We start from the raw sequence: 70563 nt of genomic DNA, 5'->3' as shown, positions 1-70563 counted from the left end.
TAGCTAGGACTACAGGTGTGTGCCACCACACCCGGCTCATTTTGTGTTTTTTTAGTACAGATGGGGTTTCACCATGTTGGCCAGGTTGGTCTCAAACTCCTGACCTTGTGATCTACCCACCTCAGCTTCCCAAAGTGCTGGGATTACAGGCATGAGCCACCGCAGCCGGCTTGATGGATATTTTTAAAAGATTGTAATGGGTTTGAGGAAGGAAATGTTAGGAAAGGAGTCTTATCTGGTGTGATCAAAGCTATCCGAGGCTGGATAGATGTATTCAGAAGAAATTTTTAAAATTAGCCTTAGCATTAATAGTACACTGATGCAAAACCAGAATTTGGTCTCCTCTGTTAAAGACAAAGTTTTTTGATGGGGGGTATATTGGTTTGCTTTTGATAAGAGATTATGAAAAGTTTTTTTCTTTACCTTTTAAGTAATTGGTATAAAAAACAAAGGTTTTGTGAGCTATCAAAATAATTTTTGGTGCTTCACATGGTCTCTACTAGATCTTTGATTACTTAAGAAAATGGAGTTCTCTCTATTAAAAGAACTAAGAATTTGTTTTTAAAACTATGTAACCTTCTGTACTTGCCTTTAAAATATTTTATTGCCACTTTGATTAAGTAGATAACAAAGAATCTGATTTAATAAAGAGTTTTACACCTTTTGATATTGTTGACAAACTTCCCCAAATCAAATTCTAAATTAAATCTTTTTGACCTCAGTCTAAATTTGGGAGCTTCTAGAGGGCCTCTGGAATATCTCAAAATAATTTATTTTCTCTCCTTATAAAAAGAGAGATATTACACTAATTGGGCTTATTTGTGTTTTGTTTGTTTGTTTTTGTTTTGTTTTGTTTTTTGAGATGGAGTCTCTCTGTGTCACCCAGGCTGGAGAGCAGTGGCACGATCTTGGGTCATTGCAAGCTGTGCTTCCCAGGTTCACGCCATTCTCCTGCCTCAGCCTCCCGAATAGCTGGGACTGCAGGCCCCTGCCACCTCATTCAGCTAACTTTTTGTATTTTTAGTAGAGATGGGGTTTCACCTTGCTTGCCAGGAAGGTCTCCATCTCCTGACCTTGTGATCCCCCTGCCTCGGCCTCCCAAAGTGCTAGAATTACAGGCATGAGCCATAATTTGGCTTATTTGACATGTTAAATTTGCATGGGAAACATTGTCAACTAAGAGATGATGTTTAACATTCTTTGAATTTTATCTGTATGGGTATATTATTAATGTGTGTTCCAGAAACTGTATAAAATTCTTAAAAATTTGATATGTTCTCATATAATGTTTTCGGTCATAATTTTAGTTATGTTAAAATGTTTTATCCCACAGGAATAATCAAATTTCTTCATCAGGCCAGACGCGGTGGCTAACACCTGTAATCCTAGCACTTTGGGAGGCTGAGGCTGGCGGATCACGAGGTCAGGAGATGGAGACCATCCTGGCTAACACGGTGAAACCCTGTCTCTATTAAAAATACAAAAAATTAGCTGGGTGTGGTGGCGGGCGCCTGTAGTCCCAGCTACTTGGGAGGCTGAGGCAGGAGAATGGCATGAACCTGGGAAGCAGAGCTTGCAGTGAGCAGAGATCGCGCCACTGCACTCCAGTCTGGGTGACAGAGCGAGACTCTGTCTCCAAAAAAAAAAAAATTTCTTCATCAAGTTTGTTATTATTATAATGAACTCTCATATTTTTAACCATGGCCAGTTTTTTTGTTGTTGTTGTTCACAAACAGTTGTTTTACTTTTATTCTTGTCTGAAAGTATTTGCGATCAACTATTGTCCAAAATTGCTTCTTCTTCAAGGACATTCATGAAAAAGATCTTGACAAGTACTCTGGAATAGAATGCAGGTTCAGGTTTCTGATAACTTAAAAATCATACCATTGCACTGGGTAAGAATTTCCAAAACTCTAATGAAGAAACTGATAAATTTATGAAACTGCTAAGCAAGATCAAAGACAACAAGATTTGATTACACAGGACTGAATAAACTAATGAGGATGATTATGGGGGATGAATTTTTGTCTGAAACATTGCTAGTTCTTTAATGTTTTGTTTTCCATATTTGAGAAAACTTTTTTTTTTCACTTTTAAGCTATCTATAGCTTACAGCCACTTGGTAAAGTACACTTTCATAAAAAGAATTAAAATCATTACTTTTTCTCCTTACCTGATTCCTCCAGAATTTGGAAACTATTAGTATCCTTTCCTGATTCCTCCAGAGTTCAGAAACTATTAGTGAATATCCTTATTTTTATGGCAAAATAGTTATTTGCGTAAGTTTAAAAAGAATCTGTTCCCCTTGTAGCAGAACACATTGGAAATATTGGCTATGTTACCAAGGCTTTGACTGGAATGCCTATTTTCGGATATAACCCAAATACTTTAAGGAACTAAGGCTGACTTTATTGATCTAGTAAAGCCTCTTAGAAAAACCTGGCTTGGAGGCCGGGCGCGGTGGCTCAAGCCTGTAATCCCAGCACTTTGGGAGGCCGAGACGGGCGGATCGCGAGGTCAGGAGATCGAGACCATCCTGGCTAACACGGTGAAACCCCGTCTCTACTAAAAATACAAAAACTAGCCGGGCGAGATGGCGGGCGCCTGTAGTCCCAGCTACTCGGGAGGCTGAGGCAGGAGAATGGCGTAAACCCGGGAGGCGGAGCTTGCAGTGAGCTGAGATCCGGCCACTGCACTCCAGTCCGGGCAACAGAGCGAGACTCCGCCTCAAAAAAAAAAAAAAAAAAAAAAAAAGAAAAACCTGGCTTGGTAGTCTGCATACATGGTTCCCTTACATAGTTCCCCTATATGGATGCCTTACAGGTAAGTAAGTAATGCCACTTTTTGAGAGGCCCTGGAAACTCAGGGTATTTTGGGGACTTCAAGAAGAGAGGAATTCGGCCAGGCACACACACCTGTAATCCTGGCACTTTGGGAGGCCGAGGTGGGCAGATCGCCTGAGGTCAGGAGTTCAAGACCAGCCTGGCCAACACGGTGAAACCCCATCTCTACTAAAAATACAAAAATTAGCCAGGCGTGGTGGCAGGTGCCTGTGATCCCAGCTACTAGGGAGGCTGAGGAAGGATAATTGCTTAAACCTGGGAGGCGGAGTTGCAGTGAGCCGAGATCGTGCAATCATGCGATTGTGCCATTGCACTTCAGCCTGGGCAACAAGAGCGAGACTCCCTCTCAAAAAAAAAAAAAGAAAGAAAAAAAAGAAAAAGAGAGAGAGAGAGAGGAATTCACCCAAATCTGTAGGTATTATAGGTAAAGTATGATGACAAGTCCTTGGTTTGGCTTCCTAGACTTGAGTGGGATTTTAAAAGTCCTATTTGAAATTCCTTATGAAAAATTCCAGGCCGGGCACGGTGGCTCAAGCCTGTAATCCCAGCACTTTGGGAGGCCGAGACGGGCGGATCACGAGGTCAGGAGATCGAGACCATCCTGGCTAACACGGTGAAACCCCGTCTCTACTAAAAACTACAGAAAACTAGCCGGGCGACATGGCAGCGCCTGTAGTCCCAGCTACCCAGGAGGCTGAGACAGGAGAATGGCGTGAACCCGGGAGGCGGAGCTTGCAGTGAGCTGAGATCTGGCCACAGCACTCCAGCCTGGGTGACAGAGCGAGACTCCGTCTCAAAAAAAAAAAAAAAGAAAAGAAAAATTCCAGCAAAGCAAACTTAAATGAGCCTATATGGCAATCAGTGTTTTGCTGCACTTATGCAAATAATAAGGTTAAGTTTAATGAGATTGGGCCTATTTTGCAAACAAATTCATCTTATTTTGATCATCTTTGGTAGAAACAGAGGTGACTGTAGGTTTAAAAATTACATTTCAGAAGAAAACTAAAGTGTACCTATTATTGAATTCTAGTCCTGTTCATGTTTTTGAGGTTTTGTTTTGTGTTGTTGTTGTTGTTATTGTTGTTTTAAGAGGGAATCTTGCTCTGTCGCCCAGACTGGAGTGCAGCTGGGCGATCTCGGCTCACTGCAACCTCCGCCTCATGGGTTCAGGCAATTCTCCTGCCTCAGGCTCCTGAATAGCTGGGACTACAGGCACCCTCCACCATGCCCAGCTGTTTTTTGTATTTTTAGTAGAGATGGGTTTTCACGATGTTGGCCAGGCTGGTCTCGATCTCCTGTCCTCAGGTGATCCACCCACCTTGGCCTCCCAAAGTGCTGGGATTACAGGCGTGAGCTACCGCGCCCAGACGTTGTTTTTTGAGAGGGAGTCTCGCTCTGTCGCCCGGGCTGGAGTGCAGTGGCGCGATCTTGGTTCACTGCAAGCTCCACCTCCTGGGTTCAGGCCATTCTTCTGCCTCAGCCTCCCGAGTAGCTGGGACTACAGGCACCTGCCACCATGCCTGGCTAATTTTTTGTATTTTTTAGTAGAGACAGGGTTTCACCGTGTTAACCAGGATGGTCTCGGTCTCCCGACCGCGTGATCCAGCCACCTCGGCCTCCCAAAGTGCTGGGATTATAGGCGTGAGCCACCGTGCCCGGCCCTGAGGTTTTGTTATCTACCTATAATCTGGACTGAATCTTAAATTCTTCTAGTTTCCTCCAATATCTGGTTATCACTCTCCAAACAATTTCCAATTGTTCTCCCACTTTATGACTGAGAATCACTAAAAATTAAAACTGCCCTTTTCCCAAAGCCCTGCAAGCTAAAGCTGGACAACTTCATATAGACTTTAGAGAAATCACAACAGCCATATATGAATAATGTTTGTACCTGTTACTGTATGGGCTACTCAGAAAGTTCCTCAGAACACCTCATGCAAACTGCAAACCAGGAAAATCTATCAGCTTGTCACTGCCTGTCCTCATTCCACCATCTCAAGATGCTTTGAGCTCAAATCTAGAAATTGTTTTGACTGGCTGTCTTCCGGACTCAAAAACTGAGTTTATGGATTGCTCTAATTGTTAACGTTTGTTTTTCTATTGCTTGTCTAGAAATGCCTCTTATGAAATGCCTGATTGATTACACTACATAGAGGCCTAACCTTGGTAGAAGCCCACCTGCAATACCACCTAACAACTGGAATAAGAGACAACTATTAACTATTTGACTGGACTGAGTTATTCCTGGAAGGGAGAGATGGTTCAATGGGTTATGCAATAATCTTTCAACTCAATTTTTGGGCTGTGAAACTTCTTGGGAAAGTTTCAGACAGGAGAATGATGGGATTCAGGACACAGTACCCCAAAATGTGGCAACTTGGCATCTGAAAAAACAGCAGAGGCAGGAGAGCCACTCTCACCTTTCCCTCTCCCTTCTTCCCTGAAGCAGGCCATAAAACCTGGGAAGTTTGGCCAGGCACAGTGGCTCATGCCTGTAATCCCAGCACTTTGGGAGGCTGAGGCCAGTGGATCACCTGAAGTCAGTTCAAGACCAGCTTGGCCAACATGGTTAAACCCCGTCTCTACTAAAAATACACACACACACACAAATTAGCTGGACGTGGTGGCAGGCACCTGTAATCCCAGCTATTTGGGAGGCTGAGGCAGGAAAATTACTTGAACCCAGGAGGCAGAGGTTGCAGTAAGCTGAGATCAGGCCACTGCACTCCAGCCTGGGTGACAGAGTGCAACTCCATCTCAAAAAAAAGAGGGAAAAAACCTGGGAAGGTCACTCTCTGACCTTCTTCCTACTTTCTTTCCTGAAGTAGGTCATGAAATCCTCATTCCAGAGATACCCTCCCTATACTGAAGAAAAGGGACTTCCTTGTTCTTGAAGACAGAAGAATCTGAACAGGACTTGCTAAGTCCTCCACCCCCAGTTTATTACCATTAGATCACACCCCTTTTGTCCTATCCTACTTCTGCATGAGTGACCACTTCTACTCTTCCTCCAACCCAAGCCTAAATAAATACACACGTTTTCCTGTTTTGGGGGAGGATTCATTTCCTTATGAAGGCTCCTGTGTCATGTAAATCTTATATTAAATACATTTGCATGCTTTTCTCTTCTTAATCTGTTTTACATTATTGGAATCTTGGCAATGAACGTAGAAGTGGATGAGAAAAGAAATCTTTTCTCTCCAACACAACACTGACTTTTTTTTCTTTGTTTCTCCAAGGAGTCATTTCACAACTATTTGAGGGCCTGGTTCAGTGCAGGAAAACAGAAACTACTCTAGGTATTTTGAACTGAGGAGAACTTAATGTAGAGAATCAGTGCTTACACAATCATTGAAAGGAGTTGTGGAATGGACTTCCCAAAACTGCAACAGGAGAGCGAATGTTTGCCATGATTAGTAAGATGGGGAATCAAAAGGCCACCACTGTAACTGTTGAGTTAAAGAACACATTGTCGGAGATCTGCCATCCAGGAATTAGAAAGCAGAGATCAGGAAGCTGAATGGCTGTTGCAGGAGAACCCCGTGTCTCCAGGATCCTGCTTGCCAACAGAAAGTCCAAAATAGCAGAAAGAAGGCATCTTCCTCCTTTCTGTCTTCCAGTCATACAAGTGTGCCTAATTGTAAGGGAGTCATGGAAATGTTTTCTAGCTCCCCAGTCCCTATAACACATTAGAAGAAAATAAGAATAGAGGATGCATGCCAATTGACCATATTCAATACAAACCTGCCCTTTAGGAGTCCACAGACTGGAGAGCGAACACCCCAATAAATGCAGGCTGAAAGGATGAGCCAGGAAGTGTCAGACCAAATTTAAGTGGCATGAGTCTGGGACCATTTTTTTTTTTTTTTTTTTTTGAGATGGAGTTTTGCTCCTGTTGCCCAGGCTGGAGAGCAATGGCACGATCTCCGCTCACTGCAACCTCTGCCTCCCGGGTTCAAGCAATTCTCCTGCCTCAGCCTCTTGAGTAGCTGGGATTACAGGCATGCGCCACCATGCTGGCTAATTTTGTATTTTTAGTAGAGATGGGGTTTCTCCATGTTGGTCAGCCTGGTCTGGAGCTTCCAACCTCAGGTGATCTGCTGGCCTTTGTCTCCCAAAGTGCTGGGATTACAGGCGTGAGCCACCACACCCGCCCCATAGTAGTCTTAAAATGATTCCAGACCTAATTTGAAGCCATGGAAGTCAGACTCAGCATCATTAAAGGGACAAAGCTGAAGTCAGTACACAGGGAAGAGAGGAGAACAGAAGACACCACGACCCGATGTCAAAAGCTTGAAGCTCTCACTTCCTGCAAGTGGCTGTACACAAGGCCACGAGTGCAGCCCCAAGTAAATAAGGGCCCACCTTCAGTGGCAGCTTCTCTCTCACACTGGCTGGTTATGGTTTATGTGGCCCTTTGTGGCTTACTTGTCAGCTGCCTCAAGACCATCATCATTCAGAAATGAGTCCACAGGATCACCACTGGGAGAAGAGAAATACAGAAGGAAAAGATTCAAAGTGGTCCCATCTTCCAAGCAGGAGGGCCAGGGACCCAGGAGTATTTTGCTGTAGAAGGCCAAGGATCAGGTGTCTTCCAGTTGCCTGTATTTGCTTCCTCCTATAAATCCAGATGTTTTAGCCCCTCTTTTCTGTGACTCCAGGAATCAGGAGCCGGGTCCTGGTGGTTCTAAGACAAGGAAATAGTGGCAGCTTCTAAGATGGCAAATAAATCCCAAGTCCATTAAAGGGCACCACTTGGCCGGGTGCGGTGGCTCATGCCTGTAATCCCAGCACTTTAGGAGGCCGAGGCGGGTGGATCACGAGGTCAGGAGATGGAGACCATCCTGGCTAACACGGTGAAACCCCGTCTCTACTAAAAATACAAAAAATTAGCTGGGTGTTGTGGCGGGTGCCTGTAGTCCAGGTACTTGGGAGGCTAAGGCAGGAGAATGGCGTGAACCCAGGAGGCGGAGCTTGCAGTGAGCCAAGATCGCGCCACTGCACTCTAGCCTGAGCGACAGAGTGAGACTCCGTCTCAAAAAAAATAAAAAATCAATAAAAAAAATAAAGGGCACCACTTTATATCTGTTGAGTGAGTATGAGGTGTCTGGCATCTCGGGGCTTAAATAGAAGGCAGCCTATCCTGCTGGTTAAAAGCTTGGCCTCAGAGTCCTGTCCTGGTTCAGTTGCTTCCTAGTTGTGTGATGTTGGGCAAATTACTTATTCTCAAAATGGAAATAGTAGTACATTTTTCTCTCAAGATGGTTGTGAAGATTAATTAATTATGTGTAACTATATATAAAGTGCTTAGCCCAGTGCCTGGCATATAGTAAGCATTCTATAAATGGTAACTGATAGTATTTTTGTTATTATTATCAATACCATATGTTCTCAGCAACAAACATCTCCCATCTTAATTACCAGAAAACATCTGGAATAGAAGGTTCCTCACACAAAGCTTGGTCTAGGACTATGAGCTCTTAGTCACATTCTGGAAAAGTGCAGAGCCAGGCCAGGCCAGGATGCCCCTTGAGCCTGTTTCCTCCAGCTGAGAAGTTTCTGTCTGCTTCAGTCCTAGTGCTCTCCCTGTGTAGTTCTACTGGGCATCTTTTTTTTTTTTTTTTTTGAGACAGAGTCTCATTGTGTCACCCAGACTGGAGTACAGTGATGTGATGTTGGCTCACTTCAACTTCCACCTCCTGGGTTCAAGCGATTCTTGTGCCTCGGCCTCCCAAGTAGCTGGGACTACAGGTGCATGCCACCATTCCTGGCTAATTTTTTTATTTTTAGTAGAGGAGGTTTCACCATGTTGACCAGGCTGGTCTCGAACTCCTGACCTCAATTGATCCGCCCGCCTCGGCCTCCCAAAGTGCTGCGATTACATGCTTGAGCCACCGCACCCGGCCTCTGCTGGGCATCTTAACATGCCCCAGGAGAGTTACATGGTGTCACCCTGGCAGGTGAGAAAGGGAGATACTGGTGATATTCAGTGGCCCAAGATCAGAAGGATTTGGAACCATCTGTTCTGACATTTTCTGTCTGTTTTCCTTCTTCTCTAAGGTCCTTTCCCCAAACTATCCAACTTCATTTTTTTTAAATTAATTAATTATATTTTTTTGAGATGGAGTTTCTCTCTTGTTGCCTAGGCTGGAGTGCAATGGTGTGATCTCAGCTCACCGCAACCTAGGCCTCTCAGGTTCAAGCAATTCTCCTGCCTCAGCCTCCCTAGTAGCTGGGATTACAGGCATGTGCCACCATGCCCGGCTAATTTTGTATTTTTAGTAGAGATAGGGTTTCTGCATGTTGGTCAGGCTGGTCTCGAACTCCCGACCTCAGGTGATCCACCCGCCTTGGCCTCCCAAAGTGCTGGGATTACAAGCGTGAACCATCGCACCTAGCCATTTAAGTTTTATTTAACATAAATTATGTGCCAGGCATTGTGCTAGCACTGGGGGTATAGTGAAGAACAGAGAAAAAGGCAACTCCTAACCAACTGGAGCTCTCTTTCCACTGGGGCCACAAACTATATAAATGTGATCACACAAATAATCATTTAATTACAGGTTTAATCAGTGCATGGAAGGAAAATGACAGACAGTAATGAGCATGGATAATGGGGGAACTTACCATCCCTCAATAGTAAGGGGTTGGGGGTGAGCAGGGGAGGCTGGATCAGACCTGAAGAATGAGTAAGAGTCAGCTAGTCAAGGAGAAAGAAGCTTCCTAGGTAGAAGTGAACTTCTGCCAAAATGTTCAAAGATAACTTTATGGTGTGTTGCCTTCAATGGACGTCTTAATTCTTAACTGAGTACTCCCAAAATGGTAAATATTTAATAGTGGAATCTTTGAGAGGCATGTGACCAGCAGATAGGGTCAGGAGGCCTTCTTATTAGCCTTCAAACCAAGCCATATGGCTAGGAGGTGTGGCTCTGGGTATGCCGTGTATGTGAGCATGAGTGTGTAGGAGTGTGACTGCGTGTTTGTGACTGTGAATGTCAATGCAGGTGTATACGGATAGATGCAGAGCTACAACTGATAATTTTGGCATCTGGGCCAAGCAACAGAAATATATCTTGAAAGTCAGGCATACATCAGTTCAGGAGGGAGTTGGAGGGGAGCAGAGTAGAAAGACTGCTCTCTCACATGCACACAGGAGCCTCCTACAAGTGGATTCCCTGTTCATGAACTTAGACATTCCAGGTCAGCCATCTCTGCCAAGAGTCAGGGGCAAGCTAGCCAGCACTTCTAGAGAAGGACTGGTGCTGAAGGTGGGGGGGAGGAGAAGGCTTTAAAATATGCACAATCTTTGAGAAAATAATTCTTTAAAATGTTGGCACGCTCCACATGTTTTGTTCCTGGGCCCCTGGTGAGTGTGCCTTTAAGACTCTGAATGTATAAATGCATATATGTGTGTATGTGTGTGTTGACTGTGCTTCTGTGTATATGAACAGGTGTTGGGGACTACCATGTAAATTGTGATAACGAAGAGCCCCTGTGAGTCTGCAGCCAGCAGATGTGTTCCTGCACTCCTCCCGTCCCACTTCATGTGCCCTGACACACCCACTATGCTTATCTCTGTAGCTCTCATGAGAAGCAGAGGCTGGGATTATCTGCCTGCCAGGGCTGAGTCCCTTCATATTAACAACAGACTGAAGATATACTGACTGTAACAAGACAAATAGAAATAATATGGTCACATTCACCTCCATTTCATAAAGCAAGTGGAACCTGGACTCACTGCAATGAATGAGCTTCAATAATTCATCCCAGCTGCTGATGTGGTATTGACATAAAGCTAATTTAACACTGAGGGAGCCAGGGGAAGTAGGGAGCAGTGAGCCTTCACTTACAGCACAGTCTCTCTGCTAGCACTCTGGTGCTATGCTGGAAAGTAGAACCCCAGAGTAGAAAAAGACCTGGGGAGGTCACTTGCCCCCTTCCCTCCTTGCAGCCAGTTGACTTTCTGAAGTTATTAGGATGGTATTTTCTTCTGGATGATACTCTTGTCCTTTTGTATCAGGAATAGAGACTTCCCACCCCGTCTTCAGATCTGAACTTCTCAACAAAGAGATGTTGCTCAGGTCAGTCAGACTCAGGTCAGTCTCTTTAGGGAATCAAAACCACTGTCACTTTCTATGGGGTATGACAGTTGGATAAACGAGGTTGAGGATTTTTGTTTGTTTTGAGACAAGGTCTCCCTCTGTCACCCAGGCTGGAGTGCAGTGGCATGATCTCGTCTAACTGTAGCCTCCACCTCCCTGGCTCAAGTGATTCTGCCACCTCAGCCTCCAGAGTAGCTGGGACTACAGGCCTGTGCCATCACATCCCACTAATTGTTTTTGTTTTGTTTTGTTTTTCTAAAGATGGAGTTTCGCCACATTGCCCAGGCTGTCTCAGACTCCTGAGCTCAACCAATTGCCTGCCTTGGCCTCCCAAAGTGCTGGGATTATAGGCATAAGCCACCGTGCACAGCAATGTTGAGGTTTTTGCTAGAGAAAAAGCGAACCTATGGTTCATATCTTAAATGACATTCAACAACCCATTTGATTTTCTTCTTTCTCAAAAATAAAAGTCACTCATTCAACATCCAAAACATGTTTGAGTTCCTATCTTTCTTCATTTATTCAACAAATACTTAGGCCAGGCACGGTGGCTCATGCCTGTAATCCCAGCACTTTGGGAGGCAGAGGTGGGTGGATCACCTGAGGTCAGGAGTTCAAGACCAGCCTGGCCAACATGGCGAAACCCCATCTCTACTAAAAAATACAAAAATTAGCCGGGCATGGTGGTGGGTACCTGTAATCCCAGCTGCTTAGGAGCCTGAAGCAGGGAGAATTGCTTGAACCCAGGAGGCAGAAGTTGCTGTAAGCCCAGATGGTGTCACTGCACTCCAGCCTGGGTGACAGAGTGAGATTCCATCTCAAAAAAAAAAAAAAAACAGATACTTAGTAAGCATCTCCTGGTACTAAGTGAACCAGACAGATTGGATCCTTGCCTTCATGAAGTTTACAGTACAACAGGAAAGATAGGCATTAAATAAATAAATGCATGAATGAGTATATAATTGCAAATTATTTATATTTATTCATTAATTTGCCTTCAATGCAATGAGAGAGAATAACATTAAGGAATAGCTTTGGAATGGGAAGGCCTCTCTGAACTCTGAAGGATGAGAAGTCTGGAAAAGAGAGTGGGAAGAGCAGACCAGAAGAAGGAAAAGCCACATATTTAAGGGTTTGCTTCTTGCTGCAAGCAGGTGAATAAAATTTACTGGCACCTAGTGGGAGAAAAGGAATCAGGAAAGAAAGACCTAAGTTCAAATTTGCTTTTGCCACATTACAGTTGTGTGGCCTTGGGCAAGTTACTTCTTTCAATTCTGTTGCCTCATCTATAAAATAGAAATGATCATATTTTCCACTTTATAGGATTGTTGTGAAAAATTAAGTAAAATAATGTTCTAAAGTGCTTACCAGTGCTTGGCATATGGTAAGTGTCAATAAATTACTATTACTGCTATTATGATTATCCTTAAATGTTCCAAGTTCTTTATTACCCCCAGGCTTTGGCACAGTTTGTTTCCTTTGCTTGGATCACACACTGTTCCTTTTACTCACTCATGCGCATCTTTCAAGTAACAGCTGAAATGTATTTCCCTGGAGGGACTTTCCTGACCCCTAGATTAGTGACTCTCAAACTGTAGTGCAAGTAAGAATCACGGCCAGGTGCAGTGGCTCATGCCGGTAATCCCAGCACTTGGGAGGCCAAGGTGGGTGGATCCCTTGAGCCCAGGAGTTCAAGACCAGCGTGGGCAACATGGCAAAACTCCGTCTCTACAGAAAAATACAAAAAACTAGCTGGTTGTGGTAGCATGCACATGTAGTCCCAACTACTCAGGAGGCTGAGGCAGGAGGATCACTTGAGCCTGGCAGGTGGAGGTTGCAGTGAGCTGAGATCACACCACTGCACTCCGGCCTGGGTGACAGAATAAAAGCCTGTCTCAAATAAATAAATAAATAATGAGTATAAGTGATGTGCACGTGTGTGTGTGCGCACGCACGTGCTTAGTGCAAAGCAGATTCCAAGTTTTGTCAAAGTGCCATTGTAATGTAAGATGATAACATTAGGGGAAATGGAAACCAAGTGAAAGATGTGCAGGAACTCTCTGTAATATCTTTGTAACTTTTCTGTAAATCTAAAGTTTTTCCAAAATGAAAAGTTCACTTAAAAAGGCAGATTCCTATGCAGATCAAAACCACAGTGCAATATCACCACACACTATACCCCACTAAAAATAGAGAGAAAGAAAGAGGCTAGGCGCTGTGGCTCACACCTGCAATCCTAGCACTTTGGGAGGCCAAGGCAGGTGGATCACCAGAAGTCAGGAGTTCAAGACCAGCCTAGCCAACATGGTGAAACCCCGTCTCTACCAAAATACAAAAATTAGTCAGGCATGATGGCGGGTGCCAGCTACTCGGGAGGCTGAGATGGGAGAATCATTTGAACCCGGGAGACAGTGGTTGTAGTGAGCCAAGAATGGGCCACTGTACTCCAGCCTGGGAGGCTGAGTGAGACTCCATCTCAAAAAAAAAAAAAAAGAAAAAGAAGAAGAAGAAGAAAGGAAGGAAGAAAAAAAAAAGTGAGGATGTGGAAAACTGGAGCTTTTGTGGGAGGATAAAATGGTATAGCTGCTATGGAAAATAGTATGGCGGTTCCTCAAAAAGTTAAAAATTGAATTACCATATGATCCAGTAATTTAACTTCTGGATATATATTCAAAATAATTGAAAGCAGGGCCTTGAGGAGATATTTGTACCTCCATGTTCATAACAGCATTATTCAACAATAGCCAAAAGTGAAAGAGACTCAAATGTTCATTGATAGCTGAATAGGTAAAGAAAATGTGACATATCCATACAATGGAATATTATTCAACCCTAAAAAGAAAGGAAATTCAAACACATGCTAAAACATGGATGAAACTTGAGGACATTAGTGAAATAAGCCAGTCGCAAAAAGACAACTACTATATGATTCCACTTATATGAAGTACCTAGAGTAGTCTGACTCATAGAGACAGAAAGTAGAATGGTGGTTATCAGGTTCCAGGGGTAGGAGGAAAAGGGGGGTTGTTTAATGGGTATAGTTTCAGTTTTGCAAGATGAAAAAGTTCTGGGTGTTGACTGCATAAATGTGAATGTACTTAATTGTACATTTAAAAATGGTTAAAATGGTAAAATTTATGTTATGTGTATTTTACTCACAATCGAAACTTTTTTTTAAAGCAGATTCCTTGGCTTTACCTTCAGAGCTTTTGACTCAATGCGGAAATGGAAAAGCTGATCCTCAAATTCATAAGGATTTGCAGGGGACCCCAAATAGCCAAAGCTATCTTGAAAAAGAAGAACAAAGCTGGAAGACTTAAATGTCCTGATTTCAAAACTTATTACAAAGCTACAGTAATCAAACTAGTGTGATAGTAGCATAAAGGATAGAGATATATATCAAGGGAATAGAATTGAGAGTAAAAAATATACTCATATAGCTATGGGGTCAATTGATTTTTGACAAGGGTGCCAAGAGCAAGAAAGAGTAGTGTCTTCAACAAATGGATATCCACATGCAACAAAGGAAGAAGAGGAAGAAGAAGAAGAAGAAGAAGAAGAAGAAGAAGAAGGAGGAGGAGGAGGAGGAGGAGGAGGAGGAGGAGGAGGAGGGAAGAAGAAGAAGAAGGAAGAAGCAGGAGGAAGAAACAAGAACAAAGAAGGAAGTTGGACCCCTTACCTCATACCATATACAAATATTAACTCACTAAGGAGCTTCTGGATAGCTGAACACATGAAGATACTTGGAGGAAAGGTGGCATGCCTAGAGATGTATGAAAGCTCTATGCCCCTTCCCACATGGCTTGCCCCTATCTGTCTCTTCCATCTGGCTGTTCATTTTTAAAATACCCCTTATGATAAATGGGTAAATGCTACATGTTCACTTGGCATCCTAGGTCAGGCATTTGGTCTCCACCAGAGCCCAGGAACAAGTCCAGGAGCTGTGTTTTTTTTCAAAGTGTGAATGAGTTGTTTGTATAAAAACACATAGCTGCAATAAAAAACTCTAGGAGTCTACATCATGATTCCTCTATCAGGGATTCTCAGATGGTTCACCAGCGTTCCTATCTGCAATAGACATTTGGAGCACTGTTGAATCTGCTGGGTCATAAGGCCCAAGCAGGAAAGCAGCTTATATCATACCTGCAATAGCTTCAGAAACTTTTCTTGCTCTGGTCCTGTATTAACTCTCTATTGCTATGTAACAAATTACCACAACTTTAGTGGCCTAAAACAAAAACAAAAAACAAACAAAAATTTTGAATTCATTATGTATCAAATACCTAAATATAAGAGCAAAAACTATAAAAGCTTTAGGAGAAAACATAAGGGTAAATATTCATGACCTTGGATTTGGCAATGGTTTGTTGTTGTTTTTTTTTTTTTTTGAGAGAAGTCTTGCTTTCATTCCCCAGGCTCAAGTGCAATGGCTCAATCTTGGCTCACTGCAACTTCCGCCTCCCAGGTTCAAACAATTCTCCTGCCTCTGCCTCCCAAGTAGCTGGGATTAAGGCACCGGCCACCACGCCTGGCTAATTTTTGTATTTTTTAGTAGAGATGAGGTTTCACCAGTTGGCCAGGCTAGTCTTGAACTCCTGACCTCAGGTGATCTGCCCGCCTCAACCTCTCAAAGTGCTGGGATTACAGGCATGAGCCACCACGCCCAGCCTGGCAATGGTTTCTTAAACATGATATCAAAACCACATGCAACAAAAAGTAAGTATGGATACACTGGACTTCAGCAAAATTAAAAACTTTCATGCATCAGAGAACATCTTCAAGAAAGTGTAAAGATACTTTTCATTTCATTTGTCAATTTGCAAATCACATATCCACTAAGCTTCTAGTGTCCAGAATATATAAAGAACTCTTATAATTTGATAACAAAAAGACAATTTTTTTTTTTTTTTTGAGACAAGGTCTCACTCTGTCATCCAGGCTACAGTACAGTGGCAAGATCACAGCTCACTGTAGCCTCAACCTTCCTGGGGCTCAAGTGATCCTCCTACCTCAGCCTCCTGAGTAGCTGGGACTACAGGTTCCACCATGCCAGGCTAATTTTTTGTATTTTTTCATAGAGATGTGATTTTGCCATGTTGCCCCGGCTGGTCTCAAACTATTGGGCTCAATTGATCCACCCTCTTTGACCTCCCAGAGTGCTGGGATTGCAGCTATGAGCACCATGCCTGGCCTAGATAACTCAATTTTTTAAACGAGCAAAGGACCTGAATAGACATTTCCCTAAAGAAGACATACAAATGGCCAAAAAGTACATGAAAAGATGCCCAACATCATTAGTCATTAGGGAAATGCAAATCAAAACTACAATGAGATACCACTTTATACCCACTGTGATGGGTATAATTAAGGAAAAGAACAAGTGTTGGCAAGAATGTGGGGACACTGAAACTCTTGGGCCTTCCTGATGGGAACATAAAATGGTGCAGCCACTGTGGAAAACAGTTGGTGGTTCCTTAAAATGTTAAACATAGGATTGCCGTATGACCCAGCAATTTCATTCGTAGGGGTATACCCAAGAGACTTGAAAGTAGGTACTCAAACAAATACTTGTATATAAATATTCACAGTAGCAATATTCACAATAGCCAAAAGATGGAAACAACCCAAATATCCATCAACGGATGAATGGATAAACAAAATGTGGTATATCCACACAATAGAATATTATTTAGCAATAAAAATAAATGAAGTACTGATATATGTTACAACATGGATGAACCTTGAAAATACTGTTAAGCGAAGGAAGCTAGACGCAAAAGATCATGTAGTGTATGATTTCATTTCTATGAAATATCAGGAATAGGTCAATTCATACAGCTAGAAAGAAGGTTAGTGGTTACCGGGGGATGGGGGGAAGGGATAATGGGAGTGACTGCTTAATGAGTCAGGAGTTTCTTTGGGAGATGATAAAATATTTTGGAATTAGATAGAGATGATGATTGTACACCATTGTAAATGTACTAAATGCCACTGAAGTGGATACTTTTATATGGCTAATTTTTTGTTATGTAGATTTTACCTCAATTTTTTAAAAAAGCAAGTTTCTTTAGGCCCCACATTCAGAGCTTTGGATTCAGTACATCTGGCTTGATGCCCAGGACCTGAATTTTAAACAAGTACCTCAGATACCACGGATGCAGGTGGTCCAGGGACCATATTTTGAGAAACATTGCTAAACAATGTTAAGCTTGCTATTGATTCTCTTCCATAGATCTCTGAGCCTTTTACTTTTTGTAACATACATCGTAATTTTAATGGCTTATCCTGCACCTCTTTTCCCATAGACTGTAAACTCCATGAGGGTGGTGCCCATGTCTTCCTTCGTCATCATAATGCTAATATTTGGAAAAAGCGCCTTGAGGCTGGGCATGGTGGCTCATGCTTGTAATCCCAGCACTTTGGGAGGCTGAGGCCTGGGCAACATGGCAAAACCCCATCTCTACAAAAAATTAAAAAGTTAGCTGGGTGTGGTGGTGTACATGCCTGTAGTCCCAGCTACCTGGGAGGCTGATGCAGGAGGATCGATTGAGTCTGGGAGGTTGAGGCTGCAGTGAGATGAAATTGTGCCACTGCACTCCAGCCTGGATGAGAGGGAGACTCTGTCTCAAAAAAAAAAAAAAAGAAAAAGAAAAAAAGAAAAGAAAAGAAAAAGCACCTTGACATTACATATGCTCAGTAGATATAGGGTGAAATTTTTTTTTTTTTTGAGACAGAGTCTCGCTCTGTCACCCAGGCTGGAGTGCAGTGGTGTGATCGCGACTCACTACAACCTCACCTCCAGGTTTAAGCGATTCTCCTGCCTCAGCCTCCCGAGCAGCTGGGATTACAGGCACACGTCACCACGCCTGTCTAATTTCTTGTATTTTTTGGTAGAGGCGGGATTTCACCATGTTGGCCAGGCTGGTCTTGAACTCCTGACCTCAGGTGATGCACCAGCCTTGGCCTCCCAAAGTGCTGGGATTACATGCGTGAGCCACCACACCTGACCTGATATAGAGTGAACTGAATGACTGAATTGGATTAACTAGAAGGGATCAGAGTAGAAGGGAAAAATCTTAAGGAACCTCTAGTCCAAGAATCCACAGTGTAAGTAGTGGGACCAGCGTTTAACCCCCCTTATCCCCATGGCTTCCATTGCACAACAAACTGTATCAGCCCACAGTGTGGAAATCAGGAAACTATGGCAGGGAAAGGAGGCCTTGCCCATGGCCCCAAACTGGGCTCTCCTTGGGGAGGCACCTCTAGGAGCTCATGGCCAAGACTGAGCAGAGTAGTCTTGGCTCTGAGACCCTGGGGCGTGGCATCCAGAGGTGCACAGCTCTGTTGGCATGGCCTGGCTGGAAGACTCTGGTCAGGTTTATCTGGTCTCCCTGGCTGATCCCAGTGCCTTTTGGCTTGGTGACTGCTCTCACTCTTGGCTGCCTCCACGGTGCCTTAGAGCACACAGTCAGTAGAATACCTTCTTCCCTCAGCATCGCTGAGATGGGTCTGGGCCATCCCACTGTTGCCTGTGCTGACTTCTGAGGCCTCATCAACACTGCAGGAAGCATGTTGCACCCAAAAGATGTAGGTGGGACATCCAGGGGATGGAGCTTCCTGCCTGGGCCTCTCATATGGAGCCAGCACAAATATAATTGCATCCTCACTGCTCTTACCTCTTCTCATCCACAGGCAGGCTTCCTCGAGTCAAACAATTTTCCTTTTCTCCTCTGTGTCTTCTCTGAAGGGAAGCGTGAAATTTTTCAAGTCTTCACTAAGTTTGTGACCATCAATTAACCCTAAATCAATCAATAATCACCACCCCTATACACACACACTTATATACACAAATATAGGCAGTCAGCCAGGCACAGTGGCTCACACCTATAATCCCAGCACTTTGGAAGGCTGAGGCAAGTGGATCACCTGAGGTCAGGAGTTCGAGACCAGCCTGGCCAATATGGTGAAACCCATCTCTACTAAAAGTGAAAAAAAATTAGCCGGGCATGGTGGCACATGCCTGTAATCCCAGCTGCTCAGGAGGCTGAGGGAGGTTAATCATTTGAAGCTGGGAGGCAGAGGTTGCAGGGAGCCGAGATTACACCACTGCATTCCAGCCTGGGCGAAAGAGCAAGACTCCTTCTCAAAAAATCTATATGTATATATAGTCAATGTCTTTCATAGAAAAAGGTAGGACCTTTTTAAAATCTTATCATTGGCTAATTATGTGGCCTTCCTCAAGGCCTCAAATCCTTCCCTCAACATGAAAAGTTACTGCCAGCCAGGGCAGAGGCGTGTGCCTATAGTCCCAGCTACTACAAAGGCTGAGGAGGGAGAATCTCTTGAGCCCAGGAGTTCAAGTCTTCAGTGAGCTATCAACATGCCACTGCACTCCAGCCTGGGCAACAAACTGAGACCCCCATCTGTAAAATAATTAAATAATTTTAAAAAATAAAAAATAATAAAAGGAAAAAAGTTGCTTCCATTGAGTACCTGCAACGCACCAGGCAGTTGAGCTTAGAGCCTTACAAATGTATCACCTCATTCAGTTCCCACACAACCCTATCAGATAAGTAACATTTCCTTTCTTTCTTTCTTTTTTTTTTTTTTGAGACAGGGTTTCACTTTTGTTGCCCAGGATGGAGAGCAATGGTGGATCTTGGCTCACTGCAAACTCTGACTCACGGGTTCAAGTTATTCTCCTGCCGCAGCCTCCCAAGTAGCTGGGATTATAGACATGTGCCACCATGCCCAGGAAATTTTTGTATTTTTAGTAGAGATGGGGTTTCGCCACATTGGCCAGGCAGGTCTCGAACTCCTGACCTCAGGTGATCCACCCTCCTTGGCCTCCCAAAGTGCTGGGATTACAGGCATGAGCCACCGCGCCCAGCCAGGTAAGTAACATCTTAAAAAGGTAATTGTGAAATATAACAGATATACAGAAGATGTCTAAAACATGTATATGAATCTATAATATATTAATATATATCTAGTACATATATATCTGTAGCAACATTCTCTTTCTTTCTTTATAGTTTTGCTACCCACATATGCATTTCTAAATAATATAATTTAGTCTTGCCTATTTTTGAAATATAAGTGAATGGGATCATATTGTACATATTCTTTTGAGCTTTTTTTTTTTTAAACTTACTTTTATCTTTGTGAAACACTAGAAAATGTAGGACCCTGACTGGACAGCCACATCCCAGCTGAATTCTAATACCTGGAAGAAGGAGAGAATGTATGTTGGTGGATACTTAGCCATTTTGCTACAATGTACTATTCACCCACCTCCCATTATTTCTGGAGTTATTTCTTTCCTGCTTACTTTGATTAATAATTTCCCCTTCTTTTCTATCTCATGGCAACCTCAATGATAAATCATGGAACCAATGAGTAGGCTTTAGTTCAAGAAGGCAATAATTTCATTCTAGGTGGTTTTGGGCAATGTGAGCAGAAATGCCCTCCTACACCATCAAATTTTTCTCTTCCTCTTTTTTTTTTTTTTTTTGAGATGGTGTCTTACTCTGTCGCCCAGGCTGCAGTGCAGTGGCACGATGTTGGTGCACTGCAACCTCCATCTCCCAGGTTCAAGCAATTCTCCTGCCTCAGCCTCCCAAGTAGCTGGGATTACAAGCATGCATCACTACGCCGGGCTAATTTTTTTTTTTTTTTTTTTTAATTTTTAGTAGAGGCAGGGTTTTACCATGTTGGCCAGGCTGGCCTCAAACTCCTGAGCTCAAGTGATCCACCCACCTCGACCTCCCAAAGTGCTGGGATTACAGGCGTGAGCCACAACGCCTGGCCTCAAATTTTCTTAAATAAATGTATTTTGAGGGCTTATTTACCATAAGACACTAAGCACATGCAGAGGCATCCTGACTGCTTACCATGTATGGAAATTCCAATAAAAGGGCATGCATAGTTAAAGGGTTAAGGGTATGTGCACCCACAGGGTAAGTCTTAGAACCAATTTATAGAGTCTTAGAGGTCCAGCCATATCCTGTCCTGCAAGGACAGTCCCATGTAGTACATGTAGAGAAAGGTGGACTGGATGTGATATACATAGGGGGTTGTGGCCATAGGAGAGGTGGTGGGATAGGGTGAGGATCAGAAAGACCTAGGAGGTGTTTCCTAGCTCTGCCCTAGTTGGGTGAATCTCTTAATTACTCTCAGCCTCAGTTTCCTCATCGGTAAAATGTACCTATATCTGAGAAAGAGATAGTTATTATCCTCATTTTACAGATGAGGAATCCCAGGCTCAGAGAAGTTAGCTTGCTCAAGAATTCATTAGCGAAAGCAGAGTCAGGATTCAAGCCCAGGTAGTCTGACTCCAGAGATGGAGTTCTTCATTGCTAATCATCATTAGTGGGATGGGGGTGTGCAGAATGAGTTGGGGGAGGAGGATATACTTTTAACACACTTAATACATCCGCTGTTAGATGTTTCCTGATTTCCAAGTTGTTAAAAAGAGAGTAAGTGTGTTTTAGCATGAAGGAAACACGATACTGTGGGTGGGCAGGAAGGATGAGGAACAGAGACTCAGTGATCCCCGGCTCTCTCTGCTGTTTCTTTCTTGGGTTTGCAGCCTTGGGCAGGCCCCAAGTAGAACAGCCACGTAAACGCATGCCTAGAGCGCTTGCCTCCAAGATGAGGGCATGAGCGCAGGATGTCACTGAATTTCCCTCCCCTGGCAACTAAGGTTTTTGGGGTTGGGGGGTGGGGTGCAACGGTTGCCACAGTTATTGTTCCTCCACAACCTCGGAGCAAGATTTCTCCCCAAAGCCATATTAAATAAATAAAAGGAAATTCAGCAGATGGGAACATGAATCAATGAAAACTCCCATATGAGTGCAAAGATTTATGTCAAAAAACAAAACATCAACATCTGGGCGCTGCCGCGTCTCCTCTTGGCTGCTCATTTGGAATGGATGCTCAGTGTCGCTTTCCGCCTCTTTCTAGCCCTGGGAGAGGACAGCAAGAAATAAAGAATGAAGCCCATTAAAAATAGTCATTTTTAATAAGAAGTGAACGCTGCTTTCCCCCTCAAGGCTGGAGGGAACGTGATGCAGGCAGTGGAGCTAGCTGCGGGCTCGGCCCGTGGGGAGAGAGAGCCCCCTGCCGGGCGCGGAGGGGCGCCCTCCCTCCCGGGCCCAGCGCCGCTGTCTAGGGTCGGTTCCCTCCAGATTTCACAGTGGCGGCAGCAGCAGGAGCGCGCACACGCCAGCGCCCACTGCACTGCGGCGGTGCTGGGCAGCTCAGCGGCGGTGCTCGGCAGCTCAGCCGCGGGGCCGTCACGTGGGTGCGGCCCGGCCCCGGGAGATTCTGGGGCAGTCTCCGCAGGCAGTCAAGCCTGCCGCCGGGGGGCTCCTCTGGCCAGGGCGAACCTGCACCTGCCTTCCCCAATCCGGGGGAAGGGAGGAGGCGAAAGAGGAACCTAGGCCTTGAGTAACGTGTAGTGCAGATCCAAGTCCGCACTTAGCTCTGAAGCTGGGCCACGAGGGCCCTAAAGGGGCAGACGTTGGATTCTGATATATGGGTTCAAATCAACTCTGCCACCGTCAACTATGTGACCTTGAAGAAATTTACCTCCCTGAGCCAGCAATTTCATCATCTGTAAAATGGGAATAAAAGCACCAGTCTCCCAGGGAGGTTGTGAAAAGTAAATGGGAAACCATGTGAAATACTTAACACGGTGCACATATACATAAAATTTAATAAATGTTAGCAATTATAATCTGGAATAAAGACTCAAATTCTCATCATAGGCGACAAGGCTCTTACAACCAGTGTTGTAAGCTCTGCAGCCTTGGAGAGATCACTGACCTCTTCCATCACTGGGTTCCAGCCGCATTAACCTTGACTTCCACCGAGCAGCCTAGTTCCTACCTGCCTCAGGACCTTTGCATCTGCTGGTCCCTCTGCCTGGATGGCTCTTTTCCACCTTCTGCTTCAACCCAGCCTGCCTTTTCTTTGGGCCTCAATTTACTTGTCACATTGTCCAGGAAACCCTTCCTGATTCATTTCTGCCCAAAATATAATTCCTCTGCTCTATGCTCTCATAGCAGCCCAGCTTCTCCTTCCTAGCAACCTTCCTAATTGAAATGTATCATCAGTTTTGTTATGTTTCCCATCCGTCACCCGCTGGACAATTCACTCCATGAGGCCAGGAGCCCAGCCTATCTCATTCGCTGCTGTATCCTCAGTCCCCAGGACGGTGACTGGCCTAGGCTCTCCATTTGTGGTAAATGACCCAGAGTGGATGGCAGGACTCAGGCCAGAGGGAATCCTGGGTCTTCTACATTGTTTCACCAGTTCCTTCCAACAGTAAACATTCATTTATTAAGATCTTATATATGCTACGTCCTGTGTTGGGCACCAGAGACACAGACTCATACAATTCAATCTCTGACTTAATGGAGCTTGTAGTTCAAAGGCAGAGATGGATAAGGGAACAGAGGACAGCACAGATGGGGAGAAGACAGCAATGCGGGTGGTCGTTCTTACAAGGACAGGGCCCTTGGCTCCAAGTGGTATAGATGGACTAAGCTAAGTGCTTTACCTGCATTATCTAACCAAAACTCACAACTATTAGAGAGGCCTATTATCATCCCCATTATACAGATGAGACATAAAGAATTTAAACAACTTGCCTAGTGTCACAAAAAGAGTAAAAGCAGAAGCGAGATTCGAACAGGCACACACACATTCGGATTCAGAGCCAGACCTCTGAACTACTTGGTCACACTGCCTCAAGAAAACAGCTGTGAGATTACCTACCTCCCGCCCTCATGACTCCAGTTCTGTGCTGGGTAGAGTGCGGCCCTGCCCCTCCTGGGTTCCTGCCAGTAGGACTGCCACCACCCAAGAGCAGAGAGGAGGTAGGGAGAGCAGGGCTGAGGGGCAGGGAATGCATCCACCCTGTTCCATACATGGCACTTAATGAGGAATGTTAACAAGGGCGGCAAAGGGGACCTGCAACAGCTCAGCTAAAAACAGGAGCATCTCTGACTTCCGTGCTGCCAAATCCCCAGTGCTTGAGGGAGACCCCAGCCTAAACCCAGCTCAATGCCCTGAGGGTGTTGCTTTCACCTTTCTCACCCACTTCCAAACTTCACTGATCCTGCTACACCTCCTTTCACCACCTGAGGCTTTTTTTAAAGGTTGAATTCACATCCTCCTCCATTTGCTCTCCTAATGGCAGCTCTGCCAGCCCTCCTAGAACCCAAAAGTCAGCCAGCACAGGGTTTGGAGGCTTCTGGGGGAGCTGTTCTTCAGGGCTGTCTCGGCTGAGGTCAGGTACAGGGTTCCTTCGAGGATTCAATAGGACCACCTGCCTTTTTCGAGCATCCCCACCCTCCAGCTGTCAGAAAGCTGCATCTTCCACTAGCATCTGGGGAATTCTGACAGGTGGATCTGAGGTCACAGCATGACATCTAATGGATAAATCTAGCAGGTGGTGGAGGACTGAACTGGAACTCAGCAAAGAGGACAAAGGTAAGGCTAATGATAGTCACCATTTTGAATTCTTTCTGTGTGCCAGGCACTGTGCTAACTAAGCACTTTACATGTGCTCCATTTCACAGATGAGGAAGTGAAGCTCAAAAAATTCAAATAACTTCCCAAAGTTCCCACAACTGAGAAAGTGGTGGAGGATTCAAACCCTGATTATTAGGACTCCAGAACCCAAGCTCTTAACCACTGTATTTTCATTTAAGAGTCAACAGGACAGAGGGAGTTTAAGAGCAATAGGGAAAGAATGGACATCTGGATGATGCTGGTACTAGGGGTCAGAAGGAGGAAGAAGCACTGCTAGAGAGATGTAGAGACCAGGGAAGCTGAAGAGGAGACAGATTTAAGGGTCTGATCCAAAAGAAGGTGATTTTGACAGAACCCAGTGACTTGCTGGGTATGGGAGTGTCTGACACCTTAGGGGTATCTGGGCAGATCAGGAGAAATCCAGAAAGAAAGCCAGAGAGAAAGGGCTCACTTTGTTGCCTCCTGAGTCCATAATTCTGGTCTTTCCTGGGTCCCAGCTGTCTCTTGCCCTTGGGATTCATTAAATGTCCTGTCCACTCTTCCATACGCTGATAAAACTTTTTCAAAAACTAGCTTCAGTGAGTTTCTAATACTTGCAGTAAGAGTCAAAACTGGTGTGGGGTTATGAGAGAACGTGAACCAGAGGAAAAAAAGAAAACAGAAAACTAGTATTGGGGAGGGCAGAGAAGGAAGAGTTGAGCCAACAGTGAGTTCAAGATTCCTTTCCTGGGTGGCTTGGGGAAACTACACAATAGCAGAAAAATGGAAGCAGATGATGAGGTTTTGTGTGTAAGATTTAAGGAGTGGATGGTCAACTGAGTCAAGTGCTCTGGGTCAAGGTGTCTGATTGAGCAAAGGTCCACTGGTGGTTAATGAGGTGGTCTTTAATGACCCTAGTGACCCCTGTGTCAGAAGAACAGGGAAGCTGGGAGACAAGGCTGAAAAGTGAAGGAGTCATGCAGAAATGGAAGGCAGCAGGTGTGTTACTTAATTAAGAAACCTGGCAGTGGGAGAAAGAAACAGAATGGTAGCTGAAAAGGGCAGGAGGATCAAGTAAAGGATTTTTCCCCCAAGATTGGAAAGTCCTGTGTATATTTCACAGGCAGAAAGAAAAAAGGTAGGAGAAAGATGTATGCTTTGGCATGAGGGTCAGGATAATTATAGAGACAAGATTCTAAAAGGGACAGGAAGGGAATGGGACTGAGAACAAACAGAGTTTAGCCTTAGAACAAAGGGAAGAGACAGACCTCTCCAACTGAGACTGTGTTCTTGTCATTTCCGCCAAATCATAAACACGCCTTACATTTATTTGTTTAGTGTGCAGCTAGCATCTAGGTGTACTCACAGCTGCTCTTAAGTTAGATTCTTCTTAGTCATCATCAAATACAGCTACCATTTATAGATCATGTGCCCAGCAGTTTAACTCTGTCATCTCATAAGAAGAGTACAATTATCATTCCCGTCATACAGATGAAGAAACTGAGGGAAAAGATATTATAATGAACTTGACCAAGATAACCCAGCTGCTAAGGGAGACAGCTGTGTTGGATGCTAGACAATTCAATTCTAGAACCCCTGCTCTCCTGTGCTGCTTTCTGACACTTCACAGAGTTGAAAATAATTGCTTCTAGAGAGTAGGATTAGAGGGTAGAGAGCGTGTGGCAGAGGTCTGCTGTCTTTTGATATAAGCCTTTAGTATTATGTGACTTTTTACTAGAGTAGGAGCTTTTCAATGACTATTATTTATCTGAGGGGTCAAATCCACTGAGCTTGGCTTGCTCTATGCTCCCTGCCAGTGGGCTCTTGCTTAATATACATCACACTTAAGTATAAATTCACCCCTGGCTGGGTGTGGTGGCTCATACCTGTAATCCCAGCCCTTTGGGAGGTCAAGGTGGGTGGATCATCTAAGGTCGGGAGTTCAAGACCAGCCTGACCAATATGGTGAAACCCCGTCTCTACTAAAAACACAAAAATTAGCTGGGTGTGGTGGTGCATGCCTGTAATCCCAGCTACTTGGGGGGCTGAGGCAGGAGAATCGCTAGAACCCTGGAGGCAGAGGTTGCAGTGAGCCAAGATCGTGCCACTGCACTCCAGCCTAGGCAACAAGAGCAAAACTCCATCTCAAAAATAAATTAATTAATTAATTAAATAAAATAAATTGACCCCTGACTAACCCCATGTCCAGATCCTTATCAGATAGGTTTTCCATGATACATTCTTTAAAAAGCAATTAAAACAAAAATATTTGTATAAAGGCATTTGCACTCTTTTATAATAAAAATCCCAGCCAGGTGAGGTGGCTCACACCCATAATCTCAGCACTTTGGTCAGACCTCCTCTCCTGAGGTCAGGAGTTCGAGAACAGCCTGGCCAACATGGCAAAACTCCGTCTCTACTAAAAATACAAAAATTAGCTGGGTGTGTGATCCCAACTATTCAGGAGGCTGAGGCAGGAGAATTGCTTGAACCCAGGAAGTGGAGGTTGCTGTAAGCCAAGACTGCACCACTACACTCCAGCCTAGGCAACAGAGCGAGACTCCACCTCAAAAAATAAAAAATAAATAAAAACAAAATCCCCACTAATAAAAAGCAAAAGCAAAAAGAGCTAGTACTAGTATTAGTGCTGAGGTGATGACTCAGCTTTCTCAGTGCTGAAGGTGAGGTCACCAGCCTAGAAGGGACAGGGTGAAAATGAGGGCTTGACCCTCATTAATACAGCAGCCAATAGCCTTTCTTGGATCCCTCTGGCCTGGTCACTCCCCTGCCAAAACCCTTCCTAGATGTCCCATGCCTTCAGGACAGAGTCCAAATGTCTTACAGGCTTACAAGACGTTATGACCCTGCGCCATTTACCTCTCCAGACTAAAGGAGTCTGGAGACTAAAGGCATATCACCACCCCATCGTCATGACTCCCTGCCTCCCTCCCCATCTCCAGCTACAGTGATCTTAAATTGTGCTTTCTTTGCCTCCCTGGAACTTTGTATCAGCTGTGTCCCCTGGCTGAATTGGGCTTTCCTTTCTTCTTCTTCACCTAGTTAGTTTCCAGGACTCATCATTCAGGTTAATTTAGCATTACTGCTTCCAGGAAGTATTCCTGACTTCCATGCCTAGGTTATGGGCCTCCCCGGGTGTTCCCATTGCACTCTGTACTTTCTTCACCACAGCACTTGCTCCAAGTCTACTTCCCAGTATTCGTGACCTTGTGTTTTCTCCTCCCACACTGATTATGGGCTGACCCTATGAGTTGCTTTAACCAACAGAGTGCAGAAGTGATGCTATGCCAGTTCCTGCCAGCTTCCACTTGTGTACTTTTGGAAGCTCTGAGCCACTGTGTAAGAAGTTCAGCGACCCAGCTGGAGAGGTTATGTGGAGCAGAGGGGACCTGAGACTACATGGAGAAAGAGGCCCAGCCTTTCCAATGCCCTGCTTGAGTCTTCATATGACTGCCATCTGACTACAGCCTCATGAGAGACCCCAAGTGAGACCAGCAGAACTGCCCAGCTGAGCCCAGTCAATTTGCAGAACTGTGAGAGATGATTGTTTTAAGCCACTAAATTTTGGGGTGTTCGTTATGCTGCAATAAGTAACTAAAACATCACTCTGTATTTTAATTGCCTACTGACTTTGTTTACACTCCTAGGCTATTTTCTGTGAGGGCAAGGACTACATCCAGTTTTTTGGGGTTTTTTTTCCCTCAAGACAGAGTCTTGTTCTGTCACCCAGGCTGGAGTGCAATGGCGCAATCTTGGCTCACTGCAACCTCTGCCTCCCGGGTTCAAGCGATTCTCCTGCCTCAGCCTCCCAAGTAGCTGGGATTACAGATGCGCGCCACCACACTGGCTAATTTTTTGTACTTTTTTTAGTAGAGATGGGGTTTTACCATGTTGGCCAGGCTGGTCTTGAACTGCTGGCCTTGTGAACCACCCACCTCAGCCTCCCAAAGTGCTGGGATTACAGGTGTGAGGCACTGCGCCTGGCCCACATCCATGTTTTAAAATTGTTACATACTTAGCATATCCTTTAGCACTAAATATATCATATATTTGATTAATGCAAATTAAGAATGCCTACAGAAATGAAGGCAACAAGTATCTAGAATACTCACTGTAGTGAGAGTACACAAAGTACACAATGGCATGTGTAGTAATCATGAAAGGTGATTAACTGGACAGCAGGCAATAGGTTCCCAATGTCAGACAGTTTACCTTTGTGGAGGGATTGAGTCAACTTGAGGGACTGTGCAGAGGGACTGAGCCACAATCCAAAACCAGAGTTTGGGGTCTGGCAGTTGAGGGAGCTGCCATTCAACCAACACCACTCCCATGGGCTGTACTGAACAGGTGGTCTGCTGTGGGCTCCAGCCACCCTCGCCATCTACCTTCACTCAAGTGGTCTGCTGATGTTCCTGTTTATGGGGACAAGAGATGCTATAATGCCATTCTATACATGGGGACAGATGTCCTAGTTTCTCCTTCAAAACTTTTCTACTAGCTTCAAACAGGGAGGGCCCTCAACTAATGTTTTTATGCGCAATGAATATATTTCTACTCATATCAGTAAATCCCCTGGGTGGGGTCTGGTACCCTTGGCTGTAATAATCATTAGTACAAGGTGTTCTGTCAACAGGCATTGTTTGGACATATTCTTTGGGCTGACAATTTACGTCAAGCCCTATGTGGGATACGGAAGAGGAAAATGCCATTCCTGCCCTGAAAGTAAAGAATTGGGAAGGCTAGAGTTACACAAATGAGATAAATACCAAGACAGCATATAATTATTTCTAAACTGTGTAGTAAGAAATTAAGTGCTATAGGAATTGGGAAAAGTAGGGAGCAGGGAGGGCTCAAACAGTTGAGGGGTCTACACTGAAGAGCTGGGATTGGGTTGCGCCTTGAGAAATGACACAAACTATGCATAGTCAGAAAGGAAGCAGGATACAAAAGACTCAGAAGGAAGAACACAGCTGAACCAGTATACTTGTTTGTTACTTTATTTTGAAGACAGTAACACAAGGAATGTGAAAGGTAGCCGTTCCAAATCCCGAAGCAAGGCCATTTCTGAAGAGTCGCCCAACATTCAAACTTCTGGGCCTTTATTTATTGTTTCCTCTGCTTGCAATGCCTTTCTTCCTTCTCCACCTGGCAAGCTCTTATTAATATTTAAAGGCCCTGCTCAAATGTAACTACTTTTCTGAAGCCTTCCAAGGGATCCCACAACCCATTGCTCATGCTTCTATGGGAACATAATCTATTATACTTGCCTACTTACTCCCCTACTACTACAATTAATAGCAACTTACACTTACTGGGCTTTTACTATGTGCCAGGAACTATGCTAAACATTTTTATTTATTTTTTATTTTTTGAAGGGTATTCCCGAAACACCAAGCTAAACATTTTTTAACGTATTATTTTATTTAAACCTCACAACAATTGCATGAGGTATTATTTTCCCTATTTTATGGATGAAGCTCTTGAGACTTAGTGTGATTAAGGAACATGCATAAGATAACATAGCTATGAAGTAAGCAAGTTGTGATTCCAACCTAGATTTGTGGGATTCCAAAGCCCACTACTAATCCACTGGACCGAGTTCTTGGAGGCCACAAATGCTCTTTCCTCATCTGTTTTCTCACATCCTAGGACGGGCTGATATATGGTTCAAAAGTTGTTTAACGGCCAGGTGCGGTGGCTCAAGCCTGTAATCCAAGCACTTTGGGAGGCCGAGGCGGAAGGATCACCTGAGGTCCAGGAGTTCAAGACCAGCCTGGCCAACATGGTGAAACCTTGTCTCTATTAAAAATACAAAAACTAGCAGGATGTGGTAGAGGGCGCCTGTAATCTCAGCTACTTGGGAGGCTGAGGCAAGAGAATCGCTTGAACCTGGGAGGCGAGATCACACCATTGCACTCCAGCCTGGGTGACAGAGAATCCATCTCAAAAGAAAAAAAAAGTTGTTTAACAAATTAATACAACTTTCAAGCCACATGCCTGGGTCTAAAAGTAGGTGCCCCCAATACACTTTTACCCCAGGTAGAGACTTCTACCCATCTTAAAGTCACATACCTGGAGAAAGGGGATAGGGAGGAAATCTAAACATCTTACACTTGAATGTGAGCTCCGTTATTTCACGAATTCAAGTGTGGTGAAAGGAACTATTTTTTTTTTTTTTCCGAGATGGAGTCTCACTCTCACCCAGGCGCAATCTCGGCTCACTGCAACCTCCGCCTCCCGGGTTCAAGCAATTTTCCTGCCTCAGCCTCCGGAGCAGCTGGGATTACAGGCGCCCACCACCACGCGCAGCTAATTTTTGTATTTTTAGTAGACACGGGGTTTCACCATGTTGGCCAGGCTGGTCTCGAACTCCTGACCTCAGGTGATCCGCCCGCTTCGGCCTCCCAAAGTGCTGGGATTACAGGCCTGAGCCACCGCGCCCGGCCAGAATTATTCTTTTCCACAAAAGAACAAACACATACATAACTTTTGCCACGTCTGAGGACGAGGGTTCTAATACGGCGCGGGTGGTGTGTCAGGTATTTTTAAAGGAGCTATCCAAGAATCTCAGCCTGTCAGGCCAGTCATTCCATTTGACCCTATCTGGCGCGGATCGGGGCCCGGACAAGGTAAGGGGTTGACATGAAGCTGCACAGTGAGACAACGCTGGGCCCGAGCTAGAAGCCAGAATCAAAGCCTTGCCCCGTGCGGTTTCTCGTCGCAGTCGGGCCCTGGCCTGGCATCTCCAGGCAGGTGGCCTTGGACGGAAGCTCGGCCTACTGGCTTCACTTGTGGGACCCTGGGGGTCCTCTCCTCCGCCCACGGAGCCTGGTTACTCCCACCTCCTCAAGCCTAGGGCCTGGGGAAGCCTTTCCTCGTTCGCGGCCTCATGGACTGCAAGGTCCTCTTGCTCCCCCGAAGTCGCTCCAGCACTGCTTCTCAAGGTTCCCGCTTCCGAGCGGCTCGCTTCGCCACCTGCGGTCCCCAGCCTCTGCTTGGGAAGGCCAAGGACATCCCCCACGGAAGTCTGGGCCCACATCCCCATGCCCTTGCAGCACGTCACCTCCCCGCTGGCCCGGAATACGCCTCCGCCCTGCACTTCCTCCCTGTAGCGCCGTCTTTCCGGCCGGGCTCCCTTCTAATTGGCCGGCTCAAAGCTTCCTCAGGGACTCGGCCGCTCGGGGCACTGCAGCGGCCTCTGTAGGCGCTGTCCCGAGGTTTAGACTCGCCCTTTCGGCTGCGAGCTCTCTATGGTCCCGGCAGCGACATGTGGCGCCTCCCGGGACTCCTGGGCCGAGGTAAGGGACGTCCCAGCGGCCAGCATCACTCTAGGCCGCAAAGACCGAACTGGAGTTGGGGCGGGCCTGAGGAAACAGCCGAAACGATCGTGGGCGGGGTTAGAGCTAAGGAAGGTGGGGCCTGAAAGAGGGCAGGGAAGTCAGGGGTTGTTGGAATTTGAGATGTGGGTGGGCCTAGCGAGAAGAGGGTGGAGTCCAAGGAGATGGCGGGACTGTTGGGAGGGGGTGGAGTCCAATGGCAGGAGATGGTGGACTGAATGAATGAAAGACGATTAGGGGCCAATGGTGTAGGCATAGCCAGTGAAGAGGGGAGGGGTTTAGAGACAAAGAGACGCAAACATTAGTGAGAGTATGTGTATGAACGTTTGGTTATCTTAGAAAAGTGTTGGCATCTATAGGAGAGCAGCGGAATCACATGGGTGCTTTAAAAAATTGTGGATGCTCTAACCTGAGAAATCTTAGTTTATTGGTTCTGGGGTACTACCCTAGAATTTGTAGTAGATAAAAGATTCCCATCTGTATCCATGTTTAAGAACCTCTGCTGAGGCAGATGACAGTGATTCCTGGGTTCTTGTTGAGGTGCCTGAGTTTTGGTTGTTCTCTTCAGCTCTTCCCCGTACGCTGGGACCTAGCCTCTGGAGGGTGACTCCTAAGTCCACCAGCCCAGATGGGCCTCAGACTACCTCCTCCACTTTGCTGGTTCCTGTGCCTAACCGTGACAGGTAAGATAGTGCCATTTTGCCACTCGTTTCCTCCCCTGGTCTCCCTTTTTTTTTTTTTTTTTTTTTGAGACTGAGTCACATTCTGTTGCCAAGGCTGGAGTGCAATGGCGCAATCTCGGTTCACTGCAATCTCCACCTCCCGGGTTCAAGCAATTTGCTGCCTCAGCCTCCCAAGTAGCTGGGATTACAGGCACCAGTCCCCACGCCCTGCTAATTTTTATTTTATTTTATTTTATTTTGTTTTTTTGAGATAGAGTCTCGCTCTGTCGCCCAGGCTGGAGTGCAGTGGCGCTATCTCGGCACACTGCAACCTCTGCCTCCTGGGTTCAAGCAATTCTCCCAAGTAGCTGGGATTTCAGGCATGTACCATCACGCCTGGCTAATTTTTTTTTGTATTTTTAGTAGACACGGGGTTTCACCATGTTAGCCAGGATGGTCTTGATCTCCTGATCTCATGATCCGCCTGCCTCAGCCTCCCATAGTGCTGGGAGATGTGAGCCACTGCGCCCAGCCAATTTTTATATTTTTAGTAGAGACGGGGTTTCACCATCTTGACCAGGCTGGTCTTGAACTCCTGACCTCATGATCCACCCACCTCAGCCTCCCAAATTGCTGGGATTACAGGCGTGAGCCACTGCGCCCATTCCCTGGTCTCCCTTTGCCCCTACTTGACAGCCTCTTATTTTATCATCTAGGTCGGGTCCACATGGCCCAGGCACGAGTGGGGGTCCAAGGTCCCATGGATGGAAGGATGTCTTCCAATGGATGTCTGCCCGTGTCTCCCCAAACACCCTGTGGGATGCCATATCTTGGGTAAGGCTTCCCCAGCCTTGCCCTTGACCTTCAGTGTAGATGAGAATGATCCTGCATGGATATACAGCCTACCCCGGAAACAAGGGCTAGGGAATCACTGTGTCCATTTAACAAGTAACCCATGGTATTGGAGCATATTCAAGTAGATATTGCCACTTTCCCCACCCCCGCCATGTATGTTTTCCTCATTTCATTCAGTAAATGTTTATTTAACACCTTCTCTGGGCCAGGCATTTTTGCTAGGCACTACAGACATAGCAGAGAACAAGATAGATATATTCTTGCCTTCATGGATCTTACAATAAATAATAATACATTGCATCATTTTTTAAATTACTTATTTATTTTTTTAATTAGTTTTATTTTTTTTTCTGAGACAGAGTCTTGCTCTGTCACCCAGGCTGAAGTGCAGTGGCATGATCTCGGCTTACTGCAACCTCTGTCTCCCCGGTTCAAGCAGTTCTCCTGCCTCAGCCTCCCAAGTAGCTGGGATTACAGGCACGTGCCACCACGCCTGGCTAATTTTTGTGTTTTTTAGTAGAGATGGGGTTTCACCATTTTGGCCAGGCTAGTCTCGAATTCCTGACCTAGTGATTTACCCACCCCGGCCTCCCAAAGTGCTGGGATTACAGGCGTGAGCCACTGCGCCCTCATAGTATTATTTATTAATGTAAAGTATTATACATGCATTGTCTTGTGTAATCATTACAAAATTTTTACAAGGGAAGTACCACCTTTGTTTTACAGATGAGGAATCTCAGGCTCTGCAATATTAGGTAACATGCATAGGGTCTCATACCTGTTAAGTGGAAGAGCCAGATTTAACTCTGGAGTTCATGTTCTACTGCTTGGTTGCTGCATCTAATACAGAGCCTAGCCCATAATAGTTACTCAATAAATATTTGTTGAAACTGATCTATAAGGTCAGATTCTTAGTAGTGAATACTAGGTCTCATAGGGCAGAGTCTTTGCTTTTCAGGCAACGCTCCAGGTAAAAGTTCTGCTTATAAGGTCTTCTGAATGAAGTTGACACACACATCACTCTCATGTTTGTCACAGCTCATCCCTGCTGTTTTCATGCTGTGTACTTTGGACAGATGACTTGACCTCTGTGACCCTTGGCTTTCTCAATCTGTAAATTGGTGACATCAGCAGAGCTGAGCCTGGGATGTCTCCATGACAGGGTTACCTCTCTCTGAGGAGCTGTGTACTAAGGCCATATCACACCCTGAAGAGAGGAGCATTTTCCCATGTTGCCAAAGAAGATCTGAGCCCTAGGGCTGTCCCATAGTGAGAAGTAGGAAGTGGGCCTGGATTCCAGAAGTCCCAATGCCATCCCTGTGCTCTGTCACTACTGCTCATATGAAAGGGTCTGCACGCAAGCTGTCCTCAGTACCATAGATACTTGTCTTTGTTCTTCACAATGCTGGTGCCTTTTCTTCTGGCCTTATCTCACATGTCACCCCCACAGAGAAGCTTTCCCTGACTCCTTGTCTTGTCAGGACCCCTCTTATGCTCTGTGTAGCTCCCTGATTGGTTTCCTTCTTGGCATTTAGCATCATTGGTAGTTATTGTATTTATTTCTCTCTGTACTTGTGTTTTGTCTTTTTAAACACAAGGTATAAACTTCATGAGGGCAGAAACTATGTCTGTCTTACTTGCTATTGTATGCAGGGCCTGTAGCAACAAGTAAGTATCCGGATCAGCCTCAGTGTTTTTTTTTTTTTGTTTTTTTTTTTGTTTTTGTTTTTTTGTGAGACAGAGTCTTGCTCTGTCGCCCAGGCTGGAGTGCAGTGGCCAGATCTCAGCTCACTGCAAGCTCTGCCTCCCGGGTTCACGCCATTCTCCTGTCTCAGCCTCCCGAGCAGCTGGGACTACAGGCGCCCGCCACCTTGCCCGGCTAGTTTTTTGTATTTTTTAGTAGAGACGGGGTTTCACCGTGTTAGCCAGGATGGTCTCGATCTCCTGACCTCGTGATCCGCCCACCTCGGCCTCCCAAAGTGGTGGGATAACAGGCTTGAGCCACCACGCCTGGCCAGCCTCAGTGTTTTTTTAGGCTGGAGTGCAGTGATGCAATCCTGGCTTACTGCAACCTCTGCTTCCCAGGTTCAAGCAATTTTCATGCCTCAGCCTCCTGAGTGGCTGGGATTACAGGTGTGTGCCACCACACCCAGCTAATTCTTGTATTTTTTAGTAGAATGGAGTTTCTCCATATTGGCCAGTCTTGAACTCCTGGCCTTAAGTGATCCACCTGCATCAGCCTCCCAAGTGCTGGGATTACAAGCATGAGCCACTGTGCCCGACCCTGAGGCAACCTTCTTAAGCATAACACAAGGACACAGGAGACAGGGAAAACCAAGCAGTCTCTGGGATAAGAGCCAGCTCGGGTCTTCTGCAGACCTGTCAGAAAAGAAACACCTTTACAAAGCTTACACCTGGAGATGTGTGTGTGCTGGGATGGCTTGATTAGGGGAATGGGAGTTGGTGGAAGGAGGGGTTGTGCAAGACCGGAAAGAGAGCCTAATGGGGAACTCTGACCTGTTGCTGTATTTGCAACTAGGTGCCAACCTACCCCATTATCTTTTTGCCTGCTTAGTCTTTGCTTATTTAGTCACTTGATCAAGCATTTATTCAGTTTATACTTATTAGGTCCCTACTATATTTTAGCACTGTGCTATACTTTTGCACCAGAGATACATTGGTGAGTGAAACATACATGGTCCCTGCCCATGTTGTGCTTATAGACTAACAGGAGAGACAGACCTTAGATAAATAACTGTGGAGATGATTGTTTAAATGCCGGTGTGGTCAGGGCTCCAGAGAAGTTAGGGTGTTGTGAAAGTTTGTAGTCGGGGAGCTGCCCCACCTGGATTTCCTGAGGAAGTGATGTTTGAGTGTAAGGCTGGGTCTGATGGAGTTGACTGGTGAAGGACCGTGTCCTTAATGTGCTGTCTTTCCCAGGGCACTTTGGCCGTGCTGGCCCTGCAGCTGGCAAGGCAGATCCACTTCCAGGCATCCCTGCCAGCAGGACCTCGGCAGGTAGAACACTGCTCCTGGCACAGTCCCCTGGACCGTTTCCTCTCATCTCCCTTGTGGCACCCCTGCTCCTGTGAGTTCTCAGTCCTGGGGACAGGAGGGCTGGACTGGGAGTTTCTCTGGGCCAGGAAGCGTCTCTGGACACACCTCAGGAAAAGAGCCATCAGCAGCTCCTTGCCTTTCCTATCTGAAGTCAGAGGAAGAGGAATGTGGGGAAGTTCTATCCACCCAGGGTGTGGGCCACACCTATCCCTCAGTGTCTTTCCATTTCCTCCCATCACCTCCAACCGAGGGAGCCCCGCAGGGTCCAGACTACTTTAGATTCTGGGTGTGGCTTCCTGGCCCACATTCAACCAGTTAAATTATTCTCTGGTCAGTCACTCAGTCATTCATCAATAAATGAATCTTTTTGAGCACCTATTATGTGCCATGGTGCAGAGGCAACATAGCCTAGTGGTTGAGGCTCCAGAGTCAGATTCTAGAGGTTCAAATCCCAAAACTGCTGCATACTAGTCTTATGTCTCTGAACAAGTCACTTTTAACTTCTTCTGCCTCAGTTTTTTCATCTATAAATTGGGGTAATAATAAAACCCACCCCATAGGTTTCTTGGGAGGACTAAATGAGTTAATACATGTCAAGGACTTAGGGCAGTGCCTGGCACATAGTAAGTGTGCAGTAATTATTAGTTTAAGCATTAGTTCTTATGATGATGATAATCATTGGCAATATTGCTATCAAAGAAAGTGCTAGGTACTGGGGCTACAACAGTAAGGTAGGTGCCTCCCTGCCACTGAAGAATTTAGGCAGAAAACTGATTGATGCTTAGGGTGGGAGATCAGCACAAATACAGGCCCCTCTAGACTCCTCTGGAGGGAAGCCAAGGAAACAGAGAAGGAGGAGTGTGAAGGAAGTATCACAAGAGTTTCAAAATTCTTCCTATGGCCTCTAAAACCTCAGGGAGGACTCAGGCAAGCTGGAGCAGCCTGCACTGATCCTCTTCTGACCTGATCACTCTTTTTTTTTCTTTTGAGACAGAGTTTTGCTCTCACCCAGGCTGGAGTAGTGGTGTGATCTTGGCTCACTGCACCCTCCGCCTCCTGGGTTCAAGCAATTTTCCTGCCTCAGCCTCCCGAGTAGCTGGGATTACAGGTGTGTGCCACTGCAACCTGCTAATTTTTGTATTTTTAGTACAGATGGGGTTTCACCATGTTGGCCAGGCTGGTCTTGAGCTGCTGACCTCAGGTGATCCACCTGCCTAGGCCTCCCAAGGTGCTGGGATTATAGGTGTGAGCCACTGTGCCTGGCCCAGACCTGACTGCTCTTGCTGGCTCTTTCCAGCACTGCGACAACACGTCCTCCCCAGCCCTGATTGCCCAGCTCCCAGGCACACTGGCCTCAGGGAGCCCAGGCTTGGCCAGGAAGAAGCCTCAGCTCAGCCCCGGAACTTCTCACACAACTCCTTGAGAACAGCTCATCCTCAGGACCCCTCTGAGGAAGGTATGTCCCTGCCTCATGGAATGGGCAGAAGGCAGGGGGTGGGGGTGGCGAACCGGGCAGAGGGACGTTGCTTGCTGTGAAGGGAATTGGCCCTCCTGTGAGGTCCGATGCCTTGTGAGGTGATTCAGGGTCATTTCGGTTCCTGGCGAGGGTGCTGGATGGAAAGCCTGGGTAGATTGGAAGAGTCGGAGAAAAGAAGTACAACTTTCTTCTTTGCCCTGGCCAGGTGTCGGCCTTTCCCTTGCAGGTCCCAGTGATTTGGGCTTCCTGCATGCCAGTGGCAGCATCGAGTCCAAGGCAAAACCAGCCCAGCCTCAGCCCACTGGTGAAAAGGTATTATCCAGATTTGGCCACCTGGCTCCTCATAACATTCTCTTGGGCAGGTGGCAATCCCAGTAAACCGTCCCTTGGTAAGTCTTTATATTTCTTTTCCAGGAACAAGATAAATCAAAAACTCTTTCCCTTGAGGAGGCTGTGACTTCCATTCAGCAGATCTTCCAGCTCAGTGTTTCCATCGCTTTCAACTTCCTGGGTAACCAAATGGACCCTGCCTCAAGGCAGGAGGGTGGAAAAATGGAAAGGGTATGGGGTAGGTCAGATATAGTCAGGATAGGGAGTGGCTTAAACAAGAGATTTTATTTTCTCCCAGGTAGGGAGATTTTATTTGGTCCCAGGTAGGTAGAACAAATCTGGCGTGGCAGGGACCCATTCTTATGCAAATGTGCCCTGCCATTTTAAAACTGGCTCCCAACTTGAGGCACAGTTGGCAGTTCCAGCTCCTGTCCTCCTGTCCATATTCTAGCCAGCTGGAAGGGGCAAGGTAGGGAAGCTAAAGGATCACTCCTTCCCTTTAATCTAGACGTTGCACAAATCCTTATCCAGAATGTAGGCACATGGCCACACCTCGCCACCGAGGAGACTAGTTACTGTGTATGAAGGAGAAAATACATCTTGGAGGGCACACAGCATTCTCTGCCACGCTTAGGAAAGAACAGGCTCCTGGGGTTTGGAGCAGACCCTCAATGTGTGAACAGGAACCTCTTACCCTCATGTGGGGACTCCAGACACCCTTCCACCATTTGTCCTGGTCTCTGCAATAACTAGGCTCCTTTTAGGCCTTCTAACATGGGGACTCAGACTCCCCACAGCATCTGCTGGGGTCTAGTGGGCAGATAGGCAAGAGGCTGGGATTCACTCACAACAAATTTATTGAGCATTTGCCTTTTGCCAGTTCCTATTTTAGGTACTGGGGATACAGTGATTTACAAGACAAAGTCCTTATTCTGAGGGAGCAGAAAAACAATAATTGAGAAATAAATAAAAAGAAAAAAATAAAAAAAAAACATTTCAGATGTTGATAGATGTTATGAAAAAAATAAAGGAATGTATTAGTGACTTGAACAAGGAGCAGTTTTGATTTAGAAGTCCTCACTGAGCAGAAGACCTTTGATGTAAGACCTGTCACAAAAGCAGCCACTTTTGTTTCAATCTGGAGAAAGAGCTTTCCAAGTGGCGGGAAAAGTAAGCGCAAAAATCCTGAGGCAGGATGGGATTTTGATTGCTAAGGGAACAAAAGAAAGGTGAGTGTGGCTGGAGCTTAGAGATCTTGAGAAGGGCCAAAGGAGATAAAGCCAGAAAAGCAGTCGGGTCAGATCAGGTGAGGTCTTCTGAGCCACAGTAAAGAGTGTGGATTTTCTAAGTGAGATAGGAAGTCTTTGGAGGGCTTTAAGCCGGAGCTGGAAACGGGGCAGTCACATGATCTGATGTACTTTTCCAAAGATCTCTCTGGCTGCCATATAGACAGACATGGATTGTAGGATTGCATGGGGGGGAAAAAGGAGACCAGGTAGGCGCTGTTGGTGACAGCTAAACAAAACCTGTCAGTGGCGTGGTCTAGAAGAGAGAAAGGAGGGAGCAAGAAGAGTAGATGGATCTGGATATATTAATGAGCCAGGTGGGAAACAGGAGGATGGTGGGATCCTTTGCACTCTTGAGTCTTCTCCCCAAGGGCAGAGGGCTCTGTCAACCCTGGACAATGAGTTTGCAGGCAGCAGGGAGGCAACTTTATTTAATTCACTGCTGGCTGAATGGAACCTGGTTTCTCCCTCATTAGCTTTATGTGATTTTGATGGGCAAAGAGTCTCTTCTCAGAATTTTCTTGCCCATCCTTCATTCATATATTCATGTATTCAGCAAGCACTTGGAACGGTGGCAGAACACAAAAGGAGCATAAGCCATAATCATGTTTTGCATTTGTATGGTGCCTTCACCCTAGGCGAAGTTATTTCTTCTACATTCTTTTTCTGCTTCTGCCTCCAGGATTTTACAGTCTAATTGAGGAGACAGGACTTGTTCTTTTGAAACGGTTTAGTTTGTAGAAAAGGCTTGGTATATTAAGTAAGTGCCAAAGAAGTGTTTAAAGCCTGAGTGTGGTCTGAAGGTTCTAGAGCAGACACAGGATGGGAGCTTTGATGGTGGAGGTGGAAAGAGAGATCCCAGGCAGGAGAGACAGTTGGAGCAAAGGCTTTGAGTTGAGAATTGGCCGTGCCCTGATCCTTTCCTGTTTCCTCTTTGGGCAATGAAAAGAGCATGGGCTTTGGAGTTGGACGTGCCTGCATTCAGGTCTTGACACTGCTGTATTACCGCTCCCAATTTCTTCATAAAACAACATTAACGGTATCACTTGTATCAGTTAGGGTTTGTTGGTTATGAGCAACCTAAACCCACGCTGGCTAACTTAAGCACAAAAGGAATCTATTGGGATATATTGACCTGCCAAGCCTCAGAAAGGACAGGAATCAGGGAAACTCCAGAGACCCAAGAGGCAGCAGCTGATAGGCAGTATCTTCAGAGTGCTGCTGTCAGAATAAACCTACAAAGGCTGTTTTCTCTCCTTGTCCCAACCAGATCAAGGTTCAGATTCCTGAGAAAGAACCTCCGTGGTTAGGAAGAACACAAGCACATTGATTGACAGCACTAGGGGACGGGTTGTTCCCAATAGGAAATCTAGACGCTATTACCAAGAGAAGGAGGAGTGGTTTACAGCAGGGCAGAACCCACTGCTGTCTATGGCAAACCAGTGAAATATTCAGAGGGTAGAAATATATGCAAAGGGCTGGACACAGTGGCTCACGCCTGTAATCCCAATGCTTTGGGAGGCCAAGGCAGGTGGATCACCTGAGGTTAAGAGTTTGAAACGAGCCTTGCCAACATGGTGAAATCCAATCTCTACTAGAAATACAAAAGTTAGCCAGGCATGGGGGCAGACATCTGTAATTCCAGATACTTGGGAGGCTGAGGCAGGAGAATCGTTTGAACCTAGGAGGTGGAAGTTGTAGTGAGTCGAGATTGTGTCACTGCATTCCAGCCTGGGCAACAGAGCAAGACTCGGTCTCAAAAATATATATGTATATATGTATATATGTGTGTATATGTGTGTGTGTGTGTGTGTGTGTATATATATATATATATGAAGTGTCTGGCACAAAAAAAGATAAGGAGGAGAATCAGATGTGGAGTCTGTAGGTACCTGGCTAAGGGTGTGTGGAAGTTCGCTGAAGAAGCTGTGAGTGTTTGTGCCCTGTGCCTTCTTACAGGGACGGAGAACATGAAGAGTGGCGACTACACGGCAGCCTTTTCTTACTTCCAGAAAGCTGCAGCCCGCGGCTACAGCAAAGCACAGTACAATGCGGGCTTGTGTCATGAGCATGGCAGAGGCACCCCCAGAGACATTAGCAAGGTATTCCCCTGCCCCCAAGCCCGCCCCCTGTGCTGGGCTGCTGAGATTGATGTCTAGAAATGAGCAGTGGGCAGGGATGGGGGAAAGTTTGGCTTCTTTTCTCCACTTGGTTCTAGCCAAGCTGCGAAGGAAAAATAAGAAAGAAGCTCCTAACTTCCAGGAATTTAGACTCAAAATTCAGGGAGGGCAGGGATTTTGCCTTTCTTCTTTGCAACTATATCCTCAGCCTAGAATAGCATCTTGATGAATGGATTAATGAATTTTTAAAAAGTGGGATGAGAACACAAAGAGGTTATATGTAAGAATGTATTTCTTAGGGTTGTATGTGAAGGCAGAAAAACCCAAAAAACCCTGAAAGTTTCTTCAATAGAAAACTGGTTAATTACATCTATTTGGGCCTTAAAATGATATGCTAGATATATATGTCAGGGAAAGACATTCATGGTGTACCATTAAAGTTAAAAAAATAGGTTATAAAGTAGTATAGTATGATCTAAGTCTCTCTCTCTTTGCCCCCCCGCACACAGACATATGTGCGTGCAAATGTATAGATGTCTAAAATGTATGTGTGTATGTCTAACACATACATGTGAGAAGATATTTACAAGGCTGTACACTAAAATTTTAAGCAAGAATGATCTTTAGGAGGATGAATTTCTTGGGATTTTATGTTTCTATTTTTGGTTTATATTTTAAATTTTTGGCTTATCTGAATTTTCTGACTAGTCTATAATTATTATGTATTATTTAATTAAAATAATTTTTTAAAATTTCATTAAAAGAAAAAGATGTACAGAGTTACCAGCTGACTGGGTGTTTCTCCCTTTGCCCCAGGCAGCCCTTTATTATCAATTGGCTGCCAGCCAGGGCCACAGCCTGGCTCAGTACCGCTATGCCAGGTGCCTACTACGAGACCCAGCCTCTTCGTGGAACCCTGAGCAGCAGAGGGCGGTGTCCATGGTGAAGCAGGCTGCAGACTCAGGCTTGAGAGAGGTGAGTGCCATTGGCAGGGTCTGTTCAAGGTCTCTGGGGCTTGTGGAGCCCGAAAGTGACCAAGATGCCTTTTTTTCCTTCCTCCTTGACCACAGGCCCAAGCTTTCCTCGGGGTGCTTTTCACCAAGGAGCCCTACCTGGATGAGAAAAGAGCTGTGAAATATCTTTGGCTTGCAGCCAACAATGGGGTATGAGCTCTCTAGTGGGCAAGCATGTTGGGGATGAAGCCTGATAAGAGAAGGGATTTTGGAACTGGTACTGAGTTCTTCTGTGCTTAGGAGATTGTTTGATAGGAGCCTTGGCCTGGCTTCAAGCCTTAGCTCTCACTGACTTACTGTGTGACCCTTGGGCAGTTGCAGTAGAACGCCGGAGCTGGCTTGCACCAGGCTGTGAGAGCTGTTGGCGGCTTAAAATCTGCTATGGTGGGAATATTTTCACCACAGGAATTGCTAAATGCCACAAAGCAGAGCTTTTTCCCTCCCCGAGAGCCAGTTGTTCAACATTTATCAGCACACTACTGGGCCTGCTCACTTCTTGATTCAAACCTGTTTCCTCATTTGTAAAATCAGCATAATAATGCTTGCCTTACCTGTCCACTACTTCACAGGGTGGTTGTGAGGATCAAAATCTAACCGAGATAACTAACAGGTGTGACAGTGCTGTGTGACCTGTACACATGAAAAACGCATCATTACAAGTGATGGTAACCCAGGGAAATCAGAAGACGCCATCAGGTGGAGACAGTAAACAGGGAACACTGCTCAGTTTGGGGTGGGTGGGGATGTCTGGTTGTTTGTGAACTGGGGTCATTGACATTCAGACAATTCAGATGTGTTCCATGAAGCATTAGTTCTCTGGGATGTTTATAAGTTGTAAGAGGAAAAAAATGGTTAGATGGGTTTGGGAAGTACTGAGTTAAACAGTTCATGCAGGAAGTCTCGAAGCTTTATGTCACTGTAGATCACTGAAAAGGTCATCTGTAATGTGCTGTATTCCTCAAGTGTATTGGACCAGTGTATCTTTTGAGTTGCATCTTGAAGGACCAGGAATCTTAGATTAAATCAAGCAATACATGCGTGAACTGTAATCTCCCTGCATAGGGGACTGCTGCTTCCTTTGTTTTCTGGCCAACACACTGATAGCTTCATTGAACTCCTGGGCATCAGAATGCTTTTCCTTGTCTACTCTGTGTTGCCCAAAGTATCTGTAGTAACTGTCCAAAGGGGACCAATGCCACCAAGTATCCACCAGATAATCAGACCAGCATGCTAGCAGGAGAAATGCACAAAAGGTATCTGTCACCTGCTGTGTGACACTGTATTGGAACTCAGACCTGACACTCTTCCACCCCACAGGGAATTGTGTCTTTCTGGGTTTGCACTGAGCAGTGATGCAGGGGTGGTGTTTAGGCCTTACGTGTGTCCACTGCTGTGTGGTAACCTGGTCTGTAGGCATGAGTCTGCCGTGTGTTATAGAAGTAGGGGGAGAATGTGTAGACAACTCTTCCCAGAAATTTGACTGTGGAGGGTAGAAGAGAAATGGGACCATGGTTGGGAGTCAATAATGTTTTGTTTTGTTTCGGATTTTTTTCTTTTTTCTTTTTTCTTTTTTGAGACAGAGTCTCGCTCTGTCGCCCAGGCTGGAGTGTAGTGGTGCAGTCTTGGCTCACTGCAAGCTCTGCCTCCTGGGTTCAGGCCATTCTCCTGTCTCAGCCTCCCAAGTAGCTGGGACTACAGGCGCCCGCCACCATGCCTGGCTAATTTTTTTGTATTTTTAGTAGAGACGAGGTTTCACCGTGTTAGCCAGGATGTTCTCGATCTCCTGACCTCGTGATCCGCCGTCCTTGACCTTCCAAAGTGCTGGGATTACAGGCATGAGCCACCACGCCTGGCCTGTTTTGTTTTTTTAGTTGGGAGAGTGAATATGATTCGTATAGTGAATGTAAGCACTTTTCATATAGTGTATTTAATCCTTGCAACAACCTAATAAGGTAGGTGTTACTAGTATCCCACTTTATAGGTGAGGAAACTGAGGCACCATGAGTTAGAGTCACATGCCTGAGTTAACACAGCTGGTAAATGGTAGAGCCGTGATGGGAGCACAGTCTGGCTATGCAGCTGGACACCCAGCCTCTACCTCTACCTACCTGAGCCTATTCCTACCAGGAGCATAGTTCTCAGTGAGAGGAGAGAGAATCGAGGATCCAGAGCTGGGGCAAAGAGCATAGCTTTTTTTTTTTTTTTTTTTTTTTTTTTTTTGACATGGAGGTCTCACGCTGTTGCCCTGGCTGGAGTGCAGTGGCGTGATCTTGGCGCACTGCAACCTCCGCCTCCTGGGTTCACGCGATTCTCCTGCCTCAGCCTCCTGAGTAGTTAGGATTACAGGTGCATACCACCACAACCGCCTAATTTTTTTTGTATTTTTAGTAGAGACGGGGTTTCACTGTGTTGGGCAGCCTGGTCTCCCAACTCCTGACCTCGTGATCTGACTACCTTGGCCTCCCAAAGTGCTGGGATTACAGGTGTGAGCCACTGCGCCCAGGCCGAGCATAGCTTTTTAGAGAAGAATTGCTTTTTCTGTCAGCCCTCCCAGGCAGAGATTCAGGAAGGCACAGGGCCTTTGGGAAGACAACCCTCCACCCTTGCCTCCTTGCTGTTTCAGGGCAACGTAGGAGCCCGACTCCCAGGTTTCCTGTAACTGGGCTGTTTCCTGTAGTCTTCCTTGTGCATGCTTTCAGCCAGCCTGTGCAAGAGAAGCCTCCACACTGCCCTGGCTGGAATCTCCCTGGGTGGAGGGATCCCCCTCTCCTTTGTGTTGGGTGAGCTCTGAGCCTCTGGCGTTTCATAGTTGAGATCCCTTGTTATGGGACGGGCCAAGGCTGGGTCTTGTTCCTGCGTGGATGAAGTCCCAGCATGCCTGACTTCACCTTCCTCCTGCCTTAGCATTTCAGTTCCTCATTCCTGCGTGTGTTTATCTGTCTGTCCATTTTCTCCTTAGGACTCACAGAGCAGGTACCACCTTGGAATTTGCTATGAGAAAGGCCTTGGTGTGCAGAGGAATCTGGGAGAGGCCTTGAGATGTTACCGGCAGTCAGCAGCTCTGGGAAATGAGGCTGCCCAGGAGAGGCTGCGAGCCCTCTTTTCCATGGAGGCTGCAGGTACAGACCCAAGTCCGAGCCAACAGGTTCATTCCCTGAGCTCAGTACTCTGTGACAGAGTAGTAGGTAGCAGTAGTCTCTGGTCTCCTAATCATTTCCAACCCCAGTGGTGGCTAACAACGCAGCTTTTGGGGACGGGCGCGGTGGCTCACGCCTCTAATCCCAGCACTTTGCGAGGCCAAGACTGGCGGATCACGAGGTCAGGAGATCCAGACCCTCCTGGCTAACACAGTGAAACCCCGTCTCTATTAAAAATACAAAAAAAGGCCGGGCGCGGTGGCTCAAGCCTGTAATCCCAGCACTTTGGGAGGCCGAGACGGGCGGATCACGAGGTCAGGAGATCGAGACCATCCTGGCTAACACGGTGAAACCCCGTCTCTACTAAAAATACAAAAAACTAGCCGGGCGAGGTGGCGGGCGCCTGTAGTCCCAGCTACTCCGGAGGCTGAGGCAGGAGAATGGCGTAAACCCGGGAGGCGGAGCTTGCAGTGAGCTGAGATCCGGCCACTGCACTCCAGACCGGGCAACAGAGCAAGACTCCGTCTCAAAAAAAAAAAAAAAAACTACAAAAAACTAGCCAGGCGAGGTGGCGGGCGCTTGTAGTCCCAGCTACTCGGGAGGCTGAGGCAGGAGAAGGGCATGAGCCCGGGAGGCGGAGCTTGCAGTGAGCTGAGATCCGGCCACTGCACTCCAGCCTGGGTGACAGAGCGAGACTCCGTCTCAAAAAAAAAAAAAAAAATACAAAAAAAAATTAGTCAGGCGTGGTTGGCGGTACCTGTGGTCCCAGCTACTCAGGAGGCTGAGGCAGGAGAATGGCGTGAACCCGGGAGGCAGACCTTGCAGTGAGCTGAGGTCACGCCACTGCACTCCAGCCTGAGCAACAGAGCGAGACTCTGTCTCAAAAAAAAAAAAAAAAAAGGGCTGGGCGCGGTGACTCAAGCCTGTAATCCCAGCACTTTGGGAGGCCGAGACGGGTGGATCACGAGGTCAGGAGATCGAGACCATCCTGGCTAACACGGTAAAACCCCGTCTCTACTAAAAAATACAAAAAAATTAGCCGGGCGACGTGGCAGGCGCCTGTAGTCCCAGCTACTCGGGAGGCTGAGGCAGGAAAATGGTGTAAACCCGGGAGGCGGAGCTTGCAGTGAGCTGAGATCCGGCCACTACAGTCCAGCCTGGGCCACAGAGCGAGACTCCGTCTCAAAAAAAAAAAAAAAAAATGTGGCTTTTGGAGTCAGACAAACCTGAGTTTTTTGTTTTTGTTTTTTTTAATTTTTATTTGAGATGGTGAAACACCAATGTTTCATTTTGAAACACCAAAAAAAATAAAAAACTCAGGTTTGTCTGACTCCAAAAGCCGCATTCCTTTTTTTTTTTTTTTTTGAGACGGAGTCTCACTCTGTGGCCCAGGCTGGAGTGCAGTGGCGCCATCTCAGCTCACTGCAACCTCTGCCTCCCAGGTTCAAGCGATTCTCCTGCCTCAGTGTCCCGAGTAGCTGGGATTACAGGCACCCACCACAATACCCGGCTAATTTTTTTATATTTTTAGTAGAGACAGGGTTTCACCATGTTGGCCAGGCTGGTTTCAAACTCCTGACCTCAGGCGATCCACCCGTCTTGGCCTCCCAAAATGCTGGGATTACAGGTGTGAGCCACTGCGCCCAGTCAAACCTGAGTTTTAACCCCCACTGTCACTGAACTTAGACTCCATGGCTTTTTGCCTCAGTTTCTTCACCTCTAAAAATGAAGGTAATGGTAGCACCTAACTCATTAGGTTGTCATAAGGGTTAAATGAGATGACTCTAAGGGACTTAGCACAGGCTGACAGCACAATAGGTATTGAACAAGTGGTAGCTGCTCTGATGATTTTGTAGGAGAGACAATATCCCAACGTTGCCTGAATTACCCTTCTAGGGTTCTGAGAGCCCTGCTCACTCATGAGTCACTGGGGTTGGGAGTTAACAATGCCTGGGGAGCCAAGTCCTTGAAGAAGTGCTGGCTCCAAAGTCGGAGTCCAAGAATGTACAGCATGAGTAAGAGTTGCTCTCACCTCTTCTTGTATCCCCAGGGCCCAGCGACCTGACAGTTACAGGACTGAAGTCTTTCTCCAGCCCCTCCCTCTGCAGCTTGAACACCCTGCTAGCAGGAACCTCACGCCTACCACATGCCTCAAGCACAGGGAACCTTGGCCTCCTCTGCAGAAGTGGGCATCTCAGAGCCAGCCTGGAATCCTCCAGCAGGGCTATCCTCCCACCCCCCTACCCACTGGAAGGGAGTGTTGTAAGACTAAGTTTTGGCTAAGGTGAGACAAAACATAGTCACTGGTGCCTCTTAGGGGCCAGAGGGAGCAGGAGGTTGGATAACAAAAATAAAGCATCAGTAACCCTTTCCAGGTAGAAATTACAGCGGGTGTTCAGGTTCCCGAGCAATTTCACGTACATGGCTAGTAAGTGACTGATCTTCCCCCCCAACTTGGTAGCCTCACAGATGAGCCTTGGATGCATCCACAGTCATTTCTGGTCTGTGCACCAAAGGATGCATTCAGTGACCTATGAAAAGCCCTACTGAAGGGTCTAGAGACCTGTGCTCACCTTAGCCTTTGTCTTTGAGCAAATAACTTATCTTCTCCCTTCCTATGCCTTGGTTTTCTTACACTTAATCCTGTACTGCTGTTGCCAATGTCTGACGTGTGTATCCCTGGGTCACAAGAAGATTTTAGGTGGTATTCAAATTAATATTTTCTATTTCAGTAGTTACATATTTAATGTATAATATAAAAATATGACTAGCATATTGACCTGTAGTTTGACAGATGTTCTGTCTAGGATAAAGCTAACTGCAAAAAAAAAAGTGAATCCGTTTAAAGAAAAACATAACGTAAAAGGGGGCACAGGTCCAGAGAGGTAGCAGAAATCACAGGGGCGGTTCCGTGAATGGCTGGCACTTAGAAAAGACCGAATTAGGCCATCCTCAAGACTAGCTCCACCATTCACCTCTATTCATCCCCCATGGGCTCATCATCATTTTCATTTCACTTTTGATTTGGAAGGAAGAAGTTTCTTGCCCAAATGCCTGGATGTGTCTGCTTGACTTTCAGAACTTCTCGCCTCAGCCCTAAAGATGGAGCCTGTGGGTTCTCAGAGAGATATCACAACTTGAGTCCCGAAGAAGAGGCCAGTTACCCACCCACCTTCCCCCAAACCCTAAGCACCTGCGCCAGTACAGTCAAGAAGAGGAAAGTATGTGAAGACCCAGGTCTGGCTCTGCCACTTGCCTAGCCATGTCACCTTGAAGCAGTGACCTAACTCTCTATATTGCTTCCTCAGTTGTATACCAAAGGCAATGGTGTCTGCCCTCCTACCTTACAAGACAAATGCAAGGGCATTTCACCACAGAGAGGACCTTTGTGCTCACTTTGGCCCGGGAGGCAGTGATGCTCATGGTTGCATGACTTTATGAGTCGCTGGGCCAGGATGAGGACCTGGGCCTCCTGACTCCTGGCCCAGGGTTCTTGTCCATCAGTTCAGACTGCAATTTTATGTGAAAGCATTATGACTGTCCTAGTCATGGGAGAGTAAATGTAGATTGAATGCTAGGAGTCCTAGAGCTGGAGAGTGTGATTTTGAGGTCCCCGTTTGGGAAACGTGTGCCAGAAATGTCTAGGTGTTTAATAAAACAGATATTGGATTATATCATCACTCTTGCCCTTGAATATGTTGGGAAGAGCCAGGGAGATGGGCAGGGGGAGCTGAAAGCTGAGGCTCCGTCCTCATCTCTAAACTCTCCGTTAACCAATTTAAAGGATCTTAAAAGCTTCTCCAAGAGAGAGACTTAGGGAAAAAAAAGATTTCTGAGTCAACGCTAATGAGTCCAATTACTGAGTTTGTGAATAGCTATTCCCTGGCTTCTGGATGTTCGCCCAAGTTGAATAGCATAGATGTGGTTGAGGGTGGGGGCTGGGAGGGATAGAGGGCCCACTCCTCACAATCCCATGACTGTTTGAGTGGAGACCAACCAGCTTGGCCAATTCAAAGGCAAGAAGATGTGAGCGGGGAAAGTTGTCCACGTTTCCCTCTCTGCTTCCCACCCCCCCTCTCCCAACTTCTAAGTGGTCCTGCCACACTCTCCTAGCACCTCCCTTTCACCTGGGGAGCCCAGGTGTCCTCTAGCTCCAGCTCCTCGCCTGCTCCCGGCCTCCTTTTCAGGGCTTCTCTGCACACTGGCTCACTGCTATTGGACCTTGCACATGGCCACCTTCCACAGATGGCACTCCTTGGGAGCAGGGATCTTGTTTTTGTATTCCAGTGTCCCCAGCACTCAGCACAAGGCCCCCCGTGCAGGGTAGGAAACCTGAGGTTTCAAACTCAGGGTTTTAAGCTGTGCAGTGCACTAAGCTCTCTGCCAAAAAACAAACAAAAAAAGGTTTCTGTGGTTAAATAAGTTTGGGAAACGCTTCACCAGACGTCCCCTTTTTATAGATTCACAATATACATCAGCATATTTGAGGTTCCAAGAAGTCCTCCAGTAAAGAACTCAGTTAACCCAATGTTTTCCCTCACTGAGTTGAGCCCAGAGCCTGTTTCCCTACAGATTGCTTTTGAGCCTTCCTGGGGCACCCTCTGCATGAAATGTCACTATGTGCCCTCGCTGTGGAGCCCCACTCCCCAGCCTCCCCTCTGTGGTCATTTTGGATTTTCTGACTACGTCCTTGCAGCCATAGCCGGGGCCAAGGGCTGGTTCACAGTCTGGACACTCGGTGTCCTGTGGTGAAGGCCAGATGCAGCCCTCCCGGAGTGGCTTTCCCTCCCACTCAGTCACTACTGAGCTAAATACTGATTCAATTTGGGGTACCAAAGGTTGGGGGTAGGATATTTTTAAACTCTCCAATTTAAAAAGGAAGGGCCTCTCCTGTGGAAAGAGGATGGCAGAGTTGTGAGAAAGGTGTTGTCAAGGGACCAGAAATTCTTGGCTGTTAGTCACTGCGGTCTTGATCCAGCACCAGGGGGATGGGCCTCATTGGCAGAGCTGGGGACTGCTGTGTTTTTGCCATTAAAATTCTGTTATTAATGACTCATCATCAGTGCCCCAGAGGAAGTGCGAGAGGACGAGAGGGAGGTGGCTTCCATCAGCAGGGCCAGCCTGGGTCAGGATGCTGGGTTAAAGCCTGGCGCCCTCACCAGTGAGACCTCTGTGGGAAGCTGTACTGCCTCAGTTTCCCTATCCGGAGATGCTGTTTTCAGGGAGTCCTGACACTACGATGAGAACAAGGCTATTTGGTTCACTATATCTTTAGTGCTAATATAGTGTGGGACACTCAGATGTTCAGTAAATATACATTCAACAACCCCCCGCCCCATCCAGTGCCCAGCACCAAGCCTACCCAGCACATAGTAGGTACTTGAAGTAATTTGAATGAATAATTTTAAATAACGTGAATGAATAATTCTGTATTGCCCCCCACTCGCCACCTACACACACACACACACACACACACACACACACACACACACACTTGGTTCCCTGTGCTACTTCTGGCACTTAGTAATTGTTCAATAAATACAAAATGTTTGTTGCATGAGTGTTTCTGATCATGTCTTACTACTTCTCCCCCATCGTACCCAAAATTTAGTAGGAGCTAGAAAATGCTTATCTATTCTCTAGGTACACACTATGTACCAGGCCAAGCCTCTCCCTCCTCCTGTCCTCTTTTGTAGGATTTGGTTCTCTCCAGAGGTTCAAGGGTAGTGGTTGCCACATCACTCTTATTTTAGCCAGAGAAGAGGCAGGGTCAATGAGCTGCCAAACTGAGGTTGGGTGACAGACAAGGCAGCTGCCTGTCAATCTCTGAGCTGCCCTCAGGCTCTGAGTGAGTACTGCATTGCACTCCTGGTGCTGGAGAACGGCTGACTATTGATTTAAAAAAAAAAAAAGTCCCCCTATGCCTCTATGCTTTCCAAATTAAGACAGCATTTAACTGAGTGCTTGCTGGCTCGCCTGCTCCCTCAGTCTCCCAGGGGACAGAGCCCATTTTGGTGGAAACTGTTTTGAGCATGTCCAGAGTCTCAGCTTTGACATCTTGGCTGATGTTGAGAAGTTTCTGTAACCTTTCTGTTCAGCACACCCGGTTCTGTCACCATAGACATGGTCTCACTCTGAGCCTGTTATCGGGAAAAGTGCCGATATCAGCTCATCAGGAGGGGATACATGGTGCAGGAGAGAGCACTGTCCCTCACTTACATACACCCCCGTTCTGATCAAAGTTCAGAACAGGAGCAGCTCTACCCATGACTTATCCAGGTTCTGCAGGGAAGGCAGGGCTGAGGGCTGACCTAGAGGATTGTAGTGCTTCCTAATTTTTTTTTTTTTTTTTTGAGATGGAGTCTCGCTCTGTCGCCCAGGCTGGAGCGCAGTGGCCGGATCTCAGCTCACTGCAAGCTCTGCCTCCCGGGTTTACACCATTCTCCTGCCTCAGCCTCCCGAGTAGCTGGGACTACAGGCGCCCACCACCTCGCCCGGCTAGTTTTTTGTATTTTTTTTAGTAGAGACGGGGTTTCACCGTGTTAGCCAGGATGGTCTCCATCTCCTGACCTCGTGATCCGCCCGTCTCGGCCTCCCAAAGTGCTGGGATTACAGGCTTGAGCCACCGCGCCCGGCCGTGCTTCCTAATCTTAATTGGACCCTAAATCTCTTTGAGATTCTGACCTAAGCACCTACTTCTTTTCATAGAAAAAATGCATATCCTTCCAATTTTGCATGCAGTTCAGCAGGTTCATAGATCCTGAAGTCCAACCAAGGACGTCAGATTAAGAATCTTTGACGTATTAAAAAGACCACCATACTAAATCCCAGATCCAAATCCTGATTTGAGCAACCACTCAGTTAAATGTCATCTTAATTTGGAAAGCTCTCTCCCACAAACCTGCCAGGTGGCTTTGGGCAAGTCATCTGCCGTTTCTTTCTATATTCTTGGCTATAAAATGAAGAGTTGAAATAGATAAAGTTCAGACTCCTTATGACAATTGCCCATGTCTGTGGATGTTTAGATAGTGTCTTAAAGCAATGCTGTGTAACCTTTTAAAGGTCAAAGTTTCCTTTAGAGAATCTGATGAGAATTTTGTATCTTCTACCTAAAAAAAAATGCCTAGACACAAAGTTTTACCTAGTATTCAGGGAGGCCAAGGAGTACAGATTTATAGCTTTTGAACTAGAATGATGCAGTGGTCCCATGTGTCTAGTGATCCAGTTGCCACCTATAATTCCAGCTTCCTCAGGTCATCTCCCCATGCCCACTGTCTTCTCTCTACCCTCCCAACATCTGCTCAGCACTGAAAATTTGCTGGTAACTGGGAGGTCACCATGGTCTACTCTAGTACTGTGGTTCTCAGACTTTGCTTTTGCATAACAGAATCATTTTTTCTAATGAAGTCCTACCTGGAGCTCCAATATGGATAAAAGGGGCCTCTGAAGCATTTACTGACACATGTATTCATTCATACATCCATTCAACAGGTATTCATCAAGTGTTGCTTTGTGGCAGGCACCTGGCTGGTCAGGCTGGAGACCCTGCCTGCCTGCTTGGTTTCCCCCAGCTTCTCTCACTGGCCCACAGAACCCAGTAGTTCTGTGATCCAGCCTGAAAATCACAGATTCTGTAAGGAGATCACTCTGGCCTAGAGTGAGGTGAGGAGAAACCCAGAGACTCTGCCCTGGAAACTCATAACCTTGGGAGCCTCATTTTCTTCATCTGTAAAATGGAATAATGCAATAATGACACCACACTGTATTCCAAGTATGTATGAGGCCTATTATCCCTAGTTAGGAGTATGATTGACCCATTTCTGTGAACAGTGAACATGAACTCTGAGCTCCAAGAAAGGACAAAGAGAGGAGCAGATAGAGGAACTTTTGCCTGCAGTGTCCAGGAGAGACCCACGCTATTTAGAAGCTAGCTGATTGGCTGCTTGGAAATTTCCGAGAAAATTATAAAGCTGAACCTTGGGAAAATATCTGCTATTTCTTCCCTCCTCCATCCCCTGGAAGGCTGGCTGCTGTCAGTGCGGATTTCATAGACCCAGTTCACACCGTGTCCTCTGGGATTCACAAGCCTAAACCTGCAATAACAGAGGAAGGTTTACCCGCAAATGGGGTCCAGAAAGATGACATCTGCACTTGAAGAGCTACTTGCTCGGAAAGAACAGGGGCCTGCATCAGTTCAGATCCAAGTTCCTTTCGCCTTGTGCTTGGAAATGTAGAGAGGTGCAGGCCTGCATGACTTTGCAAATGTTCCTTTCAACAGTGTTTCCCGAGGGAGCTCTGTCGGGCAAGTTCACTGCTGCCAACAGCTCACCTCCAGGGCCTTTCCTTCTCCTCTCCTTGGTTGGCAGGCTGGTGTCAAGGTTGAAGGCCTGGGTTTTGGTGTTGGGCCAGCCTGGGTCCAAATCCTGGCTCTGGCTGTACTCCCTGCTTGATCTTGGGAAAGCCACTTGACCTCTCCAAGCCCCATATCAATGTCTGTGAAATGGGGTTAATAATACCTCCCTCCAGGATTGTTGGAAAATCAAATTAAATCCTATTGTAAAGCGTGGTGCCTGGCTCATGTAAATGCTTTATAAATAGTTGTGCTTTCTTAGCTCTAATTTTGCAGCTGAGAAGCAGATTAGTTGGTAACATAGTGGTAGGGGAACGGGGTTAAGAGCACACATGTCTGCTATTTGTGTACCTGTCACTGTGTACCAAGGTGCCCCACGCCTGTCCAGGCCCAGTGTGACAGTCTTGCCAGGGATTGGATGACAAAGAACCCTCACTCTATTACTCTTCCCTTCTCCCTCTTTTTTTTTTTTTTTTTTTTTTTTTGAGACGGAGTCTTGCTCTGTCGCCCGGGCTGGAGTGCAGTGGCCGGATCTCAGCTCACTGCAAGCTCCGCCTCCCGGGTTCACGCCATTCTCCTGCCTCAGCCTCCCGAGTAGCTGGGACTACAGGCGCCCGCCACCTCGCCCGGCTAGTTTTTTCTATTTTTAGTAGAGACGGGGTTTCACCGTGTTAGCCAGGATGGTCTCGATCTCCTGACCTCGTGATCCACCCGTCTCGGCCTCCCAAAGTGCTGGGATTACAGGCTTGAGCCACCGCACCCGGCCTCCCCTTCTCCCTCTTGACAGGTGCAAACAGGAGAATGAATCACTGCTTTTCCTTTATTGGTAGATCAGAGAGCATTTCCTGGCACCCCCAGGGTACAGCCCCCTGACTCCTGCTACCCAAGAAGGCCATCCTTTCCTGCTTGTGATACTCCGTGGCATCTGTTCTGCCAGAGGACTGACCCTTTGTGCTCTACATATGTTTTGCCAGCAAACACTTATCTCAGCCACAAACTGTCCCTGTCCTCCAAAAGACTCAGAGCCGCTTACAAGGGGCTGCTTTGGTCAGTCAGGTGTTAGTCCTGGAGCTCCTGCCTCCTCTGTGGGGGTAGCATCAGTCACCCTAAAGTTCTCAGGCCACCACTAGCTAGTGAGTTACAAGATTTTAGAAACCAGCTCATGTCCCCAGATCCTCAGGCCCCTGATTCTTGGATCCAGAGGCGTCCGAGGTATGTTCACAGGCACCTGCCACTGCTGCTGCTGCCTCTGCTCCTGCCCTCAGTCCCCGTCTTTCCACCTGGGTCCCCCTGCACTTTCATGCCTGAGGCCGCACTGGTGGCCAAGTCTAGACTGAGGGTCCTCCCGCAGACCGAGAGCCGCCGCAGTGCCTCAGAGGCGGCCTCCACAGGCATGCTGGAGCGCTGTTCCAGCAGCATCTCCAATAGTGAGCTCATCTCCGAGACAAAGGTGCTGGCCAGCCTCGTGCCTGTTGGGCTCAGCTCTGGTGCCTCTGCCTTGCCGAACGTCTGGAAGGTCCTCGGCTCCTCGGTGGCTGCAGCATCCGGGGAGATCACATTGTCACGGTAGTTGGTGGTGAGGGGCAAAGAGAGTCTCGCCATCCAGGCCGGGTCAGGGGCGCTCAGCCTGTCCAGGGCCAGACCTGTGTGGGGAGGAGGGGCACAGTGAGGGCCAGGCTCTGGGAAGGGCCAGGCGGGTGAGGGTGGGGCAATGGGCAGGGCAAGGGCAGTGGACAAAGGAGGGAAGGGAAATGGCAGGGGACAGACAGAGTGGCCAGACGGGGACAGGAAGGAAGAGGCTCTGACAGGGAAGCTCCCTGGGTAGGAAGGCAGTCGACTGACACACCCGGGCGAACCGAGTGGGGAAGCAGCAGGAGGAGGAGAAGGCCTAGAAGCAGGAATTTGCCTTTTTCTAAAGAATTTCCCAATCTGGGCTGTGGTGTGTTTCCAGTCTCAGTGTCTTCTATATTTCATCCAGGATTTTTACCCCTCAGGGCGCCTTCTCCCCTCAGGGCTCCACTAGCTGAGGATGGAGGGAAAATCCCTTTTCTTAGCCGAGGCTGGAGTTCCTGACTTGGTGCTGCCTTTTGTTCCCATCCATAATAATAGGGACCACATATTAGGTACTTATGTGATGAACAATTTACATAATTATTTCATTTAACTTCCACACAAACCTTTGAGGTCAAGAGTATTATCCCTATTTGGTGGATGAGGAAACTGAAGCTGAAAGAAGTTAAGTCACACATCTGCTAGGCAACAAACCTCAATTTGATGCCAGGTCTGATGACTTTGAAGCCTCCCTATGATGGCACCACCCTACCCTCTCTCTGAAGAGCTGGCCCTTCATCCCTCTGGATACTGCAGGTGCCCAGCTGGGGCCTCTGGAATTTCTAGGCCACCTAAGGTCTGCACTGTCACCACCTGGCCCCCGATCCTCAAATCCTCCTCAACATCTTCTCTCAAGCTGCCAGAAACCCTGGCCTAGAGTCAGGCTGGGGAGGGGGCTCCCTGTCCAAGGGCTGTCCCAGGAGAGGGACTGGGGTAGTGGTGGTGGCAAGTCAGCCTGGTGGCTGGGAATTCAAAAAACTGGCCCCTACATTTGCAATGCCACAGTCACACTTCTTTTCCCATCCCTTCAACAGAAAATCCTGTTTCAAGAAACCAGTCCCAGGCCTGGTGGTAGAGACCAAGCCAGAGGAAAGAAACTATAAGTCTTATAGTTAAGAAACAGTGTCTTTAAAAAAATTTTTTTTAAAAAAAGCACAACATCTACTTAACATTTATCTAATGTTTGCCTAAGGTGAGTTACTTTAAAATCTGTGCACAGAATAAAAGACTGGAAGAAGATATGTCAAAATGTTAACTGAAATTACCTCTGGGCAAAAGCAATCCATTCTCTTTTTGTTTATCTATGTTTTTCTGTATTAACCAAATACTACTTATGTAATTTGAAAAAGTTATTCTGAAGTATGGGTAGTCATTTTTTGTACTGACAAATGAATCTCTGTCTTGCATTCTGGACTGTGCAGGTTGTGAGACAGTGTTGGGCTCCTGCCCCACAGGATCCTTGGGTTTAGCCCCATGTCTGGGACTTAGTGAATGTTTGTTGAATGATTGAATGAACATAAATATTAACCTTCAACATCTGGGAAATGCAAACCTTAGTTCCTTGAGACTCCGAGGCTATAAGGTTGGATGGAACTCTTGGTGTTGTAGAATCAGGCCTTTCCTTGTACATGGATCAGAGAGCTTCAGAAGGAGTGAAGCTTGGAATGAGAAAATCGCTGGGGCGTATGAGAACAGCTGAAAAGTGATGCTGAATTCACCCAGCATTACCCACCAGTTCTAGCTGCAGGTGGGCGCTGGGCCAACCCGGGTTTGATTTCCCAGCTTTGCCGCTTAGGGGCAGTGTGTGTGACTTTGGGAAGATGGCTTAACCTCTCTAAGCTCCCGTTTCCTCTTAGGAAGTGGTGAGACAGTAGTACTTATCTTGTGGAGTTGTTGTGAGGTTCGATGAGTTCATGCAACCAGTAAAACATTATCATGGTCACATTCTCAAGTGGGGCAATCTGAATCTGAAGCAGCAAATCTGAAGCAATCTGAAGCAGCAAGATCCCAGTCTCCCCATGGCAGTCCAGCCTGTGAGCGGCAAAGGCTTTTCTGCCCCTCCTCTTTCCTTACCCCCAACTCCTTACAGTGCTCCTGTGTTCAGTACCCTTTGTGCTATGGGCAAGCAGGACCGTGTGGGAACTGACCCCACAGGTTCCAGCCAGAGCTGATGAATAGAGATAGAATCCAAAGCTATATCCCCCAGCCATACGTAGCTATTGAGCACTTGAAATGTGGCCGATATGGTAGAAGAACTGAATATTTCATTTTATTTAATTTTAATTCATTTAAAGTTAAATAGCCACATGTGGCTAGTGACTACCGCATTGAACAACACAGCTCTAAAATTTAGAGCCACACTGCTTGTGTTAATAACTATCCATGAGCTGCTCAACCTTGGGCAAATTATTAAACACCCCTGACCCTCACATTTTTCCTTTATGAAGTGGGGATAATGAATAGTCCCTATCTCATAAGATTTTCTCATGAGGTACTTAGAACAGGGCCTAGCACATAGAAAGTGCCCAATAAGCATTAGCAATATTTTTTTAACCAGGGAGAGAAGTCCCTGCCGTGCCTTCAGTGTGTCTGCAGCCAGATGGAGCACATGAGAAACAGTGTTAACTACGTAGATAGAAAACCACAGCACAGGGATGGTCTGCCGTGGGGTGTGTTACCAAAGAAGGCTGACCAATGTCCGTAGCAGGGGCAGGGGGAGCTAGCAGATTCTTGAATTCAAATTCACATTATGTATTTATTGTCAAAGCTAATTGTTTCTCTGCAAAATTCTTTTTGTTTTTAATTGCAATTGCTGGCATATTAAAGAGTAGACCTGGTTCCCAGGGCGAAAGGGTATTGAAACACACCAGATGCAAATGAGTGGTAAGAAGTCCATAGAGGACAGGCTGGCTCAGGGTTTGGCTCCCCTTCGATCACTGGTGAGCTGGGTGACTCTGGGACGACTACTTGATTTTTTTGATCCTCGGTTTGCTCATCTGTAAATTCGAGGTAATAATTATCTACTTGAGGGGACTGGCTGGAGGCTTAAATGAGATCATGTACATAAGATGCTTCCCCAGTGCCTGGCATGTTCACTATTCTTACAATGATTTTTAAAATGAATAATCAAAGTAGGCCGGGTGCCTACTTTGGCTTTGATTACAGGTGGCTCATGCCTCTAATGCCAGCACTTTGGGAGGCCGAGGTGGGCGGATTGCTCGAGCCCAGGAGTTGGAGACCAGCCTGGGCAACATGTGAATCCCTGTCCCTACAAAAAAAAAAAAAAAAAATCAAAAATTAGCGAGATGTGGTGGTGCTCACCTGTAGTCCCAGCCACTTGGGAGGCCAAGGTGGGAGGATCACCTGGCCCAGGAGGTCAATGCTGCAGTGAGCTGTGATCACCCTGTGATCACGCCACTCTACTCCAGCCTGGGTGACAAAGCAAGACCCTGTCTAAAAAAAAAATCAAAGTAGAACCCAGTCTTTAAAATACTTTCTGAGGCTGCAAGGGTGAAAGCGAAGTTAAATGTTGCTGATGTTCCTCCACAGAAACAGAATGGCTTTTCCCTGCAGTGGATTGGAGTAGAACTCTGAAGCCTGGACACCATGGGGCAAGGTGATTCTAGGGGGTCCCTACCTGTGCAGGGGTCCAGCAGACTTGACAGCTCTTCTTCTAGCAATTGCTTCACAGAGAGGTCCTCTTCAGGATCCAAAGGCCCTTCCTCCTGTTCTGGGTCTGTCTGGCCTCCAGCCCTCGCACTTGGGCCATCTGTGTCTGAGATTGCACTCCTACAAAAGAAACCAACCAGTTCATGGGTAAGGACATTCCTATATAGATTCATTCATTCATGCCCATTTATGTTTGCATTCATTTACCCGTATAAGGAACTGGATACACAGCCTGGCCTCTGCAGTCAGACCAACCTGGATCATGTGATTCCAGCCCTCCTCTTACTCTGTTTCCTCATCTGTAAAATGGGAGTAATAAATAACACCCACCTCACAGGGTATTGTGAGGGCAAAATGAGACGTTGTAGGTAAAGGGGCCTACCACAGAGCCTGGCACATTGTAAGCACTCAGCAGACAGAAGTGAAGATGAGTTCATTGATACCATTCTCGTTGCCCCTCCCATGCCTAGGTATTTCCTGGCACACAGGAGGAGTTTAGTAAACCTCAGTGGAGCCAGTGCAGCCGTCCATCCATCCATAGGAGAAGAGCTCCAGCAAGGCTGGGATTTTTGCCTGTCTCATTCCCTGCTCCCTCACTGATGCTCAGAACAGGGCGTGGCACACAGTGGGTGCTGAATCAACACTTAATGAGTGACTGAACGTTCCTTCCTTCCTACTTTAGGCCAAATCCTAGGCCAGAAGAACAGACCTATGGAGGGTGCAGCTGGAGTGAAGCAGCCTAAAGCTGCTCAGAATCTGCTACCTGCATCCCAGTCTCCTGCTGTCTCCATCCTGGCCCCTGTCTCCCATGGACACTTGGGGACAGGCCTGGACCCTCATCCCAGCAGATGGAAAGGCTCCTGAGGGGTTTTAAGGCGTAGCAGTCCTTTCTGTTTGTTTGGGTATTTTTCCCCCTGTAGCCACTTCTGCTGCTGTGAAGAAATGAGCAGGGAGGTGGCAAGTGTGTGGGTGATAATGACAACTAATGTTTATTGAGCAGTGAGTCTGAGTCAGGCCTCATGTGATGCAAGGTCCATGCACCGTCTCATTCAAACCTTCCACACCTGTAAAGGGTTCTCTTTAATCACCCCATTGTACAAATGAGAAAACCAAGACTTGTGAAGATTTTGCAGGTTCCCAAGGTCCCCATAGATGAAGAGACAAAGCAAGAATTCAAATCCAGGCCAGTGTGACTCGAGTGTGTGGACTCACCCCTGCTGTACACTACCTCTTACCATCCTTGTAAAAAGAAGCTATAAGTTGTCAGGGCAAGAGCACTGATGCAGGAGTCAGGAACTCTGAGAGCTGGTCCCAGCTTTGCCACTCACTTGTTACTTGACCTTTAGCAAAATTGCTTCAAGGGGAAAGGAGTTAGCATTGTGCGTGCACCTACTCTGCGTCAGTCCTGGGCTATGGGCTTAGAATACAATTGATCATGAAATTCTCACCCCATTACCACAAGGGAAATGGGATGTCTTCTATTTTACAGATGGGGAAACCAGGGTCCTGAGAGATTATCTCACTTGCTTAAGTTTACATAGCTGGTTTGAATCAAACTATTCAGAGCCTCAGTTTATCCATCCATAACAAGAAGTTGGATTTGATGTTCTCTTAAGGGTTCTTCAATTCTAGGATTGCCCAAATGGACACGCCCACATATCCATGTCTTTAGTGGGGAGCCTTCATATTACATTTACGGACCAAGAGAAAGAGAGGTGACAGTTACAGATATAAAGGCAAATTACAGCACCTCTGTAATCAGGGGACAAATCGAGCCTCAGGGATGAAGTCACTCCCTTGGTGACTACTGTATTGATAGTATTTATTCATACAGCTTGACAGTCCTACAGGACTTCTAGGTTGTGTAAATACTATCAATACAGTCACCCCATGACCAAGCCTCCCAGGGTGGGAGGATGGATGCTGTCTGCTGCACCCTCCCAGGGGACCCGTGTCTGGGATGGGCTCACCCTTCCTCACTCAGAGAGGCTGCAGAGATGAGGGGCAGCCAGTAGGGGCCATGAGATGCCTGTGGGGGCTACGTGCTGCTTACCTGCTGCCTCCTGGCTTGGCCAAGTACTTATTTCCTCGGTGGTTTGGTTTGGGCTGGAATTGGCCCTGATGCAGCAAGGACAGCAGCTGGGAGATTTGCTACAAGACAGGAAAAATCTGTTGACTCCACACAATTCCGACTCAGCACACTTCCTCGCCGGATGTTTCCCTCAATGCCGGTGCTTTCTTTTTATAGTCTTTCCTCTGGCTTCAGATGTTTGTGTGATCAGATGGGGGATGGTGCCCAGTGACAGAGACAGGGACCTGGGTGGGCAGGTCCCCTGCTCTGTCATGTCACCCCAGGACCTGAGTGTCTGAAGGAGAGCAAGAGGACCCTCTGGGCCCATCCCCTCACACTCATTCCTCCGAGTGTCCTGCGCCTGGTGGACTCTGAGAATTAGGGGTGAAAAAGGCATTTCCTGACCATCAATTTGTTGTTACTTTGATGAAGATTATCTTAAAGAGTTATGTTCCCCTTTAGCAGTATTTGGACATTTGGCCGATTTTTGTGGACCAGATGTAAGACTATGTTGTAGAGAAGGCAAAATGGTGTCATTAAATTATTCATTTATTCATCTCTTCATTCATTCATTCAACAAGTACTTAATAAGTGCCAGGCAGGGTGGTTGCAATGGGAGTAAGAAGGAGAAGGAGACCCAGCTGCTGCCCTCAGCATGGTCATATCTGTCAGGAGGTGAAGGTTGCAGGCAGCCCCACAGGGAGTGGGGGAGCAGCAAAGAGTGGTTACCACAGGGGTTGCCTCTGGGCGTAGGGAAAGAGTGGGGGCTCTGTGGGAGCGGAGGAAGGCCCCTAACCCAACTTGGAGGAGGGAGGAAGCAGGGGGGTGGTACTGGATTAAGTTAATTCATTCATTTCAACAGATGTTACTGAGTTCATACTACATGTCAGGCACCTCTGCTGAGACCCAAAGGCTCCATAGGAGTTTGACAAGTGGAAAGTGAATGAGGGTCTGGGCAAGGGGTGATGGTGAGAGGTGGGTGGCTTCCGTCAGAAGCACTGCACACTGAAAGGCTGGAAGAGAAGGTAGAGTTTCAGAAAGATTGGAGAATGGAGCAGGGGATGGGTGAGCTATCAGGGCCAGACCCTATAGGCCATTGGGAGGGAGAGGCAGCAGATCAAGTCCTGGGAGGCAGAGTTCTAGTTCAAGGCCATTTGTAGCTTATTGTATAGTGTTAGATAGGCTTTTAGACCTCCTCAGACCTCAGTTTCCTCATCTCTAATGGGGGGCTAGAAATACCCATACAGCCTTCTTCTCAGTGTTGTCAAGATTAAATGGTTTGAAAAAGTTAAAAATCCTCTGCAAAAGCAAGGAGTTTGGACTGTTATTCCTAGACACACTGCTTCAACCTCCTGGGTCCACCCCCATTCCTCCCTTAGGAGGTCCACCGTGCCCCTCGGTGCAGCTTGAGGTAGGAAGTGTCAACCTCAGAGGAGAGATGGAAGAGGAGATGGCCAGGTCTGGGGTTTCACTGTGACTTGGGAGACTCAGGGTCTCATTGCCTGCCTCAGGGAAGATCCCACCTCCCAGCCCAGGCCCAGAAGCCCTCCTAAGATACCTGCCACCTTTGCTCAAGTGACAGCTGGCATTTCATGACATGACTCCCTACATGCCAGTCCCTATGCTGAGCACTGTCATTCAGGGTCACTTCACAGTTACAGCCCAGATTCAAATCAGTCAGACTCAGGTTCAAATCCTAAATATGCCCCTGCCCCAGTTCCCATCAGTGTAGCCTTGAGGAATTACTTAAGCATTCTGAGCCTCAGCTTCCTCAACAGTAAAAAAAAGTGAATATTAATGAGACCCAGATCATATGGTGGGTTATGAGGATTAAATGAGCTTATTAATAGATCCCATGATAAACAATGATTGTCCAGTGTCATATCATCTCACTTAATTCTTACAACAGCCTAAGGGAAGAGATACCATTATGGCCATTTTGCAGAGGTGGAATTGGAGGCTCACAGGGGCTACACAGAAGTTAGTGGGAGGGCTGGAATTTAAACTCAGATCTGAATCTATGTGCTGCTGGAAAGATATGAGCATTGGGCAAGCAGCCTCAAGTTGATCCCAAATGGGCACCTTTCTTTCTATCACCTCAGCGGAGCCACCCACAGTGCCTGTTCTCTGTTGTCCTGTCTACCAGCAGCCAGCACAGTGTTCAGCACAGAGTTTATCCAAAAAGCACCTGATAAATGGATGGATGAATGGAAAGATAAATTAGTGGTTGGCTCTGGCAACCTCTGGGTCTGCACTGATTCCAGGGCAAGATTCCTAAGAGAACAGCTGGGCCATCTCCAGGTGGCTTCCTGAGGAGGGAGTAAGGGAAGGAAACTGTGTTTTGCTTCACAGGAAACATGAACTGATGGCCTGGCCAAACAGAGGTGTGCCTTGGGCAGGCAGCCTGGCACAGTGAAAATATCTGAGGTTCACAGAAGCAGATATGGGTGTGAGATCAGGCATCATCCCTGAAAAGGTTTCCGCACTTGTGTCTAGAAAATCCCAGGTCCTTAGACATTTTGTCACTCGTCATGCCTTTTAGACCTCACACTCTAAGGAGGCAGACACAGGGTAAGTTTGGTCTCATAATCCCCATTTTATAGATGAGGAAAATGAGGCTCAGATGTTGAAAGATGTGTACAAGGTTGCCCAGCTCCTAAGGGACTGTGTTGAAATTTGAACCCCAATCTGCCTAACTGCAAAGTTCTAAGGTTATTTCCACTGCCCCATCCTGCAGGCCCAGCCAGAAAGCTCTGGGGTCTCAGACAAATTATTTGCTGCACCTGGGTTTGGGTGCAATGATGCCTATGCTGGCCTTCTTCATAGGGAGGTTGCCCAGATGAGATGAGGGCAGGCAGAGAGTGGAGATAGAGAAGTGCTTTGAGGAAGTAATAGCAATCATTTGCTGAGTACTGACTACATGTCAGATGGATGCTGTTCTACAGGCATTAAGAGCATTCACTCATTTTATCTTCAAGCAAACTTAGAAGATGGGTGCTGTTAACACAGACATCTTTCAACAGAGAGGTTAACTTCCCCTGTGGTTCAGAGCTAGGAAGAAGTGGAGCTAGGATTTGAACCCAGGCAACCTTGCCCAAAGATTATACTCTTAGTCACTACCTTTGCTGTGTGTCTACTTGTGAGGCACCATAAATGCCTTGTAGAAATTAATTGATCAAATCCTCTGGACAACTCTATGAGGTAGATACTCTTACTATCATTTCTAATTTACAGATAAGACAACCAAGGCCCAGAGACAGTAAGGAATTTGCCTAAGATCACACAGCTAAGTTCAGCCAGTCACAAAGCTGTGCCCTGAACCACTGCTATCCAAAGCATCAAAAAGTACCAGGTGAGCCTAAGGAAGAAACATGGGGACTGTGCAGGTTATGGGGGTGTCTGATGCTGTTTCTGGTGGTCCAGGAGTGACCAGAGAAAGAGCTGCCCATGCCCCAGGTACCTGAACAGGAGGAGAATCCACAGTGAGCTCCTCCACGGGGTTCCGCTCGGCAAAGGCAGCCACAGACAGCCGGACCAGACTCCGCAGGATCTGACGGGGCCCTAATTCTTTCTCAGGGGACACTTTGCCATTGAGACGTCGCTGCCGTCTCAGGGTTGCAGAGGAGGCTGGTGGGCTCTGTGGGGCCTCCTCACTGCCCTGGTCTCCAGTCAGCCTCCCTGTGGGGCTGCCTGCAACTTTCAGAGGCCTGGAACGTGGTTGGCCTGTGGCAGGCTGGGGCTCAGGAAGGTTCAGGTTCTCCCGGGAGGCGTTCCTCTGCCTGGGATGGTTGAAAAGGAGGTTGACGGTGTCTTGCAGCACCTCTCGGTTCTCTGCCGGTGCTCCCTGGTTGCCTTGATTACGTAGCGTCCTGTACAGAGTCGGGGTGAGGTGGAAGGGGGCCTGAAGGCAGGGGTCCCAGCCTGCTTCCATCATCGCCTCCTTGTCCACATCTTTGTGGGACTGCCCGACTTCACAAGGCTCACCTGCCTGACCCCTGAGCATAGGCACGAGGTGGATGTCTGCCTTCTGAATGTGTTTCTGGGGCCTCTTGGGCTGCTGGCGGTAGGTGGACTCGGCCTCCCGACAGTTGTAGGCCCTGTTGTCCTTCTTCTCTGTCCGGCAGATGGACATGAACAAAGCCAGGATCAACCCAAAGATGCCCAGCAGTACAGTCAGGCAGATCACCGTCAGCATCGACATGCTCAAGGCCCCAGGCTTGCGGACTGAGTCCCTCAGGTGGTCAGCACTGGTGACAAACATGATCCTCAACAGGGCTCGGGTCTGTAAAGGGGGGCTTCCCTGGTCCTCTACCACTATCTCCAGCTCCCACTCACTCCCAATGAGGCTGCTGGCATTGGTGACGTTGACGAACAGCTGCCCTGCATGGGGGCTGAGGATGAAGAGGTGGGCTTCATTTCCACTTCGGATGCTGTAGAGGGGCTCTCCATTTGCTCCCGAGTCTGCATCTCTTGCCACAATGGTTGTCAAAAGGAATGGCCGGGAGCTGTGAGTGGCCAGTGGAGGTGTGTCAGTGCCTGCTGGACCCAAGCCACTGGGAGTCTCGATGGGCACCAGCAGGTGGCCTGTGGAGGCGTTCACAAGCACGGAGAGGCTGGCTTTTCCATCGCTGAGCACAGGCTGGACCACCTCTGGGGCATTATCATTGGCATCCAAGAGGCTGACCCTCACAGAGACACTGGATGCAAGCATGGGTTGCCCACTGTCCTCTGCAATCACCTGGAATTCAAAGCCGGCCATCTCTTCATAGTTCAGTGACCTCTGAGCAGTGACCTCTCCTGTGTTGGAGTCAATAGCTACTAAGTGAGCAACTGGGGAATCATGGATGCGGTATGAGACTTTTCCATTAATACCCAAGTCTGCATCATGAGCCTTGATGGTAATGAGGTGAAGAGAGGGTAGGTTGTTTTCCCGTGTGGAGACTTCGTACCTGCTTTTCTCAAACACAGGTGCATTGTCGTTGATGTCACTGATTTGAATGCTGAGCTGTTTCTTGGCTGATAAGGGCTGCAGTCCTTGGTCTTGGGCTAACAGAGTGAGTGTATATTTGGGCCACTGCTCTCTGTCCAGTGTGGCATTGGTTAGCAACATGTATGTGTTGCCATTAGTTCTTTTCAGCCTGAAGTGGCCCAGCTCTTGGCTCAGCCAACAGTGGACCAAACCATTGTTTCCTGAATCCAAGTCATCTGCCATGACAAGAGCAATAAAACTGTCCTTGGGAAGAGCTTCTGACACCAGTGATGGCTGGGAGGCCCATGTGACATGGATGCTTGGGATGTTGTCATTGACGTCCAGAACCTTGATGAGAACTTTGCAATGGGCTGGGATGGGATTGGGACCCAGGTCCCTTGCCTGGACATCCACCTCGTAGGCAGGGTTCTTTTCGTAGTCTAGAGGTCGACGCAGAATGACCTGGCCTGTCTTGGCATCAATGCTGAAGGTGTCCAGCACTTCTGGAGGCATGTGCTTACTGAGGAAGAACTCCACCTCCCCATTGGGGCCTTGGTCAGGGTCCGTGGCAGTCAGTTTTATGAGAAGAGTACCAGGGGCAGCATCTTCTTGGATTTCTAGTGCCAGTGAACTCTCAGCAAACACAGGGCTATTATCATTGGAGTCCAAGACGTTGACCTTGACCAAGCTGGTGCCTGACTTGGGGGGGTTCCCATTGTCATAGGCAGTTAACACCAGATCAAAAAATGAATGGATTTCCCTGTCCAGCTCCTTCACCACTACGAGTTCTGCGTGTTTGGTCTCATCAGGGCCCACAATGACATCCAAGGCAAAGTGCTCACTGGGAGACAGAGTGTAGGTATGCAGGGTGTTAGGACCTGTGTCTGGGTCAAGAGCTCTGTCCAGGGGGATCCGGGTGCGCAGAGAGGCGCTCTCAGAGATTTCCAGCTCCTGCTCGCCTTTGGGAAACCGTGGCTGGTGGTCATTGATGTCCAGCACTTGGATCTCCACGTGGATCAGAGCCAAATCCCCTGTGGCAAGCACATCAAAGGAAACCAGGCAGGGATCCCACTGTCGGCATAGCTGCTCTCGATCCAGCCGCCTACCTGTGCTGAGCAAGCCTTCTTCAGAGTCCACCTGAATGGGGAGCACCTGAGGCAGCTGCAGCACCTGGAAGGCAGCCCCAGCTTGCCTCTGCCTCTCCTCCCGGCCCAGCTCCTGGGACAGCTTCCCGATCACTGTGCCAGATGGCACTTCCTCTGATACTTGGTATTTCACCGTGAGAGTGGTCACCTCCTGACCATCCCCTAAAAGAAATAAGTAGCCACCTGGCCCCAAAAGCCCCAGCAGAAGTTGCAGAAGTTGCATCATGCTTACCACCAAGTGGGTCACATTCAGAAACTGCTAGAGTTCTTTCAAGGCTGGACAAGTCCTCCAGTGTTTCCTGGATGGCTTGATCAGCCCCGTGCTCCTTCCCCCGGACCTGCTGGCACAACCTTGTCCCATAGTTAGATGATGATGGAACAAGCAGGACCCCCAGGCAAGGCCATCTTCATCCGAAGCAATCTGAGATATCCAAACGTCTATCAAGAATTGCCAGGGTAGACCCCTACAGGGGAACTAGCTGGTCCACTTCAGCAAATGATGGACAAGAGCTGGTCTAAGAGGGACCTGACCCAGTTGAGCAGGATGTGGGACTCTGACTTCCAAACAGTTGCTAGGCTGGGGAAACAGAGCAGCAGCTTTTTCCTATGGAAACCCCACCTACAGGAAAAGGGAGGGCTGTGAGTTTCAATGCCAATTAGAGAAAGAGCATTTCCTGTGAAGCTAAGTGGCCTGCTGCTGAGGAGGATGAGGCTGGGGCTCAGGGGACAGGCCAGATGGGAAGCTGCTGTCCATGCAGCAAGGCCGCTGCTGAGGGAAAGGGAGCCTCTGCATCACCAAGTGAGCAGAAAACTTGAGCCTCCACCTGCTTGCAAGCGGACTGATGCCCCTCCCGGGCAAGTCATGTTTCCTGTTTCTCTCCCCTTCCCCAAATCTCTTTGTTCCTATCTTTTCCCCCATTGTTCTCCTCTCACGCCTTTTTCTCACTCTTGTTTACCTCTCTGTCTTGACTCTGCCCTGATCACCCGTTTTTGTCTCACTGCAGCTGTGATTAACAGAGCAGCCATCAGAGCTAAACTGCCTGAGTTCAAATTCTGATTTTGCAACTTACCAGCTGTGTCATCTGGGATAAGTCACTTAACCTCTCTGGGCCTCCATTACCTCATCTGTAGAGTGGGGATGGGAGTAAGAATAGTAGCACTTTCAGCAGGAAACTGTGAGGATTAAACGAAATGATGCATGAAGGGCTTTGGCCTGGGCCTGGCCCCATGTCACAGGCAGTGACGTTATTGCAAGGGGTGAGTGTTGTAATCTGCACAATTTGTCACACCCTATGGCTACCTCTGGATCTTGTATTGGCCCTGGGGCAGTCCCTGCCCACACTGACCTATGAGGGTGCCCATGGTCTTGATTCCAGAAGCTGCAAGAACCCGTGTGACTTGACTTGTGCGGCTCTCCTCCTGCTTCCCTTTGGCCCCCGCCCCCACTCCAGCCTTGAAGTCCATTGTTCTCTGCATCTGGTCCAGCCTGAGTCTCTGTCTGGGGAACCCCCAGCCTCCCACTCCTCTTGGAAGCTTTTATACATTTCCCTCTCCCACACCTTCCCCTCCCTTTCATCTATGTCTTTCCCCTTCCTCCAATTCTTCTCTCCCCAGTTCTGTTTATAAGAGTCCCGTGAAGCACAACTCCTTTGCTGAACCCAACTCTCCTTTTAGATGTTTTAAGGGATGCCCTCCCTCCCACTCACCTCCTCATAAGGTGAAATTCAGTAAGGAAGGAGGTGAATGTGCAGTTTGCTTGGGTGGGCTTTGAGGTGGCCTTACTGCTTCTCATTATGCCCTTCAATGTGCTGCCCCCAACATTCTCCCAGCCTTATACCCACTTCACGGTTGATCCCTGAGGCTTGTGAAGCATTTGAGGTGATGAGAATGAAGACCAACTTCCCTAGATGGGTGTTTGCTACTAAGCCCTTGGGGCCAGAGGTGCCATGTTTGGACCCAAGTGGCACTAGTCAGGGCTTATTGGCATGGAAGCCTGTAGCCATCAGGACTGAGGTGGCTAAGGGACAGTCACCTGCACTCCTTCCCTTTCTCTCTGGCTTTTCTTTCCTTTAACTCCATATCCCACTCCTGAGGTTTCCCAGCTATTTCACTGAAACCCATTAAACCATAGCAAGTGGCCGGAATCCAGGGCCACCTAATACATCATGGTCCTGGAGACAGGCCACTCACAAGCTCTGAGACACTGCACAAGGGCCTTAACCTCTCCCAGCCTCTGTTTCCTTCTCTGAGGGCTGTCATCCATCTCACAAGGTGGGGTAAAGACTCAGCACAGGGCCTGGCTCAGAGAAAGCACTCATTCAGCACATCAGGACTATGATTTTGCCTTTTGTTATCTTCCAGGTTTTATGCCTCATATGCAAATGGCAAAGATGGCCTTGCATTTGTCCCTTCACTTTTTTCTTTGCCTCTTTGGCAGGAATCCCATTTCTCAGGTCTCCCTTTTAGATGTTTTAAGGGATGCCCTCCCTCCCACTCAAGGCCCAAAGCTACTAGGAGCCCCTGGGAGCTCAGGGACACAAGGGTGCCCGTTGCCCCCTGCTGGCAGTTAGCCCATGTGACAGCTTCGCTGTCCGCCCCACGTTGGTCCCCCTGTGTGCCTGACCCTGAACAAGGCAGGGGGCTGACAGTCGCAGGTGGGGGCAGGGAAAATGAAAGGCGAGAGGCCAGTGGAGTGGCTCTGGAATCAGGCCTGGGGGTCCGGGAGGCTCCTCATGAAGGGCACATGCTGAATCCTGACAGACCTAGAGGAGTGAGCCCAAGGAAGTTGAATGGGCAGGGGAGAGGCAAAGCTGGTGGTGGCAGCAAAATGGGCAAAGGCCCCGAGGTGGGTAGGCTGGCTCCCAGCTGTGCTGCAAGAGGGTTGGTGCAGTAGCATAGGGAGGAAGGTGGGGCGGGGGACATAAGCAGGGGTCCTCAAATGATGCAGTGGCCTGGGTTCCCATGGCTACGAATTTAGACCTTGTCCTGAA

At 47.2% G+C, this 70563-nt stretch overlaps 2 protein-coding genes across 3 annotated transcripts; one reads left to right on the top strand and one right to left on the bottom strand.

Annotated features, from left to right (window-relative positions):
• Positions 1-31595: 31595 nt before the first annotated feature.
• On the top strand, positions 31596-51312 carry DELE1 (DAP3 binding cell death enhancer 1). Of its 2 annotated transcripts, none has more exons than XM_033180834.1 (13): positions 31596-31782; positions 32390-32504; positions 33200-33317; positions 36279-36426; positions 37693-37851; positions 38099-38184; positions 38287-38383; positions 41448-41590; positions 42425-42583; positions 42679-42771; positions 45581-45740; positions 47803-48042; positions 48776-51312. In XM_033180834.1, the coding sequence occupies exons 1-12, from the start codon at positions 31752-31754 to the stop codon at positions 48039-48041; spliced, it is 1548 nt and encodes a 515-aa protein (XP_033036725.1). In that variant the 5' UTR covers positions 31596-31751; the 3' UTR covers position 48042; positions 48776-51312. The 2 variants fall into 2 exon arrangements, with proteins under 2 accessions (XP_033036725.1, XP_033036724.1); XM_033180833.1 differs by having other exon boundaries at positions 38078-38184; positions 47809-48042.
• A 3597-nt stretch (positions 51313-54909) lies between these two features.
• PCDH12 (protocadherin 12) lies at positions 54910-69001 on the bottom strand. Its single transcript, XM_033180832.1, has 4 exons — positions 64920-69001; positions 61442-61539; positions 59357-59508; positions 54910-55751 (listed from the first exon to the last, which is right to left on the bottom strand). Exons 1-4 carry the CDS (start codon positions 67797-67799, stop codon positions 55327-55329), a joined length of 3555 nt encoding a protein of 1184 aa, XP_033036723.1. The 5' UTR covers positions 67800-69001; the 3' UTR covers positions 54910-55326.
• Between the last annotated feature and the right edge of the window lie 1562 nt (positions 69002-70563).

The sequence above is a fragment of the Trachypithecus francoisi genome, unplaced genomic scaffold (genome assembly GCF_009764315.1).
Source record: "Trachypithecus francoisi isolate TF-2019V2 unplaced genomic scaffold, Tfra_2.0 Lachesis_group2, whole genome shotgun sequence".
Lineage (NCBI taxonomy): Eukaryota > Metazoa > Chordata > Mammalia > Primates > Cercopithecidae > Trachypithecus > Trachypithecus francoisi.
Note: the sequence above shows the minus strand (reverse complement) of the source record. Positions and strands in the feature narration are given on the sequence as shown.

Excerpts from the sequence above, each read along its gene's own strand:
- DELE1 (XM_033180833.1), top strand. The coding sequence starts at position 31,752 with ATGTGGCGCCTCCCGGGACTCCTGGGCCGAG. Across the intron at positions 37,852-38,077 it reads TCAGGACCCCTCTGAGGAAG|GTGTCGGCCTTTCCCTTGCA; the intron begins GTATGTCCCTGC and ends TGCCCTGGCCAG. Across the intron at positions 42,584-42,678 it reads CAGACTCAGGCTTGAGAGAG|GCCCAAGCTTTCCTCGGGGT; the intron begins GTGAGTGCCATT and ends CCTTGACCACAG.
- PCDH12 (XM_033180832.1), bottom strand. The coding sequence starts at position 67,799 with ATGATGCAACTTCTGCAACTTCTGCTGGGGCTTTTGGGGCCAGGTGGC. Across the intron at positions 59,509-61,441 it reads GCCAAGCCAGGAGGCAGCAG|GAGTGCAATCTCAGACACAG; the intron begins GTAAGCAGCACG and ends TTTCTTTTGTAG. Across the intron at positions 55,752-59,356 it reads TCTGCTGGACCCCTGCACAG|GTCTGGCCCTGGACAGGCTG; the intron begins GTAGGGACCCCC and ends CTCCCCACACAG.